Source organism: Vipera berus (assembly GCF_964194415.1).
Source record: "Vipera berus genome assembly, chromosome: 9".
NCBI lineage: Eukaryota > Metazoa > Chordata > Lepidosauria > Squamata > Viperidae > Vipera > Vipera berus.
In genome coordinates, this window is record NC_138212.1 from 10,316,584 (window position 1) to 10,388,672 (window position 72,089).

Genomic DNA, 72,089 nt, shown 5'->3' on the forward strand with positions numbered 1-72,089 from the left:
CAAGGATTGCTTCTTCAGTGCTGGACGGGGTATGGGGGAATCCTCTGAAGGGAATACAAGGTAGTGCCAATTTCTGTTGGTTTAATCTGTTCTATTTAATCCAGTAATAGATATTTGTACCCCATGATCTGCCTCAGGAGAAAACTGAATTAGACCCCCTTCAAAGTCTAGATGCTGGATTCCAGTGCAAACACGACAGCACCATCACGCTCAGCCCCGAAAGAGGTATCAGAAGCAGAAGTAAACAAAGGAAAAAATGTTGAAGACCACGCCTGGCGTTTTCCAGTGAACTCTGCAATTCCAGGGTTGAATTGGTTGCTTTCATATCACAACGTCAACGTTGCCTTGACCAAATGGACACAAAACCAGCCAAAGAAAAATGGTCTAACATCCCCGTTTTCATAAATTCCTTAATACAATACATAAAACAATGCATCTCAGATTATTTAACCCATTCTGTGTTGTTCACCTAATGCAAAACCCAACAGTCCATGGCTTTATCAAGCCAGCTTAATCAAATGAACTCATTCAGGATTCTTCTTCTTCTTTTCTTGTTTTGGGGGAAATGAGAGAGCATGCACACAGTAAATTCAGAAATCTCAGATAGCTCTGAACTGGTCCACTGCATAAACATTTGTGGATCTGTTGCAGGGGTGGTGCGTGAGGAAAAAGGGGGCTGGTTTCATTTTTTTGAAAAGCATTTGTACAGACTCCATACAGACTCTTCAAATAAACGCTGAGCACACAATCTTATCAGAGTAAACACTTCTTTTTAACAGTTGCACTTTTAAAATGGTATGAACAAGGCAGAACTGCATGAGACTGGCATGATTTGTATGTGGCACCAATTGATTAGCGGTTGGGTGGGCACTTCTTAAAACTGCTCTTTTAAAAAAAACCTGGCTAAATATTCACCACTGCGTTGTGCAGATGTGAAATTTGGCTCTCTGCCTCATTGCATTTTTGCACTGATTCAAAAAGTTGGGAGGATAAACTGCGCAAAAATCGAAAGACCTAAATTTTCCTGTTTTATTCATGAAGTCTGAATGAATCTTTTTTCCTACATACGAGGTCTTAAAAGTAATGCTGTCTTCAGTTTTTATAGTCTCCCATCCAGCATGACCTTGCTGGTTTGAGGTTACAGCTAGTCCCCAATTTACAACAGTGCACCTAGTGACCATTCTGAAATTACAGTGGAACTAAAAAAGTGAGTCATGGCCATTTTTCACATTTAATGACCCTTGCAGCATCCCCACGGTCACATGATCAAAATTCAGACGCTTGGCAATTGGCTCATATTTACGAGGGGTCATGTGGTCCTATTTACGAGGGGTCATGTGAACTTCTGCCCAGCAAAGTCAGTGAGGAAGCCAGATTCACTTAACAACCACGTCACTAACTTTACAACTGCAGTTGTGGCAAGAAAGGCCATAAACAAATGTCTCACTGAGCCACAGAAATTGTGGTTGTAAGTCGAGGACTACCTGCATACAGGTTGAAATCCAGCCTCTTTGGAGGACCATCAAGTTGGGCAACCTCCTCTTTCAGAGGGAGATGGTCTAATTGAGACAAACGTATCATGAAATCAGAAATTATAACTAAGGCGGGGGCAGATGTAAGCCTAAGCATGCACTTAACTTGTACTGGTGGGGAAACCCTTGCTAATGGCGTGTACCACACCGAAGTCCTGGTTCAACACCCATCATGGGCTCCTTAGAGCTTGCTCACCCACATGTGTGCTGTGCAGAAGACAGCTCCAATGGAATCCATTTTATAAGTACTTTGCACTGGTTTCCAAAAACGGAAGGGTCAAATCTGGATGTTTTTTTTTAAAAAAAAAAATTGGTGTAAAAAACTCAGGACAATCTTTTTAAAAAGAGAGAGAGAGAGAGACATATTTCCAAATCTGAGGTTATGTATCTCATACTTCAGAGCCACATTTTCAAACACTGAGATTCCAGGAGCAGAAGAAAACAAAAAAAAGATTCTCAACTAAGTCTCAGCCAACGTTTACCAGCCGACTTCCATGGCTGGTAAAAAAAAAAAAAAAGCACCCTTTAGGATTGTGTGCACATAGATTTAAGCAGCAGCGACGTGGAATGTCAGCATTAAAGCAAGAATGGCTGCCAGAATGAACAGATCCACACCATTCTCAAAACATTTTTTTTTACATTCAATATATTTCTATTTCCTTCCAATTTTTTTTTCTTAAAAGGGGATAACCCTCCATATGTCTGTGTGTCCCTTTTTAAAAAGTGCTTTTGTGGGCTGTGTTTAGGGAGGCACCTGCTGAGATCGCCAATCTCTCTCCCTCTCTCCCCACCCCCCTTTTTTTTCCAGGGCAGGGAGACAGAATTATTTTCACTGCCATTAATACCTCCCCCAAAGTAAGTGCTAATTTCATCAACAATTCAAGGGTAAACACTTCTTCCCCCCCCCATCAGAACAGTCACAGCTGTCCTTAAAGCACATTTACAGGCAATCAGAATAATGCAAATAATAATAATAATAATAATAATAATAAAAAAGAACCATTATAAAATAACAAGCACTTCACCACATATTAAATAAAGCATGTAATAAATAGGGATGGGGGATTATAACTTCTGTACAGGGGAGCAGATTTTTTTTTCTAATCAGTATCTCTGAAGAGGCGTCAATTTTCCTAGAAGTTTTCAGTGCATCCTTTGGAAAAGATTCTTGACTCTTTCCTGTCTGCATTTATCGGAGTTCGTTGGAACAGACATGGTTAATGGCAATGGAGGGGTAGGGGTGACTAACGCCTTTTCAAGTGTGTAAAACACTTGTAGTTTCAGTTTTGCATGTGTGTGCGTGTGTGTGTGTGTTTGTGTGTGCATGTCAAGCAACCACAACAAAAAGGGGCATTGATAAAAGGCACAAGGAAATGTGAAAGTAAAATGGAGGGAGGGACCATGATTTTTCTACACCAAAGGGAACTTCCTGTAGCAATGATTTACTCTAAAACCAACAGCACTGACCAAGGTCTGTTGTTAAACATCTGAGAAGTTGCTGAGAAGGAGAAGAGCAGGAGCTTAAGTATTTCCTGTACTGTTCTCCACTCGGCTTTGAGCTAAGCCAAAGCCTGCAGCATGTTCCAAGGATGGACTTCTTCTCCTAGGTGCCCCTCCTGGTGGGGCTGGCTCTCCTGACAGGTTCCTTCTCCTGCTGGAGAGCTGGTGAGAGGACTGGCTGAACGAATGTTCCAACAGGCAGCCCGTGCTGCTGCTTCGGTCCAGTGACTGCATGGGGAGGCTTGAAATAAAAGTGCAGGTGGATCTGAAAGTAGTACATGAGCTGCCACCATCTTTCTTCCCCTTCTTGGTGAAGGGTCCTTCCCCATGAGCCAAAGGCTTTGGAGAACACTCCCCCGTTGAGCAAGAACTCATCTGGGTGGCCGTACAGCTCTCCTGCTCCGAACTACACTTTTTTACCCTGTATCCCTCCTTGGATCGTATTTGCTGAAGTTCACTAGTCCTTATTTTTTCTTCCATGTAGATGCCGCTTTGAAGTGACAAAGTGGTCGATGAAGAAGGAGCTTCGTGTCTGTTTGGAGTTTCTTTGCCCTTGACTTTCATCTGGCAGAATTCAGAAGTGCTACCACCGAGTTCAAAGTAGCTGGCCTGCAGGGACATCACTGATCCATGCCCCAAGCTGGGATGGCTGCTGGGCCTTGCCTGGACCATTTGGATGCCCCCAATTGGGATCATCGGACAAGGGCTCCTGGGTAATTGCTGGGAGTGCAAAGGGAGATGACTGAAAATATGGTCTTCCACTCGATCTGGAGCATGAATGGGTACTTCGTGGAGCGACTGAAAAGGTCTGAAATAGAGATGTTGAATGATGCCTGGTGAAACTGTTGGGCTCCTGGACTCTGTCTTCTGCAATGACAAGAGACATACAAAAAGTCAACTCTTTTAAGTCTGGCGTATACAGATGTGGACACAAAATACTGGCTTACTTTAATAAGGCGTTCTTAATTTAGAAAAGCAAGATGACTCAAAGGAGACAAACTAAAAGAACATCTTCCATTGTATCTGGTTATCCTTCTCTCTTTTCTGTGCTCTGTCTTAAAACACAACAGAAAACAAACAAAAAAAATCACCACCACCACCCCAAAAGAGCACATCATGAAAATGACGGTTTTGATCTTCAGTTGGGCAATATCCATTTCCAAATTCCTGACCCACCACTTGAAGAGCAAGGAGGTAAAGCAGGAATGGGCAATATATGGGTCTTCAAATATTGCTGACCTTTATGTCCCATCATCCCTAGCCAGCATGGCCCATGATGTGAGGCAATAGACATTGCAATGAAAAAAAAACACCTGGAGGACCAGATTTTACCCATCTCCGAGCACAGCTTACCAGCTTAGGGTCTTCATGCAGCTCTGTATCCTTGTCAAGGGACCTGTGAGGTAGAGGCACTGAAGATGATATTCCATACTGAGTTTTACTCAAGTTTTGTACTTTTTCATCTGCTGCCATTTGGCTCTGAGAAGGCAACTCCTCTCTTCCTGGGGATGGATACCGTGAAGGTGGCTCTGAATAGCTCTGTGACAGCATTTTCTTCAGAGATAAGTATCTAGATGATGACATTTCCCTGCTTGGAGAGACACATCTCACCGGAGAAATCCCTCTTGCTGGCGGGAGGTATAAGGGTGACGAAAGCTCTGTCTTTGAAGAAAGGTGAGATCTGCTTGGTGAGATCTCAAGTCTTGGTGATGAATTACAGAAGACAAATGACTCTCTCAGAGCGTGGTGAGTGGAGGGCATTTCTCCAGTATATGACAATCTTTTTGGTGAAGTTTCATTTTTGGTTAACAGATGCTTTCGAGTCAAGGACCGGTTGTTTCCACTGCTGTTAATCTCAGAGTCTTTGCTTGGGGAACACTTCCTTCTAGGCGTGATATCTTTGGAGACTGACAAATCCATTGCTAAGAGCATCTGTGGTCTTCTAACAGATTCCTTCTCAGCCGAAGTTGAGAGCGCACTGGAGGTCTGAGCTGGTCGGTGAAGTCTTAACAAGCTGTGGCACACAGCAACTTCGCAGCTGTCAGCTGACCATTTCATTTCAGGCTCTAAGGAGGCAGTCTGGGAACAACAAACAGTACTCTCATTGCCAGAAGGAACATCTTCCACTGTGGACAAGGTTGTCTTGGTGCCTTTCTCCTGGGAAGGGAGAGGACTTCTTGGAAAGTTCCCTGGAAGGGAAGTATTCTTCGTTTCAGAAGGATTTCCAAGTGATTCCTCTTGGTTTTCCTCTTCCTCCTCTTCCTCTTCCTCCTCCTCCTCCTCTTCTTCATCATTGTCATCATCATCATCATCATCATCATCACCAGACTCTTCCAAGTCTGAAAACTGGTGTTCAGGTAACTCAGATCCCTCCTGTCCTTCTGAATCTTGGAAGAGATCTTCAGTGGTTCCTAAAAGATGGAAGCAGAGTAGAACAGTTTATCAGATAAGGATATATTAATACATGTACACATATTCATATACAGACATATGTACAAATTTCAGGACAAACAATTCCTGGGAGATAACTGGAGGGAACTCCACTATGTTCTGGATTAATGAGGGAGCACACTTCAAAGGAAATTAGAAATGTAAATTTCATTAAAAGTGCAGGTCCATCTCATATCGTTTTCAGCAGAATCTAAATCAAAACAAGATTAAGATACTGCTTCTGCCACTAATACAGATTTTACCTATGATAGACACTGATTATGGGCTTTTTTCCCATCTTCCCTTTCCCATTCATGCTGGGTAGAAGCGGGGGAAATAATCATGTTCAGGGATAGTTCAAGGAGCATCAAATGAGGCTTTAATATGCACAACTCAAAGCTCCCTACTTCCTGAAATATCCTGGAAAATTGAGATAGAATTTTGTTTATCCATTCACTCAATCGATTTGTAGATTATAACAATGAAGTCTCTTGACATTTTACCACAAAACACAGCTGAAGGCAACTAAAATGTTCATGGTGAGAGACTAATGAAGTAAAATATTTATACATTACAACAAATATTCAATTGGTTGTCTAAATTCCCGTAAGCTATCTGCAACTGTTCCATTTTTAATAGCCTCTGGAAAACTAATAATTTGGGATAAATATGTTGTCCAACGGAAGAGTTAGTGGTAAAAGGAAACCAGGCTGTCAAAGAACACGGTGGCTGGACACCATCAAAGCTGACACCATCCAGAACATAGAACAACTTAAAGACGTAGCACAAGATCGGAAGATGTGGAAAGACCTGGCCCATAGAACCACCAAGAATTGGACATGATTGAATGGATATCATCATCATCATCATCATCATCATCATCATCATCATCATCATCATCATGTTCTGCAATGGACAGCTCTTCCAAAATACGGGCTTAATCACTGAAAAGCACTATTTGCAATTCTCACCCACCCAACTCTGCAAAAATGGGAAACCAACAGCAGTTTCTTCCGGAATGCTTAACCCTAACCCTACCCAATACAGTAGCTAATTCTGTTTGAAAGAAGTGATCCTCAAAGTTCATCAATGCCAAACAATAGAGGACTTTAAAACCAACACCTAAGTTGTATCCAAAAGCCAACAGGTAACCTGTACAGAGCACAGAGCACCAATGTAACATATTCCTGGCAACCAATATCATGTGTTCCTGCGAACCATCAGGCTGCTGCATTCTGGACCAACTTTAACTTCCAAGTGGTGGTCAAGGCAGCTCAGCGTACAGAATGTTGCAATAGTCCAAGCAGGACCAACTGATGAGGAAAGCAAGATCCTTTTGCTCCAAAAAGGGCCACAAGATGAAGTGAGCAAAGGCCCTCCTGGCCACAGTCTTCACCTGCCCAGCTACCTATGAGTTTACAAAGACCTTGAAGTTCTGCTCCTCTAAATGTGCCTCCAAAACTAATATATCAGTCTGGACTAAAGGAAATGCTGTCTCAAAATCTCCCCACATCAGCTTGGCTAGTAGCCAAGTCACCTCATCAGGCCTGTGACAGCACAGCTGCCCTTCAAGGCCAGAATTGAGCTGTTTTTTCTCCTTTTACTCACTCAGTTGATTGGCTCATGTCAACAGAACAGCCAGCAAGGTCACTAAAACTCATACACAGCACTCTCCCTATATTAAAGAACCATTGCAAAACCATTTGAACATATTTTAATCCCGCAGAGCTACTTAAAATGCAAAGCGGGTTGCTTTTTGAGTTGAAAGTTGCATTGCCAAGTTAATGAACACCAAATATCAAAGGGACAGCCAGGTTTAGCTCTGCACTGGGACATGAGGATTAGGATTGGATCAGTATCCACCAAGAATTCTCAGGTATCCAGATTTCACTGGCTCTTGGGGTATCTCACTTATTTATCTATATGACAGACGGATGATTTATGATCCTATCACCCTTTGGAACATTATTCCTCAACAGAAATACATAAAATTACATAGAAGGCAAACTGATTTGTTGTGGGAAGACCAATCAGAGGTTTTTCAAAAAGGGAGATGGGGACGGGGGTGGTGAGGGGAGAAGGAATTAAAATAGTTTTGATGAAGAAATATAGCAAATGGGTCAACATTTCTTTAAAAGAATGAAATAACAGAATCCTAGTATTGAAGAGCCATTAGAGGTCTTCTAGGCCAGGGGTAGGCAACCTTGGCTCTTTTATGACTCGTGCTGGCTCAGGAATTCTGGGAGTTGAAGTCCACGAGTCATAAAAGAGCCAAGGTTGCCTACCCCTGTTCTAGTCCAATCACTGTCCAAGCAGAAATCCTCAAGACTATCCCAAACAAATGTTTATCTAACCTTGATGGAACACCTATGTCTTCAGGAGGCAGGTTTTTTTGTTTTTTTCATTGTTTAATAGGCCTCATGAAACTCTTTCTTTCAAGTTAGGATCTCTCTCTACCAGGAATTGACCTGATGGTTCTTGTCCTACACAGGTCATCCTCGACTTACAACAGTTCAATTAGTGATTGTTTGAAGCTACAATGGCATTGAAAAAGAGATTCATGACTGTTTTTCACACTTACGACAGCATCCCCATGATCAGATGATGATTAAATCTCAGATGCTTGGCAAGTGACACATATTTATGACGGTGGCAGTGTCCCAGGATCATCATGCGATCATCTTTTCCAACCTTCTGACAAGCAAAGCCAATGGGGAAGCCAGCTTCACTTAATAGAAGAGCCTTGGTGGAGCAGTGGGCTAATGCCTCCTTAAGTAACACCAGCTGTCTGCAATTAGTGCAGGTTCACATCCCACCAGGCTCAAGGTTGACTCAGCCTTCCATCCTTCTGAGGTAGGTAAAATGAGGACTCAGATTGTTGGGGGCAATTAAGCTGACTTTGTAATAATGCTGCTTGGGGGTGTGTGTGAAAGCCATAATAAGCAGGCATATACATAGAATGAAGGCTACTGCTAAGCTTGTAAGCCAACCTGAGTCTTCGGAGAAGGGCGGGATATAAATGGAATTAAAATAATAATAAAAAAAATAGCCGTGTTACTAACTTAACTGAAATGATTTGCTTAACAACTCTGCCAAGGAAGGTTGTAAAATGGGGCAAAATTCACTTACCAGGTGGGCGCAGCTGGGTAGGCATGGCTGGGTGGTCGCAGCCACGTCACCGTGACCAGGTGGGCAGGGTTGGGTGGGTGTGACCAGCATGGTGTGGCCGGCTCGACACCGCTCACTTGGGAGCGGCTGATTTGGTATAGTAAGGTAGGCGTGGCTGGGTATGCACGGACAGGTAGGTGCAGCCAGCTCAGCCTCACTGAGTCAGCACAGAAGTCACATCGGAATGCCCACCCATTCACGGTGACCTAGTCATGGCAATCCGGCTGTGACCACCCAACCACACCCATCTGGCTGCTGCGAGTCATCATCGACCAGGAGTAGGCAACCTTGGCTCTTTTATAACTCTTGGACCTCAACTTCCAGGAATTCTGGGAGTTGAAATTCACAAGTCATAAAAGAGTCCAGGTTGCCTACCCCTGTCATAGACCCTCCTGGCTCCAGCCTTCACTGTCCTGCAGTTCTCTACAACTAAGATGATCCAAGGCCTGGAGACGAAAACATATGAAGAATGGCTGCAGGACTTGGGTTTGGCTAGTCTAAAGCAGAGGTCCCCAACCTTTTGGGCACCAGAGACTGGTTCCATGGAGAGAGGTTTTTCTGTGGACCGGAGAGTGCATGGGTTTGTGTGCTGCCTGCATCCTACAGATGATGCTTTGCTTTTTTGTGCGGACCGGTTGCTGGCATGCTGCAGCCCGGTATTGGTCCATGGACCGGGGGTTGGGGACCCCTAGTCTAAAGAAAAGAAGAAATAGGGGTGACATGTTAGCAATGTTCCAGTATTTGAGAGGCTGCCACAAAGAAGAGGGGGTCAAATTATTCTCCAAAGCACCAGAGGGTAGGACAATGATCAAAGAGAGAAGCAACCTGGAATTAAGGAGAAACTTCCTAACAGTGCAGACAATTAACCAGTGGAACAGCTTGCCTCCATAAATCATGGGCGCTCCATCACTGGAGGTTTTTAAGAAGAGACTGGACAGTCACTTGTCTGAGATGGTATAGGTTCTCCTGCTTGAGCGGGGGACTGGACTAGAAAACGTCCAAGGTCCCTTCCAGCTCTATTCTGCTCTGTTCTGTTCTACAGTAGCAGACAGAATCACAATCTGCAGCAAGCCGTCAAGTGAACAGATCTGTTTTCATTCCCTTTGTCTCCTCCTTTGAAAACCTAGAATATATATCTGACGTCATGGTTTGGCCAGAGCCACCCAATGTCTCAGAATGCCCCTGAAAGCGACCCAGAGATAATCCATCTAAAAGCCAAGGAACCCTTGTGGAAAAGCTCCCTTGAAGCTCATCGGTTATTCTGAGTAAGTTAACAGACTCGAAAACTCCTCCGGCAATTTGATGCCAGAGCATATGTCCGTTGGCTGACACATCTGAGTGCACCTCCCTTGTGACTGACACAATAATGCTCCCTCAGCCTCCCTGGCTTGCGTGGGCTTTCATCCCCAGGGGTGAAACTCTGGCAAGGCACCACTGCTTCCAAACAAAGACTGTTTTAGCCTGGTGCAAAGCAGAAAGAGGAACAGAGAGAGAGAGAGACAGACAGACAGACAAAGAGAAAGACAGCGAGAAGAAGGGAGGGAGGGAGAGACAGGCAGACAGACAGAGACATAGGGAGGGCGGGAGGGAGAGAGAGAGGGAGGGAGGGAGGGAGGGAGGGAGGGAGGAGAGAGAGAGAGAGAGAGAGAGAGAGAGAGAGAGAGAGAGAGAGAGAGAGAGAGAGAGAGAGAGAGAGAGAGAGAGAGAGAGAATATGTCTGGATTAAAAGTGAATTAAATCCTACCACTCAAGATTCATGGGTTTCCTTTACTTCTGTGGAAGAAGTACAGGTGGTCCTCAGTCCCCATGGTCACGTGATCAAAATTCAGATGCTTGGCAACTGACATTTATGCCAGTTGCATTGTCCTAGGGTGATGTGATCACCTTTTGCCACCTTCTGCCAGGCAAGAGGCGGCCAGATTCACTTAGCAACCGTGTTACTAATTTAACCACGGCATTGATTCACTTAATCAATGTAGGAAGAAAGGTCATAGAATGGGGCAAAATTCACTCAGCAAATATATCTCGCTTTGCAGCAGAGAAGTTTGGCTCAACTGTGGCCGTAAGTTGAGGACTACCTGTAATAAGCCTCTCCTGCTTCTTTTAGAATCCTGGAGGAGAAAAAGGCTGCACGGGGATTGTTGTAGAGAAAGCAAAAACAGCCCAAACTATTGCTCGGTGTGTCATTATCACAGATGCAGCACTTTAAATTATTCTGCAGCAGCAAGACATTGGATGGGATCACATAACATACAGTACCACAATCTAACAAAACACAGTGACAGAGTTCAAACAATGTGTTATGTTGAAACAGGTAAGCCACATATTTAATGTAATGGCCTGGTTCATACAACATGCTGAAATAGCAGTGTGGTTTCATAAAAGACATTGAACCACAAACCACCTGGCCTCTTTTTAGTCTGGTCTAGGATTTTATGTGAACTCATGCATCAGAAGATGTACTCCGCAAGTAGAAGTATCCACTATCCGAGTCATTTGGTCAGGACTTGTGCTAGCTAGGAATGAGAAAGCTGAAGCAACTGTGAGTTTCTGCATCCAATGTTCTAAAACAAGTATGGGCAAAATGTTCTTGTAAAGAGGATCGTACTGACTCAAGACATGGTGGGCAGGCTGAACTGAAGAATGGATGAAGCCAGAACCCCAAATGTGTCAGGACTCCCATTTGCTAACCCTCATATACATTCTCTCCCTCCCTCTCTCCTTGTGGAACTTGTGGGAATGATGGCCTGAATTGATCTCAGTTCAGAATCCACATTTTCCCCACTCTGTCTCACATCAGTGCTGACAACTCTCAAAAGAATGTAAGCAAAATTCATGCTCTCATAATGATGGAGATGGAGGCTATGTTCCACCAAAAGGACATTTATCTAAGAAGCCACCCAGCAGAAGTTCCCACTTACTTGTTAGAATACGAGTCAAATGTTCCCCCAGATCTGCATCCCTACTTAGCATCAAGAATGGTGTCTAAGGGTGACAGGGGTGAGCAACCAAGACCCTTGAGATGATTCCCAATACAACTGTCATAATCTCTCAGCAGTGGTTGGTGACTCTCGGCATGAGCACTCAATCCCAGCCATGTGGAGAGCGTCATGTTCCATTCCCCAAAGGTGCAGTCCCAAATCTTTACCTTCCTCTGGTTCCAGCTCCCCTAGTGTAGACGCCAACACACCCATCTCCTGACATTTTTTGCTGTGGGCTTTTGACTTCATATGTTTAGTCAGATTCCCTGCAAATGAAACAGAACAGGCACAAATTGTCAGTGGTAGTTTGCTAGCTACAGGTAGCAAACAGTAACATAATCGGCAAGTGATGCTTTACATTCCAAGCCAGAAACAGAAAGCTGCTGCTCTTGACATCAAGCAGCTGCCCTCAGTGGCTAATCTGTTGTCTGCTTCTCCCAATTACTACAGAATTGCTTTTCACAACTGCTAGCTCTCATGCAATGCAGGAAAAGCCAGCAGGCACATGCTTTGCAAAAACAGGGAAAGCCAACTCAGAACTCTTCTATGTGACATGCAAAAGAGGAAGGGATCCGGGATGCTCATTGCCAAAGTGCATAAAGCAGAGATGGCCATATCATGCCTATGGGGTGCCAGGTGGCTGCAATTCTTGAGGTGGCAATGATGGAACTCCCAGATCAAATATCCAAAAGCTCACAGATTATTTTTTTAATAGAACTATTAACTTGGGTTGTCTTTTTAGTCTGAAAAAATTACTGGCCTAAGACATTAACCCAATCATAAATTCTACTCCAGAAATTAGCAAAGATAAAGGTGTCAAAAGAGATCTGAGAGTAGAGTAAAACAAAGAAGAAACTAAGGTTCTCCTCTAGAGTATGACTACATTCTCATTTTTAATTTAGGATAAACTTTTAGCGATGGTTCTTTCACTTCTTGCTTTATCCTTACAATATATTTTTTATTTATTTAAAGGCACACACTTTGCACTCTGCAGTCTGTTTTTTCAAGGTCTCTGTTACCATTTCACTAAAAACCTCAGACAATTTTTATATTCTCCCAACTTCTGGAAATCACTAATCAGGTCATCTAAATCAACATATTATTATTATTATTATTATTATTATTATTATTATTATTATTATTATTATTATTATTATTATTATTATTATTATTATTATTATTATTATTATTATTATTATTATTATTTTAAAGGAGTACTGTTGTCTTTGCTCAGTTGCTAAGTCATGTCCAACTCGTTGCAACCCCATAGACCACAGCACACCAGCTCCCCCATCCTCCACTGTCTCCCAGTTTGCCAAATTTTATGTTCATTGCATCAATAACTATCTAACATCCCATCCTCTGCCATCCCCTTCTCCTTTTGCCTTTTAATCTTCCCTAAATCAGGATTTTTTCCAACGAGGCCTCTCTTTTCATTTGGTGGCCAAAATATTTGAGCTTCAGCTTTAGGATCTATCTTTCCAAAGAACAATCAGAGTTTATTTCCTTTAGGATTGACTGATTTGATCTCCTTACAGTCCAAGGGACTCTCAAGAGCAGAGGTCTTCAAACCTAACCCTTTTATGACTGGTGGACTTCAACTCCCAGAATTCCTGGCTGAGGAATTCTGGGAGTTGAAGTCCACAAGTCATAAAAGGGCCAAGTTTGAAGACCCCTGCTCAAGAGTCTTCTCCAGCATAAAAAAACAGTGCCTGCATGCAAAGTTTGATCAGTTAACATTATATCATGATCTGAACACAATGGCAAGCAAATTATTATTATTATTATTATTATTATTATTATTATTATTATTATTATTATTATTATTATTATTATTATTATTATATATGAAACAGAAAAGATTTGAAGAGGTTTTATCTAGAGTTCCCTTAATTTCTTATGTTTGAAAGCAAAACAGATTTGCTACAGACACAAGAACTGCTTCAAATTAAATATAGGCTGTGCTTTGGGAATAGTGTCTACGTGTCCGATAATAAATCAAAACTGGTAACTGCTCAGCTTCCAGGTACTCAAGTAATGTGACTTGAGTGGAGAACGTTGCAATAAAGCAATAGAAGAACATGATGAGGGATTGAGCTAGTGAATCATTGGAAACCCTGATAAGAGCCTCATGACTCTATGCATTAAGGGTCATTAAAAAAAAAAAACCTTCAGTCTACGTCTGTAAATTAAATTGCAATTGTTGCTTGACCCAACCATAGAAGTTAGTTACAAGTCTCAGAGAATGAAAAGACAAAGGGATTGCATGATGTGTTTTTGGAGATTGCAACAACGAGTGTTTACAATCCTACAGTCTTAGAAGGATTTTTTTTTTTTGCAGTTCAGAATGTAAGGAAGGGAGAAATTCTCAAACACCCAAGCCGGAGAAACATTTGGGAATGTAGTACTAGCTTCATTGTGAATCCTCAGAACCTGTATCCAACAGCAGATAGAGAAAACAAACTTTATCAGGTCCTAAGTAACCAATTTCTCCATCAAAATCGCCAGATGTAAATGTCTATTTTCCCTTAAACAGCAAAACAGAAAATGTGCAACAGAAGGGAAGACATATGACTGGGCTATGAAAGAAATGAAATCAAATTACGGTTGGAGTACTGCAAGTGTATTTCAAAACATTTCCTTTCCTTTATTAGCCTTTCACACAAATACACTTTTTCTCCCCAAGGGACAGAGTAGATCAAAAATAAGAAGGCATTATTAAAGACTTTTAAAGTTTTGGTTCATTCCTGAATATGTTTTCATATCTGAGTTCTCTTAATGCAACAGTGTTTCTAACTCTTGGGCAAGTAAGTCTAGCTATATAAATTAACGGGGGGAAACTGAGGTGCCAGGTAGATATGTTCCCCACCAAAGTCTTGGGCGCACCCCCCACAGTAATTTGAAGTTGCTACCAGGAATCAGAGGAGGGGGAAATTATTAAATGAGAAATAATCCTATCAACTGAGATAAATTAATGTAAATGGACTGGCACTGAAATCAAGCAAAATCATGTTTAGTTTAGTTTTGTTTCGTTTAATCTGATTCCACCCATTTGTTTTATATCCCAATTCAATCCACACTGGGGAAGTACAGTTGACATAATCTTACTCAAAGGGTTAGTTTAGCCTTTATCTTGAAAACTGCTATATATGTATTCTTGAACTATAAGATTAGAGAGACAAAAAGACTCATGAGTCCAATTGTTTCTTCTATGAGCTACTTTACCTAGAGAAAAAAAAAGTTTTTCAGTAGTGGGCTCGTAAAAAACTATTGTCCCAATTACTTAATGTAGAAAATTCAAGGTGAAATTCAAGGTGCTGGTCATTACCTATAAAGCCCTACATGGCTTGGGTCCGGGGTATTTGAGGGAACACCTGCTGCCAGCATCAAGTGCCCTTCGTCCAGTGCGCTCCCACAGGGAGGGTCTGCTCAGGGTCCCACCGGTAAGAGATTGCCAGCGGGTAACGCCCAGGGATAGGGCCTTCTCAGTGGGGGCGCCTGCCCTCTGGAACCAGCTGCCAGTGGAGCTGAGGACTGCCCCCGACCTCCGATCATTCCACCGGGGCCTGAAGACCTGGCTCTTTGAGCTCTCTGGCCCAGGCTGAGGATTAATTTATTTTAATTGGGGTTTTATTTATACAGGGATAAATTTAATCTTTTTTAAACTGGTTTTAACTTTTGTATTGTGGTTTTTAATTTCCTGTAAACCGCCCTGAGTCCTCAGGGAAAGGGCGGTATATAAATGTAATAAAATAAATAAATAAATAAATAAAAGATCCTACGTTTCTGATTTAGAATAACTACTGGATTTTCTATTTACAAAAGTAGGATTTCTTCAAACTAAAGTGTTTGAAAGAATCCTCGATGCCTCAAAACTTCTCCTCTTTCTCACCAACAAGTACTATAGCATAAGTAGAACGTTTCAGAATCCCTTTTAGGACTAGAACTTGAATTCAGGCCCCTTAGTCTTAACATACTTTTCAAATTCTAGATTATTGAGGAGTTCTGGAGAATTTAGAAGTTTGCACCGTATTTCAGACCTCAAATTAATATATATTACCCTAATATAGGGGTTAGAAGTTATCCAAATTAGTCCAGAATGTTTAGCATGTGGATATACAGTATCATGGTAATGATTAATCAATCTGGACAGTGATTCCATTTTTTGCTTATGGATCAATGTAATGGTATCAGACAACACTCCATTCCTCTCCCGTTTCTAATATGAAAGTGGTAATGAATAGAACTTATTTTTCCTATTGTTACAATTATCTAATCAAGAAGAACCTTAAAATAGTTGGCATGTTACACCATCTAAAGAAGAATGAATTGTTAATAATAAAAAATCAACATGATACATTGAGGTTTATTCATTGTAGAGGTATGTTTTCAATGAATTGTTACACCTCAGTCCCCCGAGCAGATACCTTCACATATATCATAATGTTTAATTATATCAGTGGGAACAATGGAAGTTATTAAATAATAGATTATATTATTCCCAATTTTAGCTCAATATGGATACAGGTTTTCTTGTTAGTGCTGAAGTTCATTTTTGTCTACTCTCCATCCTTCTTTCTTTCTTTCTTTCTTTCTTTCTTTCTTTCTTTCTTTCTTTCTTTCTTTCTTTTTTTCTTTCTTTCTTTCCTTTCTTTCTGTTCTTTCTTCCTTCCTTCCTTCTTTCCTTCCTTCCTTCCTTCCTTCCTTCCTTCCTTCCTTCCTTCCTTCCTTCCTTCCTTCCTTCAGTCCAGATTGGGCTTTTCAGTTCTAAGGTGTGCTTTTTTTTAATCCCATCTTTATTACTTCGTAACTAATTCAAGGCGGTGATTTCAACTCCCAGAATTCCAGAGCCAGTCATAAAAGAGCCAAGGTTGCCTACCCCTGGTATAGCTAATCTTTTCTCACCTTTTAAGGTGACTATTTGAAATTGCTTAAATTCATTTAAAGGCTACACCCCACTTACTCATGATAACAAGTGCACTGAAAAGTACCCCAGATTTGTTTGTGCAATAGAACTGGGTTTCTTTCTAGGAAACAAACACATAAGCAAGAAAACTTGGCAAGGGGAGATAACTCAGAGATGAAAGAATTCTTCAAATCAAACTGATCTCTCCAGATGCTGAGTTTTCGTTACAGAAGGAATAAATGCTATTCTTCCTTGTAACTCGATGACTAATATTGTTTACATGACTATTGTATTTGTCCAGTGTCTGAGATTTCTGGAGGACACAAATCTGACTGCAAATTATTTCCTGATTGCCCAACTATCTTATTTTCACAAGTATCTGAGACTTGATATAGCATCAGTTGAACATGCCAAGTCCCATAATGCTCTATTTAGATTTCTTATCTTCTCCTGAAAACTTTTGATAATACCACAGATACTAGGAACATTTTGCTAGTTTAAGCTTCAGGGTAAAATCCCAGAAAAACTGTTGACAATCTTTTCACCAAGTATCACTTTCTCCAAAGTTATATTATAATAACGTTTAGAAATGGACAAAGTTGGAACCAGAATAGAAACAATGTTCTATGTCTGCTCTGATAGACTTCCGTTGTGTAGCCTATCTTTTATATGCAGAGATGAGGACTTATCTTTTCATCATGCAAGCATTATGACGTTCCTTACACTGAGACTCAACCGAAAAAAGATTCAGGGGACAGATGAGTTGCAAATCTCCATCTGATCAAGAGAAATCAAAGTTTTCCTCTATGCCCTCCTTATATGAAAATTCAGTTCTCCCTGCCACCTCAAATTCTGAGAACTACATTATAACCCTAAGGCTTCTACTATTTTTCAGCTACACAAGCAGCACAAAACTACAGTAATTGTCTTGAATTGTTTAAAGACTGCTGCCATCATCCCCCAGGAATTAAATAAATGACTAGGTTCTCTGCCTTCTTAGACACTGTATTCTCTGCTGGGACAATAGTTTTTCTTTATGAAGTTGTCCAAGGTCCTGAAAATGGTGTGATTATCTTTACTGCATATGTTCTATTTTACCTGCCTACTTGTACTCTGTTCTGTCTAGACAAGCCACAGTAGATACTCAGGAACTTATTTGAAATACCTTCAAAGAAGCGTTTGCAACATTTTAAGAGCTGCTGTTTTTTTTCTGCCTCAGATTAAAAGCTGAGAGAAAAAGAAGACTGACTTTGCGCATACCCCATCTATCTCCCCATATTGGACACACAATTGTTGTGTACAGTGCTGTACAATGTACAAAAAAGAAAAAAAAAGTACAGATGGAATCAGAAAAGATATTTTATTCCTCCTGTATGGTATCTTTATTCTTACCAAGAGTTGTGGAAGGTATTCAAAAGGAATGGATGATGGGAATTGAGGGGATTCTGAGCAAGGCATTGGAGATCCTAAGTAGGTACGTACAGTAGGTAGGTAGATAGAGAGGGAGGAAGGGAGGGATAGAGAAGCAAATTCCAAGCATCTAATTACTTTGGAAAAGAAGTTCGATTCTTTCTGATTTTCTTCAGAAAAAAAACTTCTAAACAAAAGTGAACGAAGGCCCATTTCCCCATGCCTATGTTTCATTGAACCGCACAACAAACTCTATATACATCTCAAAATTCAGAGGGTGGTCAGTGAACTCTAGACCAGAACTTGCATTGCCTCACAAATGTGCAATCCCACTTTTCAATTACACCAAGTTATCAGAGAAAAGTTCCAAATACTTTTTCCATAGCCATTCATGTGGTCCTTCTGAGCAAGCATTGTATGCCGAATGAATATCTCTTTTCAAAGCCTTGGCTATTTCCAGTTTTGCAACTGACGCCTTTCAAACTAATGTACTATGTGAATTCAAACACAGAGCCAACAGTGACTTTTGATTCCCCTGGAACTAGAAATGAGAATAACCCAAGAGAGGCATTCTGAACCCTTGAATTTACATTTCAATTGTAAGCTGATTTCCCTTAAGCAAAAATATGCACATTTCTCATATCAGTTTCTGATATCCTAAGTCAGGGGTAGGCAACCTCGGCTCTTTTATGACTCATGGACGTCAACTCCCAGAATTCCTGAGCCAGCATGAGTTGAAGTCCATGAGTCATAAAAGAGCCGAGGTTGCCTACCCCTGTCCTAGGTAGAGGTTTCTATATCTGGTCAAGGTTAGAACAAGCTAATTGGCCACAGAGTCTTTTGGCAAAGCCCAGACTTAGTGCTCATGCAACACTAATGATTTTTGTGAATAGCAATAGCAATAACACTTAGACTTATATACCGCCTCATAGTGCTTTATAGCCCTCTCTAAGTATTTTACAGAGTCAGCCTCTTGCCCACAACAATCTGGGTCCTCATTTTTCCGAGCTCGGAAGGATGCAAGGCTAAGTCAACCTTGAGCCGGTGAGAATCGAACTGCTGGCAGCCAGCAGTCAGCGGAAGTAGTACTGCAGCTGGTAGTACTGCCTTCAAACCACTGTGCCACCACCATCATCGCTATTACTTGCAGAAAAATCCATACCAGTTTAAGTTAAGGTGCCACTTGTCCAAATCTGAACACATGTTACTTTCTGAAAATATTTCAACAACACAATGGCTGGTAGCTGAGTTCCCTTATTTGATTTGATTTGATTTATTATAAATCATGCCTGTAATTGATTCAAAGTAATTGCTTCATGCAGCAAAGAGGAACATCATGAGCTATTTCCACTGAAAAGAAAGGAATACTGTGCTCTTAAGAGTATTGAACAGATATACTATACTTCTAATTTAACCATACTACTATGTTCTTAAAAATAAATGTTTATTTTACTTTAAACCATCCCTCTTCCTATCACATTCAGCAATAAAAAAGCTGCAGCTTGCTCATATTTCATATTCTCTTGGTTTATAAATTTTTCTGCCTGCAGTTCAGTCATGCTTTCATAATTATCTTTATTTCAAGAATTAAAACTATCTCTTAACTATCAATAAACCAAAAATGAGAAGTAATAAAGCTAACAGATCCAGAAGCTTAAAGAGATGTGTGGGGCAGGCAAAGTGAGAAACCCACGATTTGGATTGGAAGTACAGTCCTTTGGGAGAATACAGATAGCCCTCGACTTATCACCACAATTGGGTCCAAAATTTCAGTTGCTAAATGAAAACAGTTAAGTGAGTTTTGCCCATTTATGACCCTTTTGCCACAGTTGTTAAGTGAATCACTGCAGTTGCTAAATTAGTAACACGGTTACTCACTGGCTTCCCCATTGACTCTGCTTGTCAGAAGGTTGCAAAAGGTGATCACATGACCCCGGGATGTTGCAACCGTCATAAATATGAACCAGTTGCTGGGTGTCCAAATTTTGATCATGTGACCATGGGGATTCCGCAATGGTCATAAGCGTGAAAAATGTAAGTCACTTTTTTCAGTGCTGTGAAAAACTTTGAATGGTCACTAAATGAAAAGTTGCAAGTCAAGGACTACCTGTATGTTTCTTTGATGAAAAACTGCCAATAAGAGTATGTCAAGGATAAAAATGGATAGCATGTGTTAGAGATTGCAAGCACATAAGGCTGGAGGTGCCCTTGAATGCCTATAGGACTTACAGAACGATGCCGCTGCATGGCTTTTGCCCTGTAACAAGATATTATTTGGTTGCCTGTTCAATTAACGAGTGCATGGTATAGATGTTCATTGTTCAAATATGCTTTCAGTGAAGGAACAAGGGTGATTTATGTCAAAATGATTTTCTCTAGCATGGCAACCACTGGTTCTGATCTCCCCGGGCTCAAATGTTATACAGGTAGTCCTCAACAGTTCATTAGTGACCGTTCAAAGTTACAACAGCACTGTGACTTATGACCGTTTTCCAGTTATGTCAGAGCGTGCACAGTCTTATTGTGCCGAGATAACACAGGAGTAAACACAGTAAACAGTGGTTTGTATTAAATGGTGGTTTATCTTACAGTATACAATATCATACACCAAGAACAATATACATACACGTGCTAAGACAGCAGGATCCAACAAACCACAATTACAGTAGGAAACGGAAGAAGAGGAGTGAACACATCAGCAGAGCCTTCCCTTTATAAAACGGCTCTTAAAGGGACACAGATCCTGCTGAGTCATTCCCACCATTACATCTTACATCTTTCGTTACATAAGCTGGTTCACTGTTAAATTATTTCCTTGACAAGTTGTGACCTTTGTAGCATCCCCAGGATCATGTGATCAAAATTCAAATGCTTGGCCACTTATGACTCATACTTATGACCTTTGCTTTGTCCCGAGGTTGTGCCATCACCGTTTGTGACCTTTGGACAAGCAAAGTCAACAGAGAAGCCAGATTCACTTAACCACCTTGTTACTAATTTATCAGCTGCGGTGATTCACTGTGGCAAGAAAGGTCGTAAAATCACCACAGACATTTTGGGGTCAACTGTGGTCTTAAGTGGAGGACCACCTGTATATTACATTGACTATTTTAACGGGTTTTGGAAAAAATGCTAACTGTCTCACTTAAGAAATGTTGGGCTCAATTGTGGCCCATTAAGTCGAGCACTGCCTGAACTAAAGGCATACTCCATTCAAAGGTTTCGCTGTGATCTGATTACCCAGCATTTGATAGCTTCGCTTTGGCATGCTTCAGCCAACTTCAGCCCGTTTGAAGCTCTAGGTCTTCTCCAGCTGAACTTTAAGCATCATATCTGCTATTGTCCCCAAGGGAATGTCAACCAGCAAGCCAATGCACTAGGAAGACGAGCTCAGGAGCTGACTGGTGCTTACCTTTGGTTTTAAAAGCAAAGTTACAGTACTTGCAGACATAGGGCCTGACGTCTGTGTGCGTGCGAATGTGTTTCTTCAGCATGCTGGGTTTCTTGCAGCGAATTCCACACTCCTCACATACATACTTCCCTCGTCCACGGCCTCGCACATACACATACTCTTCGTTTGATTTGTACCTATGAGCAACAGGGTGTCATGGTAACAGAAATAAAAGATTCCCACCTTAACATAGCAAGTCTCTTTGAAAAGAAAAATATAATCATAGAACCAACACACAATCCCATTGCATTATTCATGGCTGCAGATGAAAAACGCACTGAGTGAGCATCAGAGAACCAGGTGTGTGCATATGGAGTCCTGCAGAAGCTGAGATGTAGAGATTTCATTTATAACCACACCACCTCTACATCCTTTAGCAGAGAAGGTTAGTCTTTGTGAACAGTTCCTTCTTTTTCCAGTTAGACAAGGATGGGAGAGGGTCTCCACCCATCCCGTGCAGTTCATCCTAGGAAGATTACATTAGCAAGAAGAGAACCATGAGTGGTATCCTGACTCCTTAGAGCACGGGTGTCAAACTTGCCGCATCACGTGACGTGTCGTGACATGACGTATGGCAACTTTTTTTGCATTGCTGGAGTTGGGGTGGGTGCGCCCTCCACATGATGCAACCGGCCCATGGTTCTGGCAGTTTGACACACCTGCCTTAGAGGAACCAAATGATTAAACACATTTAATAAACAAGGGACTTCACTTTACTGACAGTTTGCGGAGAGAAGTCCTTGGTGCTGTCTGAGCTTGGTTGTTTTCTTGCAGACGTTTCATTACTAGCATTGATGATGTTTACCTAGTTTGGGTAATGAAACGTCTGCAAGAAAACAACCAAGCTCAGACAGCACCAAGGGCCCCTCATTTCAGCTCTGAGCTACAAATATCCTCCTTTAGTGCACAGAGTTTCATGCAAGGGATGCCCATGCCCATCATAGTAAGCTCAGATCTTTAGCTTTGTTTTATTAACAAGCACCCTCATACCAAACAAACAAACAAACCCATGACCTTTCTAATCACCTTCAGCCACATATCTTATTAATGCCTTTTACTGAAATCTAAACACTGCAGAAAAAGTTTGTGGACTGAAACCTGTGGCCAGAAATTCATGTGGAACATATCAGAGAAAGACATCCCTGCTCTTAAACCCTATTAGCTTTTGGCTTAGCCTTTTAACACTAACTTCTCTTTCCCACTACAGTAACAAGCAAAGGCATCATTCATGTAGCTGGAAAGTTAAAAAAAACTGTGGTGATATTCATAATTCACACCTATTATTTGGAAAAAAGTAGATAAGCAATTGCTTCCTCACATTTTTCCTACATTCAAAGCATAGAGATACGCCTCTCCAACTAAGAGAAATTCAGATGGCCAATGTATGTTATTTGGAAGAAGAGAGGGAGAGTGCCTTGAATTTGCAAGAAATATGGCTTGGGAATTGAGGTCTAAAATATTTAAAGGAATTCCCCCCCCCCCAAAAAAAAACTTGGAAAGGAGCCTCAAAGAGGAAAGTGAGAAAGCTCAGAACAATTATATTGGCTAGCTTTACAAAGGAGAGAGTAAGAGAAAATATAAGTTTTAGTTTAATTGTGGTTCATTTAAACCAGACATGTTAAACACAAGGCCCGGGGGCCGGATCCGGCCCGCAAAGTGGTTTCATGTGGCCCGCGAAGCCATCCTGGAAACAGTGAGGGAACGGCCCCTGCTGCCTTGGCCCTGGCCCAGAGACCCTCCTTCTGCCAGAGACCCTCAGATCTGTCCCACTCCTGCCCAGGCCCCCATAGGCACCCTTGATGCGAACGATGTAGAGTTGGCCATGCCCACCCAGTAGGCCATACGCACTCTAGCCACGCCCACCCAGTAGGCCACGCCCACCCTGGCCATACCCACCCGGCCCGCCGAGGGCAACTACAATGCTGATGTGACCCTCAATGAAATTGAGTTTGACACCCCTGATTTAAACAAAGAAATAAATGAGCAGAAAATGCTAAGGGTATATCAAATATGTTGGGAAAATATTAGTAAATTTAGTATTATATTAGTAAACATTTGTATAATATATACCTGCACAAGGAGTGAGGGAAAGCAAGAAACGTGAAGAACCTTAGAATCCTGTCGCTTAATTGTTCATTACAACTCTGGAAAATGTAACCTCCTTGAAACAAAGCAAAAAGAAGAAATGGAAGGGTCCTAACACCTCTCACTCTCCACCCAAGATCAAAACTGCAATAAAATATTTTTGTCATCAGAAAGAGATGTGGTTAGAAGCCACGTCTTGCTCCTGTTGGCCAACCACAGAAGACATTTCAATAATGCAGAGAGCCACAGAGAAGGGATCTTCAAACTTGGCAAAGCTGGCTGAGGAATTCTGGGAGTTGAAGTCCACAAGTCATAAAAGGGCCACGTTTGAAGACCCCTGCCATAGAGCAAGCAAATACTGCACAAATGAAATGGGTCATTTTGGCAAAACAAAGGTTTTGTTGTTTTTTCTAATTATCTTCTTAGTATCTTCCCCTTCTGCTTTTTTTTCTGTCATTTTACTGCTTTTCTTTTTTTCCCCTTATGCATACAGTTTGAATAATTTAGGCTGAAATTTGTAAGTGCTCTGTAGTTACAATTACTACTGTTCATATAAAAGTTAATAAAACTATAATTTAAAAAAAAACTTGGATCATGGAGAATCAATAAAACCCAAAGGCTCATCTGAACAGCCTCACCTTATCTGCACAGCCTATCCTGTTGTATAGTTATATATTAAACAGAGTAAACTGGACCTAGTTATTTCTGTTAATGCAGACAATTTTTCTTGAGTAGCTATAAGTTCAAAAAAAGGGGGGTGGGGGTGGGAAGAAAGGAAATGAACTGCTGGGCAGGTTAACTCTGATCGAAAGGCATATTATTCTTTCCTGGCAGATTCAGGTTAAAAATCCAAAGGAAAAAATGTCACAGTAGCCACAATATTGACAACAGTGGCTGATAAGAGTGGATTCCTGCAAATTCAGGCAGCAGACTTGAGAAATTATGCTTACAAATATTGTGCTTTGCTTATTTAAAACGAGGTGGGCTTATAGAAACCCCCAAACCCAACTTTTCACCTGGTTTTCCTTACAGCCAGCCATTCTCAAGCTCTCATTCTCCAAGGCAATTCCAAAGAAGTCATATCACATGAAGAGTGGGAACTCCAGGGTCAGGGAACTTTGCCAAACTGTCTGTTCCCAGATGCTGTATTACACCTACATGCAAGATTGGAGCCACAAACAGCTGGGAAACTTGACAAAACAGGAAAGGAATCCCTTCCAGGCCTTAAATACACACCAAAAGGCCAGGGTTGCTGAGTGAGCATTGAGAAAAAAATGATTCCCATTTTAGTTATGGGGGGAGGGGGGAAATGACATCTTTGGGAGTCTGGCTAGTTCTCTATCCAAATCTTACTGGGGCTATGAAAATTGTCTTTTGGAAGCTCGCCTACCGAGTGATAGAAAATGGAAGCCGAGAGCAAAGCAATGAAAAGACGTAGTTTCTTGCAAAGAAACAACAGAGATTTCAAAGAATTTGGCCCGAGAAAACTTGCCTGTTGGAAATTCTTTTATATATATATGCTTAGTAAACAACGTGTTGTCTGGATTCACCTATTTAACATTAACTTCTTCACTATCAATTAGTTCAATACCGCACAATCCAGTGTTTTTTCCCCTGATCCTCCTTTCTTCCCAAATATGATGAGGATGTTTATATTCAATTTTGTATCTTTTAATGATAGGAAGAATTGTATTTGCGTAGTGTTGGGAAAATGAAAACAATGTGGGAGATTCTTCATCATCATCATCGTCATCATCCCTTTCCTACAAAAAGCTGGCATGAAAGTCTTTCCTGTCCCAGCTTGATATATTCACCACCATCTTGCAAAACAGATTAGGTCAAAAACACAAGGAGAAGATCAAAGAAGATGTCCTCTTTTATGACATTTTATGCATCAAGTGATAATCTTTGATTTGCCCAGAGCTTCTAGGCATTTAAGTACAGTAAACAAAATCTGGTCCTTCTATGTTGTTTGTCCTGTCCTGGGAAATTCGAGCTGCTAGGGTTTTCCCCCTATCAAACCAGACTGTCTGCAACATGCTTCTGCTTAAACTATTTTTAACATAAGAAGGCTTGGTACTGCTTAATGTCAGTATACATAATAGCAACAGGGAAATTATTAAGAATAAAACAGACAATAAAAGATAAAGGAGATGTTTTATAGCGGAGTTTAAATTCTGGAGATTATGATGGTAGGTTGCTATTTCCTTCATCTGGATGAGTTTTCTGACTTCCCAGTCTAGCTCACCATGCCCTCAGAATTCTCTGGGCATGTACTATCCAAGTAGTAACTGGGTCTATGAAGATTCTCAGTCATCCAGGTCATGGTTGTCCCAAAGGTGCTTTTTCAAAAGACAATTGGACTTTGTTTTTCCTTGAAGAGGTTTCACTTCTCATCCAAGAAGCTTCTTCAGTTCTTCAGTCAAAACTGAAGAAGCTTCATGGATGAGAAGCCAAACGTCTGAAAAGGAAAAGCCAAGTCCAGTTGCCTTTTGGAAAAAAACACCTTTGGGACAGGCTTGACCTATGCTGCCACCTGTTGAGCCCTAAACAGATCAAATCATAACAAATGCCAATTCAACAAGCTGAAAACTTATCTGAATTGCATCTGTAAGAACATTCCTTTCTGAATGTGTCAAGGAAGATTCTCAGTCATCCAGGTACAGTTGTCTGAAAACTGAGTCATGGCAACTGAATTTGTTTGTGTTAATTTATAAATAATAATAATAATAATAATAATAATAATAATAATAATAATAATAATAATGAGGAGGAGGAGGAGGAGGAGGAGGAGGAAGGGACCTTGGAGGTCATCTAGTCCAACCCTCTGCTAAGGCAGGAAACCCTATACCATTTCAGACAAATGGCTGTCCAGTCTCTTCTTAAAAACTTCCAGTGTTGGAGCATTCACAGCTTCTGGAGGCAGGTTGTTCCACTGGTTAATTGTTCTAACTGTCAGGAAGTTTCTCCTTAGTTCTAGGTTGCTTCTCTCCTTGATTAGTTTCCATCCGTTGCTTCTTGTCCTGCCTTCAGGCACTTTGGAGAATAGCTTGACTCCCTCTTCTTTGTGGCAGCCCCCGAGATATTGGAACACTGCTATCATGTCAATTTGAGATGTTTCAAAGCAACTCCTCATGCAAGCAGCTTCTTTAGTCAGAGCAAGTTGGTTAAACCGAGTCGTTCGGATGTACCAACTCATCCTGAACCACACATTTTGGGCTTTGTTCCCCAAAATGTGTGGCAATTTTCAGATTCCTTTCCATTCCTGAACTGAATTTAGGAGAAGTTGCTCCCTGTCTCTGCTGCTTCCAGATGCCCTGAAATGTAGCTAGTAGGGATGATAAAACAGTCCAAGGTGAGTAGGGAAGTAAAATAGAAACCCAGGCTGTTTCCATAACCTCAGAGAAAAATGCATAATAGACAAGTGTCTTATGGGGGGAAAAATATGCACCAATGCAAAGGACTGCTAGTCTTCTCCAGCATCTTTTTTTTACATGCTATAATGAAAAGCTCTTGTCAGAAGGGATCTGCCTTGACTGAACCATCTGCATTTTAGACAGAAACCATACAAATGCAGCCCTGGATTACACTCCAGATTTATAATCCAGATGTGACCCTTTGTGTTAACTGTTTTTCAGCAGTGAACCAGACGCAAAGAGTATGGTTACACAGAGTTGACTAGTTGCATAATCCTAGCATCTTTGATCTGGCAGAAATAGACAAGTAGCTGTCACCCACAAGGACCGGAATGCTTGGGAATTAGCAGATATTTTACCATTGTTGCTAAGACACAAGATGTTATATAACATCACCCAGGGGGGAAAAAAGCCAAACTCCAGCAGTTGCCAAATCTCTCTTCTTCCCACTTCAACCAGTGAGACAACTTTTGAGTATTTTGCATCAAATAACCAGCTGGTGGCTCAGAAACTCATTTCTGAGTATTTCTAAAGAACAAATTCCCTCTCAACTTAACAGTATTAGAAGCCACATTCAATCAGGGCATAGCACTAGCAATTGCACTTAAGACTTATATAACCACTTCACACGGCTTTAACAGCCCTCTCTAAGTGGTTTACAAAGTCAGCCTGTTGCCCCCAACAATCTGGGTCCTCATTTTACTGACCTCAGAAGGATGGAAGGCCGAGTCCACCTTGAGCCAGTGAGGATCAAACTCCTGGTAGTGAGCTGAATTAGCTTGCAATACTACATTATAACCACTGTGCCACCCATGGCTCATTGAGCAGGCATACTTGGGCTCACAACTTGCCTAGAATTTAACTGGCTCTATTCTATGTACGGGCAGGCCTTTGAGTCAGTCCTGTTTCAACTAGGCCCTGTTCCAACAACATACTTAACTGAGCCAGGGTGAAGTTAATCTGCTACGGCAGGGGTGTCAAACTGCCGGCCCGCGGGCCGGAGCGTCACGGAGAAACCGTGCCCATCCCATTTTCGGCAATGGGAAAAAGTTCCGTGACGTCGCGAATTTGACATGCCTGTGCTACGGGGACACCCATTAACTGATTAGCTATTTGTTGTTGTTAGCTGCGAAGTCGTGTCCGACCCATCGCGACCCTATGGACAACATTCCTCCAGGCCTTCCTGTCTTCTACCATCTTCTGGAGTCCATTTAAGCTCATGCCTACTGCTTCAGTGACTCCATCCAGCCACCTCATTCTCTGTCGTCCCCTTCTTCTCTTGCCTTCAACCTTTCCCAGCATTAGGCTCTTCTCCAGTGAGTCCTTCCTTCTCATTAGGTGGCCAAGCTATAGCTGGCTCTAAATGTAAAGTGATATAGGCTAACCATATACCTAGCTAACTCATCTGAACTCTACAGGTGTAAGGCTAGGGGTTAATTGGGTGAAACATGTTGTGGAACAGAGTTACTGAGTAGAGAGTAAGTATTCAAAAAGGCAAAATATCCTTGATTTCTACAAGCAAGAATCCCCAGGAAATTATCCAGTTTAGTGTGAAACAGGGTATTTACAAGGTGGATTAAAAACAGTCCATAGTTTGTGGGAAAGAACAAACTTCATGGATTTTACATCAGTATACGTAGTCCTTGACTTATGCCCTTTTGCTTAACAACTATGCCAAGTTATGACACACTCCCCCAAAAGATACTTACAACCCACTTTCCAAGTTACTGCAGTGCCACAGTGATTATTCACCCTTACAATTGACTGCAGGGCCATTGCAGCAGGCTCTCCCACCTATGTCCCACCCACCCCGCTGGGTCTCTGCAGGCTTCCGTCTGCTTCTTGCTCTTTAAGGAGGCTCCATTTGTCTGTACAATCTCCTTAAAAATGGAGCCCCCTACAGGCTCATGACAAACTAATCAAAGAGAGAAGCAACCTAGAACTAAGGAGAAAATTCCTGACAGTTAGAACAATTAACCAGTGGAATCACCTCCCTCCAGAAGCTGTGAATGCTGCAACACTGGAAGTTTTTAAGAGGAGACTGGACAGCCATTTGTCTGAAATGGTATAGGGTTTCCTGCCTGAGCAGGGGGTTGGACTAGATGACCTCCAAAGTCCCTTCCAACTTCAACATCATCATCATCAAATATACTTATTTTTGTTTCCAGACAAATACATGCACTAGATGACCTCCAAGGTCCCTTCCAAATTATTATTATTATTATTATTATTATTATTATTATTATTATTATTATTCATTATCATTATCATTATCATTTACTGCTTGCTCGCACCTGGACATTTTACAGCCCATGGGCCTCATATAACCCATTGGCAGTCCCTCACGGCGTCAGAGAGTTGACAGGGCCATTGGGACATCAGCAGTGGGACAGGGGGGCAGCAGCAGGCCCCAAAACAATCTCAGTTTCTCATGTGGCCCTTTGGGAAAATTAAATGTCCACTCCTGGGCTTGTAGAATAGCGCAAGGTTGCCATGAAGCAGCCCATGTGCTGGTAGTATCTGCTTCTGGGCTTTAGGCTCCCTTGGGTGGCTGGGTGGGAAGCAGGCTGAGGCCTGTGGGGACCCCAAGGAATAGGAATTGGGTCACAGGGTGCCTCAATGTTGGGTAGGAGGCAGGTGGGCCTGGGCCTGAACTAGCTTCCCAGGACCTCCTCAACTCCTGAGATACCCCAGGCTTCACTTAAACATTTGCACATTGGTTTAACAGCCACTTCAGGGAGAGCAGGGGGTGGAAGTCATTAAGCAAGTCCATCTCACTTAATGACCATCACTACTTGCGACTATAATCGGCAGGTTACATTACAGTCATAAGTCAAGAACCACCTGTACCGATACATGTATTGAGAACAATCTTTATGTTGGTTCCACATAAATATTTTAAACATATTGGTAAATTAATGGTCAGATTTTTAGGAAGGAGGTATACCTAGGACAGGGGTAGGCAACCTTGGCTCTTTTATGACTCGTGGACTTCAACTCCTAGAATTCCTGAGCCAGCATGGCTCAGCTTGGAAACCTCTCCATTTCTCCTCAGCATGGCTGGCTCAGGAATTCTGGGAGTTGAAGTCCACGATTCATAAAAGAGCCAAGGTTGCCTGCCCCTGACCTAGGATTTCCTTCTTAAAGTTTCTCTTACACCAATGGTGGTTTTAATTTTTTTAACAATATCAGGCTTATTTCTTAACCTCGATCACGTACTAGCTAGGGGCTGAAATAATGTTGAGTATTTGCCACTGTGGGCTCAGTTCGAGAATTACCATTTAGTATCCTTGCACGTTCTTGGTTTATAATTACATCAGGAATTTGGTTAATTTGTAATTAGTACAGTTAAATAGTAAGACAGGTTTGTGGAAAGCAATTAGGGGTTAACAATGTTAATGTTTTGTTAAACTATATCACCCAAATTTGAAATATTTTAGTCTAAGAAGAACCAGATAGATCAAGAATGGACAGCTGCAAAAAATGGTGATTATGTATTCATGGAAAAATGTTGGTCTCCCAGAGTCTAAAAATTCATTTAACATCTGTCAGCTCACAGCCGTAGAATTAGCTTTGTACCAAAGAAAAGACTAGCCTAGACAATACAGTTCCATGTGGTTTAGGTTTAATTCATTCTTTAAAATGTAATCATAATGATGAAATGTAAGAAAATTGTATTATTTTAATAGCCTGAGAAGGAATGGTTGATTGGGTAGGTGAAATATGTATTCAGTCTTAATGGACTTTTAAATATTTAGGGTTAGAAATAATATAGGTTTGTGGGGTTTTGTTTTTGAGGTTTTAGTTTTGTTCAGGTTGTTTTAAGATTTTCTTTTCGTTGTGGCATTTTTAAACATTTGCTTCCTATCCCCTCACCTCCTTGGGTAGTTCAGATAGGATTTTTTTTTACTTTGTATTTTTTATATAATAGATTTCTTTTTTTTAAGTGTGCCATCTTTCCAAATATTTTTAATGGGACCGAGTTGTATCCTCAGTAATTCAAATTCCCATTTGACATCTAGGATTGTGCAATCTTTCAGACTCAAGATTTTTTTTTCCCACTACTGTTGTTACATGAAAGCTTAATCTATATGGCTATATCTGTCATTTTTATACAAACAGCTATTCTTCACAGCTGAAACTTGTAAGAACTTGGAATACCTTCAATTTTTTAGCCAAGATGAACATGTATTTGTCTGGAAACAAAAGTAAGTATATTTGATGATGATGATAATTGATAAAGTTGGAAGGGTCCTTGGAGGTCATCTAGTCCAACCCCCTGCTCAGGCAGGAAACCTTATACCATTTCAGAGAAATGGCTTTCTAGTCTCTTCTTAAAAACTTCCAGTGTTGGACCATTCACAGCTTCTGGAGGCAGGTTGTTCCACTGATCAATTGTTCTGACTGTCGGGAAGTTTCTCCTTAGTTCTAGGTTGCTTCTCTCCTTGACTAGTTTCCATCCATTGCTTCTTGTCCTGCTTTCTGGTGCTTTGGAGAATAGCTTGAACATAAAACACTGAAAATAAAGAGTCAAGACAAGAAAACCAGCTTAGCAGATCACCCACTCTGATTGTACCTACTTTCACATATCCTTATTTTTCACTACCTGTGCAGAAAATCAAGAGGCTCTTCTTATGCCCTCCACTAAAAGGTAAAATATATGATCTGCCAAGGAAGCAAACAACCCCAGTTCCTGGTCAGCCATTCTTTCCTTCTTGTCCCATACAGTGTATGGCATGCACATAGAAGAATTGCACATCAAACTAAATTTTGCTTGTTTGTTAGAGAAGCCACAATAAGTATGAGGACCCAGATTGTTGGGGGCAATTAAGCTGACTTTGTAATAATGCCGCTTGGGGTGTGTGTGTGTGAAAGCCCTAATAAGCAGGCATATACATAGAATGAAGGTTACTGCTAAGCTTGTAAGCCGCCCTGAGTCTTCGGAGAAGGGCGGGATATAAATGGAATTAAAATAAAAAAAAATAAAATAAAAATAAAAGGTAAAGGTAAAGGTAAAGGTTCCCCCGCACATGCGTGCTAGTCGTTTCCAACTCTAGGGGCCGGTGCTCATCTCCGTTTCAAAGCCGAAGAGCCAGCGCTTGTCCGAGGACGTCTCCGTGGTCATGTGGCCGGCATGACTGGACACCAAAGGTGCACGGAACGCTGTTACCTTCCCACCGTAGTGGTCCCTATTTTTCTACTTGCATTTTTACATGCTTTCGAACTGCTAGGTTGGCAGAAGCTGGGACGAGTAACAGGCGCTCACTCTGCTACGTGGCACTCGGGATTCGACCCGCCAAACTGCCGACCTTCTAATCGACAAACTCAGCGTCCTAACCCACTGAGCCACCACGTCCCTTAAAAAAGTAGGTTCATATACCTGATGAGCAATAAATCATGATGTACAAAGTCTAGTCCAGAAGAAATCTAACAAGCCACATTACTGCTTATGGTGGATAAGTTAACTCAGCAGTCATGACTTTGAACTGGCCCTGGAAGAAACAAGGAGGAGTCAAAGCAGAACAATTACAGCAATGCTTCCTGACTTCAATAAGCTACAGATGGGTGGACTTCAACTCCTAGGTGTCTCCAGCCTATATGTCCACTGCTGAGCATTCTGAAGTTGATTTTATTTATTTGGAACTATCAAAGATAGGCAACACTGACTTGTTTTCTTGATATTTGCCAAGACCCAGTTCTTCTTCAAGGTCTTTTTTTAAGCTTTATCTCTACAAGAGCCTTGGTGGAGCAGTGGGCTAATGCCTCCTTAAGTAACACCAGCTGCCTGCAATTAGTGCAGGTTCGAGTCCCACCAGGCTCAAGGTTGACTCAGCCTTCCATCCTTCCGAGGTAGGTAAAATGAGGACCCAGATTGTTGGGGGCAATTAAGCTGACTTTGTAATAATGCCGCTTGGCGGGGGCCGAAAGCCCTAATAAGCAGGCATATACATAGAATGAAGGCTATTGCTAAGCACATTGGTTTGTGCTTAAATTGTAAGCCGCCCTGAGTCTTCGGAGAAGGGAGGGATATAAATGGGATTAAAATAAAAAATAAAATAAATAAAAATACTTCCAGGATTTTGAGATTCACGCAGACTGTGGGTTCAGAGTTCGAGTCACTCTTTTAATATTATTATTTAGACTGGATTTGGCATTTTTATCCACCTACCAAGTCATTTCTTATCAACAATTTTTAAATCTGGAATGTTCTGTGGCAGATACTTGTCTGATTGAATTCCAAAGCTCAGAATACTTTGGCTTAGTTTTCTATTATATAGTTTATTTTGTGGTCCCACCAGTTTGGAGACAAGTGATATGTCTTGCAAATATTCCAATGTACCACTGCTCTACTTTGTCAAGCCTCTATACTTCCCTCTATATGTCAGGGGTGTCACGCAGAAGCCACACCCACCCCTTTGCCGGCAATGGCAAAACAGTCCCATGATGTCGCGAGTTTGACATGTCTGCTCTATGCTGTTTGCCATGACAGGCCAGGATCCCTGGCTGATCTCTCAAACAAATACAAAATTGGACAAAATACCATTCCTGATTGGCTTTTGTAGTAGAAATACTGATTCTAGTTCTTAAATCAGAGTAAACTAAAGGAAATCAACAGGTTGCTTAGATGTGAAAGTACACAAGCATTTTTGGAAAACGGGAACAACTGGAAGAATACATATTCATGGTAAGCCACAGCTGTTGGATATTCTGGCTTATTATGATGTACAAAGACTCTTTTCGACATCATTTAAATGAGTGAAGTAGTATCTTTCCCCATCTTCTTATGCAGAAAATAAAACCTTAAAAACAAAGCAATTGCACAGAATTTCTATTTTAAACATCCCTTTCTTTAAATGCCATCTACAGGTTCAATTTAGGTAAAAGCTCATAAATCTCTGCTCATTTCTGTTTGTGTTGTGCCCTGCAGATTTGTATTGTCTGCTTTTTTATGCCAAGGGCAACCTGCTCACTTTTCACCAATAGCAATGAAAAAAGGTAATAAAGCAATAAACTTGAGCTTCTAATTTTATGTCTGTAGTTCCACATCTGGCTATTTTTATTAGGAACAGAAAGTTCTACCTAATCAAGTTTTTTTTTAAAAAAAGGAAAAGAGAAAAGTGTTTAATTATATATTGCTTTCTTAGCTCAGCCTATATTTACTTACTTTAAAAAAAACCCATCATATCAGTATGTCCTTCCTGATAAAGCAAACCCTGGAAAACTTATACAGATATTGCATTTTATATTTGGTCTTAAAATGACCACAAAACTCCATCCGCTGGCAATGTTAAAACTTAAGTCTACTGTTTAGACTGTAGATTCATGGACAAAGGTGAACTTTAAAAACTGTACAAGCAGATAGGAAGAAAAGGTCAAAGCTTGCTGGAGAATAATATCAAGTAGAATAACACATTGAGCTACAATAGCATTTGTCTTCACCACCATTGTTAGATCAGCTACAGAAGCTGCTGAAGCTATTATCTTGACTACAAACAGAATAACTAGATTATCATGGTAAACCAAAAATATACAATTGGTTTGGCACAATATGAGAATCCAGCCATTGACAGGGAATAGGTTTCTGTAAAGAAGAGCAGAAGGTGTAAAAAAAAATCACTCAGTATGTACTCAAAAGCAAGGAAACTGTGTTCCTCTTATCAATATTTCACAGCCTTGGGAACTTAAAGATGTACAAACATCAACTCACAGAATTCTGGCTGGAGAATTCTGGGAGTTGAAGTCTATAGAGCTTAAAGTTGTTGAGGTTGAGAAAGACTGCTCTAGACATTGGGGAACTGTCATTCTTGTGACTCCTCACTACTGGTCAACCTTGCTTGGGAGTTATAGTTCAGTAAGGTCCGGAAAGCCCTGGTTCTTTAGCACCAAGAATAACTTGCAGCTTTTATCCCTAAGTCAGGGGTAGGCAACCTTGGTTCTTTTATGACTCATGGACTTCAACTCCCAGAATTCCTGAGTCATAAAAGAACCAAGGTTGCCTAACCCTGCCCTAAGTCAACCAAACTGGTTTTGCACTATTTCCTGGAGATATTGTGGTTGTTGCTAATTCAGTATCTGAGATTTGGTTGTCAGTATTCACTGGAGGATAAACTGGTTGTGGTTCTGATAAGAACTATCAGACAGTGGAGAAAGAAAAGGAGGGGGGGGAAATCCCTTCCATTTGATCTAATCTTTGGCAAGGATTAGAACTTCTCTCTTCCAAGAATCCCAAGCTTCAAAGTTTTCAGTTTGAAAATTTTCAAATTAAAAATGCTTCATATCTCCTTCACTTTCTGTCTGATCAAAAACCCAAAATGGAGATATGAACATTTTTGGTGGCAAACTACTACCAATACATTATGGCATCATTATAGTTTGGGCTCATAATCTTGTATTAATATCTGGAGCTATATTAAATTTTTCAAGAGCAGTCAGTGGTATCTCTTTGTATGCATGTTAAACATCATGCAGCCACTGGAATAATCTATTTTGAATGGTAAAATATCCACATCTGGATAAGAAATCAGAAAGTAAAGCCTTTAGGATTTCATGGGAAAGAATGAGATCAAACTGTCAGAGGAAACAGTAAACGCAAACATATATACACACTCACAGAGAGAGACAGAGAGAAATTCAGAACTAAACAAAAATAAACCCCAAAATAAAAAAAAATCTTACGTGTGAATATATTTTCCTTCCCTCATCTGCGATGAGCCTTACAGCTATAATTAAAGGATAACCCATTCTGGAAATCATAATCTCATGCAGGTCTGTATCCTATCCTACCCTGCAGAAAACTCTAATTCATTAGGCATTATTGGTGGTTGGGGGGGTGGTTTAAAATAAAACAATTAACTCCTATGAGAGAGAAAAAGAAAGTAGGAAATAACTGTTAGAAGTCAATACTTAATGATCTACAATGTTCAGAATGCTTATTTGGTGAAATCTGAAAGTCTAGGCAGACAGGCATGCACACACACACACAAAAACATATGTTCATGTAAATATACAAAATATGTCTGAACTCAATGTCCGTGGAGATTCTCAGTCATCCAGATCATGGTTGTCCCAAAAGTGCTTTTCAAAAGGCAACTGGACTTTGGTTTTGGTTTTTGTTTTTTTCTTGAAGAGGTTTTGTTTCTCATCCAAGAACTGAAGAAGCTTCTTAGATGAGAAGTGAAATGTCTTCAAAAAACAAACAAACAAAGGACTCAGTTGGATCAAGTCACTTATTGCAGCACTAATTCTAGAACTACACCGGTTGTTTTCTACAGGCTGAACCATCACCCAACTCACATCTCTTCTAAGCATTTGGGGGGAGTTTCTGGGTTTGAAAAATAATAGGTAGATCTTCAATTTAGCTGAACTGGCAAGAAGTCAAGGTTATTGTTATTTTCTTCTCGGCGCTCTCTCTACTTCCAATTATATGGCTGCAACGTATAAAATAAATAAGATGAAAATTAAAGTAGGGGCCACTTCAACATTAAACCCTCCAATCTAGAGCATCAGATCGAAGCACAGAAAAAAAGTCTTTATCTAAGGAAAGAGGGCCAGGGCTAGAAATTGGACTACACATAATCCTCGACTTACAACAGTTTGTTTAGTGACCATTCAAACTTACAACGGCACTGGAAAAAGTGACTTATGACTTGTTTTTCACACTTAAGAGTGTTGCAGTATCTTTATGGCCACAGAATCAACGTTTGGACGTTTGGCAACTGACTCATATTTATGACGGTGTCCCAGGGTCATGTGATTCCCCTTTTGTAACCATCTGGCAAGCAAAGTCAATGGGGAAGCCAGATTCACTAAAGTGTGTTACTGACATAACAACTGCAGTGATTGACTTAACTTTGGCAAGAAAGATCATAAAACGGGGCAAAACTCTTTTAAAAAGAAATTTTGGGCTCAGTTGTGGTCGTAAGTCGAGGACTAAATGTACAACATTATACACAAACAAGCAACAGAACATTTGCACAAGATTTGTACGTACATTATTTTGGACAGTCAGCCATAGGTGAAACTGTGATGAGCACATGTGATTTATCTTTCTAGCATCAAACTCTTATCCAATCTACTGAGATACTTGAAACAACAAAACCCAACTCAAATCTTCTGGAAAAAGTCAGATAATCCAGCCCCAATCAATTCTTCCATTGCTGCACAGGTAAAATTTCAGAAAATGAGAAACAGGTCTACTGTTCTTGAAACCCGAAGCTACTTACCTGGCATATGAGTTGCTAGAGCTCAGGACCATAACAGTGATGAGAGAAACAGAGAGGAAAGTAAAAAAAACACAACCTAAGCCTAACTGGAGCTAATAAGGGACACCATTGCATTTTCCTCCAAGAGTTGTTTTTAGAATCAAAAGCTTCCCCTCCATCAAACACCACGGAATATGAGAACAACACAAATACTCACCCTCCTTCAAAGATCTTGATCCTGGTTGGTTCTCCTCGCTTGGTTACAGGAATGTCACCTTCAGTTTTTCCTCTTTTATCCCTTTCCTTATTGGTTTGCATTGCATCTTTCTGGCCTTCACTGAGAAGGAGTGAGGGCAGATGGACCTATCTCCCCCCCCAAAAAAATCAAAGCAATTTATTATTCTTTTTTTAAAAAAAAGAAAAGAAAAAGAAAAAAAAAAGAGGAGGAAAAGAAGGAAGGCTGGTCACAAACCCCTTGCTTCAACCTCTTCTTGTGAATTAAAGAGTGGGCAGCTGTTTCTGGCATGGGCTGCACTAAAATCAAATTCGGTGCCCTCTCTGTTTAAAGTAGCTTTAAGGATCTTTCAGGGAAACGAAGCGCAATGAGTAGTAGAGAGTAAGTTGTACCTTAACTGCGCTTTGAGCTGTACTCCAAGGGTTCCAACCCTTGGTTATATTAAATGTGGGCCGCTGTCGGTTGCTTCAGTTTCTAAAGCAGGGGTGGGTAACCATGGTAACCTTTTTATGACTCGTGGAACTTCAATTCCCAAAAATGGCTGGCTCAGGAATTCTGGGAATTGAAGTCCACAAGTCACAAAAGGGCCATGGTTCCCCACTCCTGTTCTAAAGGGACACAGGATGTCCATCTCTGTTAAAAGTTTTGGGTGATCCATTCTGGAGCATGGAAATACCAATACTAAAATAAAATAAATAATTAAAAGGAAAAGTCTAGTATTACTAAATGAGACAGGGCAATTATGTATGTTTTGCCAAGAAAGGTCAGCCACGTATAAAAGTAATCTGAAATCTCAAGAACAACATTCCTGGAATTAATCTATGGATTCGGGACTAAATCCTCAGCAGTAGCATCCTCCAACTCATAAGAATGGACCAAGCCCAGTTATATGTTTTTTATTGGATATGATTTCTCTGCGGGAATAAAGGAGCAAGCTTCTCTCACTTTCCTTCCATGGCCCCTTAAAATCTACTCCAGAGGATCCCACGGTCATCAGAATGGATTTTGGAGTTTTGCTGGGAATGAGAAGCGGGTTGGGTGAGGAGGGCACAGGGGAGCACAAAGTTCTATTGTGCTACCAAAAGTCTGGTTTGATGCTCTATTCCAGGGGTCTTCAGACTTGGCCCTTTTATGACTTGTGGACTTCAACTCCCAAAATTCCTCAGCCAGGCACGCTGGCTGAGGAATTCTGGGAGTTGGAGTCCACAAGTCATACAAGGGCCAAGTTTGAAGACCCCTGCTCTATTCCATCCATTATCACCTAACCAGCCAATGAGAAGTTAAAGAAGAACAAACGCGTAACCGGTGCCAAGGAATCTCTGCAGTCAGTTAGATAATTGTTTTAACAGGACAGAGGAAAGAGGTTATATGACTGGAACTATTTTCCAAAACATGAATCTGGTTTTCATCTAAAAAAATTTTTTAGTCTGCTTTCAAGTTAAACAGTCTGACTCGACAATCACCCCAACATTATGCCAAAAAACCACCCTCTTTGACCCTGCAGGTGTTTCTGAGTATTCCAGCCTTCTTTTCATCTTGTGGCTGACTGCTTCGTGTTGCTTTCAGCCCAAACACCAAAGCTTTTCTCCAGAGTAAACATGAAACGCTATGATTTTTATATAACTCTGTAAGATGTTACATTTACTCCTATGCTATGTCAGCCTCTGCTAAGCAACACGCAGTCTTGGATCCAGACTCCTTCATCATACCTCAAAGCATTTTAAGACCATAAAATCCCACCAAGCTCCTGTGATGAGACGTTCAGTGAAAATATTAAAACATTAACATGATCTGCTCTTTTCTAAGGAGTACTAAGAGTTGTATGCATAAAATAATACAAAGCACTATACTTTTTACTTCTGCTTCTCTTGACAGAAGTCACTGTAATGGTCATTTTAATTTAGCAGCCTTCCAAGGCTCATCACCAAAGATTGCCACATTCCAGACAAATGCAGTGAATCTCCCTGGCCCAAACCACCAAACTATAATCATTTCCAAGTTTGATCAGACATTACTAATTTCAGGGCTCAACTCTCCCTACAACCAGTCTTTTTTGTTCATTGTTCTTTGCATGATTTCACTTTTTAGTGGAGCCCTCAACCCCTCCGAGGTAGATTCAATCAATGATCCGTCTGGCATGGAATCGATTTCATTGCTACCGTAAAACATGTGATTTTACATACTGCACAAGAACAGTGAAGGTTTCTGAAAAGTGTCCATGCTTATCTTGCATAAGTTGCCATTTACCCGGGGCGCCCCATTTAGGAAGTCTTCTATGACTTCTATTAACAACGACTTGCAACCCAACTCACCGCAGCCAACTCACTGTGGCCAACTCACTATCACCAACTCACCAGAGCCAACTCACAGCGGGGCAACTCACAGTTCAATTTAATTATTTTAAATAAATAAAAAATATTTTCACTTTTGTCATTCGTATTTCATTTGGTCCCTCCTTTTGTATCCTTTAATGATTCTATTCCACCCTTTCTCTGATATTAGTGTAACTTTTGTCCTGCGGCAAGCTGGCCATGGCTAGTTGTCCTTTGGCTAGTTGGCTACAGCCAGGTAGTCCGGCAAGTTGGCTGTGGTGAGTTGGCCATAGCGAATTGGCCCTGGTGAATTGCCATAAATCCATTGAACTGACTTCAGGAGCAGCTGCATTCAGTTTTCTCTGAACTGGGTGATATATTAGCTTGCCTATTTCTATCAATTTTGTTGTGCGGAATAGTAAAGCTCACTAGCTGAAATCTGAAATGAGTAAGTTGCTAGCTGAAATCTAGCAACTTCCAAAGAGGAAGCTTCCACACACTAGTCACTCACAGTATTGGGAATAGACAGTGTACAAATGACTCGGCACTGGGGCGCTCACTAGGAAGCAAGGCATTTAATACAATTTCCATGGCAAGGATTGATTCTACAATTTGACCTGGGCAGCAAAGCCAACAAGGAAGTGCATCCAAAGCCCATTCCTTGGGCTGGCCACACATTATAAGTTAATAAAATGGATCAGGCTGACCTTCTCCAAAGCAGAACCTTTCAAAAGTACTGGCTTTACTCCTGCGATATTTCCTAATCGTTGGTAATTCTGAAAGTTGCAGCTCCAACATATTCAAAGACACCAGACTGGGGAATGACAGAAGAAAGCAGCTCTGTTGGAGAACCCAGTACACCCAGATGTTTTGTCTTTAGCTAGTTTGACAGCAGTTTACTTTCAGCGATAGAGTTGGGGTTCTAGAGCAACTTCCTCCAACCTGGCGTCTTCCAAATACATTGGGCTGAGAACCTCCAAAACATCCAGCCAGCACTGCTTTGGGGAGCCAGTTCTAGGCAGTCGTGACCCAACTCATCTGGATAACATGTTCAGCCAGTTCTTTGAAGCCTGGCAGCAATGCTGTCCAATCCTTAAACAAACAGATGAGGGCCAAAGGAAAAAGTGATTTTCCTTACCTCTGACATTTTGGGGTTCCTGGAACTTGAGGGTACAAGCCTCCCTGTCTCTGGACGTGGAGCGGTAGCCATGGTGTAGGTTTCTTTGCTCACCTTTTGCTTGGAGCGTAGGAGTGACAGGGCAGCTTTAGTAGATACACCGGGGAGGTTGGGATTATACAGGCTAATGCACCAGCTGGCATACACCGAGGAACTGTGGTCAACTTGCTGAATGTGATTTGGTTTTGTGTAATTTAAATAGCACCAACTGACATTAGTAGTTGTGTGGAGACTGGGGAACAGAAGTACCTTCTTAACATCTGTACTGTCCTGAGACTTCTTGGAGCTTTGAGCAGCCGCTGAGGAACATGCCGAGCTCGGAGGATTTGCCACCGAGGCTTCTGCCGATTCTTTCAAGTCCTCCTTCTTCACTTTCCCGGGAGCGTTATTGCTTTCAGGCTTCTTTCTCGCTGGCTGCTTACATTCTTTTTGAACTTCAAAGCTAGAGGCCTCAGACTGTGGCAAGGCCAGGTTTAAGGCAGCCTGGCCTTTGGGGGATTCTGACTGTTCAGACAATATATCCGGGAGTGTTTCTGCTTTGGCTGCTGTTTGATCACGTTTTTTCCCTTCCTCCATTGTACTGGATGTCATCACTATTTCCAGCTTCTCTTCTGTCTCGGACGACTCTTCTTCCTTCACCCGTTTCTGCTGCTGAGTTTCCATGGTGAGCTCCAAGCTCCCCGCTGGAGACAGCATCCGCTTGCTTCCTCCAGCACTTGACGGGCTCCCTTCGAGATCCAAGAGGCTTTCAGACGTGGGGCCCAGGGGGAAGTAGCCTTTCCTTTCCGACAGAGACAGTGGCAGCCGCAGGTAAGGAGCGCGGATCGGGGTCTTCTGCTCCTCTGTGATCATCTGAGCCAAATCAAGACCAACACTGTGAACGTTAGCAGTGCAGACCAGAGTACCCTTGGTCTGATAGTCCTCAAATTTTGGCAGTAGGATTGAAGAGGCGCTGCAGTGGGACTGAGTGACTAGGATTTGGGAAAGAGTGGTGTACATTGCACTTCCGTAGGATGGCATGTTAGCCTGAATGCGAACTGGGACAACTAGAGATACCACAGGCTCTGAACAGGCGGGTACCACCAGCTGAGAAATGGAGATGGATGCAGAGGGGCTACTGGGCCGAGCTAAAATATGCAGCCGGCTCTCAGAGCCATAATCTAGAGACGGGGAGAAGGTACGGCTTCCAATTTCAGGAGAGAGGCTGGATTTCAGATGGGGCAAGTGGGCACCAATGTCACTTGGCAGCTGGAGAGCAAGCTGTGACTGAAGAGGCAGAAACAGTGCAGAAGGGAGTGGTGAAGACCCTGGGTAATGGAAGGGCAAGATGGATGGGCTTTGCCTGATTATGATATCAGCCGGGTGTGACAGCAGTGGAGGGGCAATGTGTAATTGGCCCGGATGCAGCAAAGCTTCTTGAAGAGGAAGTGCTGCGCTTTGAAATAAGGAATGAGGGACCTGAGGGATGGAATACTGACTGGAGAAGATGTCTGCCATGGTCTGAGAGGAGAAAAGCTCGACTGAATGTCCCAACGGTGGCAAGAGGTGCTGGAATGGTAAAAGAGAAATTTGTGGGCCCATGTACTGCTTTTCATGGAGGGTTAAATGAGGGACAGGTGGATGGACCACTTGCAGAGCTTCAGTATAGGGATATGTGCATGAGGACTCAGGACAGTCTTTTGGCTGGTCCTTGTCGGCTGGGTACTCTCTGTGAGAAGAGAAAGAGGAGGAGGAAGAGGAGGAAGGGAGCTGTTGATATAGCAAGCTTGCAGCAGGAGACTGAGTGGAAGGTTGCACGGATTCCTCGCTCTCAGCTGTTCCTTTGGAGGCAGAGTCTGGCTCGTGCTCCGGATGCCTGGTGAGAGATGCCTGCCGAACCAAAAAGCACTTTCTCCTCTCCTGTGGAGCTGTTGTTGTTGTTGTCGTTGTTGTTGGAATTTGGGATGTAGAAGGAGATGGAGACAAGCTCCCATAGTCAAAGGACTTGCTGCGGATCTCCGACATTGGAGAGGAATGTGAGACATTGGGTGTCTGTTCAGAAGCAGACCTCCTCATTTCTCGGGAATGATGGTGATGGTGGTGGAGATGGGAACTTGGTACCGTTAACATGTGGGAGCCGAGGCCAAGGCCAAGAGGCTTACCATGGGATTCAGAGGACTGAGAAACAGTTTCCTCTCTCTCAAAAGAAGCTGAGTGACTAGAAGTATGGGAGATGCTGCTTTCCTGACTTGGGCTTCTGATTGACTCAAAACTGGATTCTCCAGAAGACTGGGCCATTTCTGCTAGCCGTAGCCTCTTCTTTTTGGGAGGTAGCTTCTCTGCAGGAAGTTGGGAGAGAGACTGGCTTCTCTGTGGCCACTGAAATTTCTCCAACTTTTCTGGCTCTTTCGGTGGAGGTTCTGGTTCCATTTCTGGTCTATCAGGTTCTTCAGTGACCAGAATCTCAGGGACTTGAATATTAGGTTGACGCACAAGCTTTGGCTGAAGGGAGTGAGTTGGTCGGACATGTTGGACTTCTGGTTGGGAGGCATAAGGCAAGAGCAGCTTTTCTTCTCCTTCTAAGCTACTCTGCTGTTCTATGGAATCCGACTTCTCAAAAGAACTTGTATGTTGGATGACAGAGATCTCCTTTGAGGTTGTTCTCCTCTCTTTGCCCTCTGGAGTAAATGGGGGATTTGCAGTTCTAGGATGAAAACTTATACTAACCTCGGAAAGAGGCACAGGTTGAGTGGGATCCATTGCTGGCTTCACAGACTTGGAGGTGAGGTTCAAGGCCACATCACTGGATTTCAACCCCCTAAACTGAGTGGCTGGTCCACTTCTAGAAAAGGATGCTTCAGTCAACTCAAAAGCTGGTGGATCTTCATCATCACCAAGACTCTTTTCTTTTCGCCTCTTCCTCAGTGGCGTCAGCTCTAAGCTAGTTCCCAACTTATAATGCATCACTTGTGGCCCTGGATCAGATTCCATCAAACCTTTCTCCATTTCAGACAAAGTATATGAACTGGAAGAATGAGGTTTGGAGATCTGAAGTTCTGAACAATAGTACTTCTTGTGGGCTTCATAATTATCCCTTTTCTTGTATCGAGCCCCACAGATGTTGCACTCGTACATAAATCCTTTTGTTTTGGTGCCCTTCCTTGACTTCTTGGTCAACTCACTCTCCTTGGTCTCTGGTTCTTCTGGAGGTCTGGAAAAGCTTTCCTTGCCTGCTGCACCAACCTCTTCTGAGCTGTACTCCATTCCCAGGGGTAGCTCAATAGCTGGCTGCCGTTTTAGCATCCGGGGATGGGAAGACATCTGACTGCGGCTTAAGACCTCTGATTCAGCAATGTGATCATCGAAAGAATAGCTACCTCTAAAAGAGTGAGAAGAACTCATAGTGCATACAGCTGAAGGCATAGAGTGGCTTCTTAGAAGAGGCACTGTCTCCGTGGCACTGTGGGATTGCTGGAACGATAACAAGGATGGTTCAGGCTTCATTTTTTCAATATGAGATGTCAACGACTTTGATGGATCTGGTTGGCTACCGGAACCAGGTTTGATGTCTAGCTGAAATGATTCTCTGAAAGAGCCAGGCTTTGGAGATTCGATACTGCTCCGTCTAGACAAAGAGCTCCTTCTCGGTTTAACACTATCAATTTCACTAGTATCAACAACTGCCTCATTAATGGTGATCAGCTTGGTGATATGTTCAATAACCTGTGTCCGAGGCACAGACAAAGGAACAGTACTCAGCTTTTCTTCAGACGATACTGGGGGAAATTCTTGGGTCGTGGTTGCGGCTAACATAGCAGTCCGCTGGCCGATCCTCCCACATTTGCCAAAAATGATTTCTGCGTATGATTTTGCATTTGTATTCGGCGGACTGATTTGCTGCTCTGCACTCTCTGATCTCGAGAAGTAGCCTGATTCGGTGCTTCCTTTACTGCCAGGACTAAGGAAAGCCTGTTCCTCAATAACTTTCTTCCTCTCACTTAGACGGAGGGCAAGCTTTTGTTTGATAGTGTGCGTTTCTTCTGATTTATGACTTTGGGCAAGGTCTGACGATGGCTCTACAAAAGCACTGCTGTCCTCAAGGGATTGAGACATGCTAGAATGGGTAAAGGAGGCGCTTTCTTGGCTTGAACCTTGACTTCCTGCCCTGTACAACATAGTTTGCTTTCGCCTGGTGGATAGTTCCAACAAATGGCCTGGGGTGCTTCTGGTCTCCTCTTCAGAATCTGTGCTTTCTCCTTCTGTAGGCTCTTCAAATTCCTCTCCACCCACCTTCTCCACCTCCAAGCTGGAAGGGTACAACTCTGTAGCAGTGCCTGAAGATAACCCAGCTTTGATGCGATGAGCGTGAGACTTTCGGTGCTTGTACAAATTGCTTTTGGTTTTGAAGGAAAAGCCACAGGGAACACATGGATAGGGTCTCTCACCTGTGTGGGATCGGATGTGTTTCTGGAGAACACTTGGTTTGGCACAAGGCCGGCTACAGTACTGGCAAATGTATTTGCCTGGCTTCTGTGGCTTTTTTTCCTTCTTGTGTCCTTCTTCAGATGGTTTCAAAGAAACCTGCAAAGTACGAGGGATGTAGACCTTTTGAACAGGGGGCTTGTCTTCTTCAGTAGAAACAGAGGAGCAGGATGGTAAGATCCCAGAAGAAGGAAATGAGCCAGAGGGAATTGATCTTGCTGGCTCAACAAGCTGCCAGGTAGGGCCTTCTTGCTTTCGGGGAGTCCTGTATGCTGGTGACAATGAGTGCTGTTGAAGTTGGGCCACGTGGGATGGATGCTCGAAAGAGGAATGCTTGGGTTGAGCTTGTCCTGTCTTCTCCTGAGCCTCCTCTCTTGAAAAACGTTGCTGGGGTGCAACATCTTGGAGGGGAGAGCCTGGCAGCAAAGCAGAGCTGCTTGGATATGGAGTCATGGAGGAGATACTGCTTTGAAAAGCTTCTCCTTTCACGAGCCTCTTTCTTGGAGCCTCGTCCCCCTTTTTTGTGCTCCTCTTGCTTTGTTCAGGATCCATGGCCTTTGAAAGGGGGAACAGAGCGGGGGGGGGGGGGAGGGCTGGAAATGCTATTTCAGGAAACTGTCACCAGGCTTCATTTACAGCAAAGGGAGGTCTCCCCTGTGGCGTTCCTGCTTTGCTTGCATTGGAGATGAAGCCAGAGCTGCTAAGAGCCACTGTAGATTCAAGATTTCAAAGTGTCCAGTTGCTATTTGATTCAGAGGGGGAAAAAATCCTGAAGTAATAGAGGGAAAGGGGGGTGGGGGTAGGGATGCGGGTCAACAGAGTTCACACTGGTAAAGCATGACAAACTACTTCAAAGCAGGAAAACTGTCCAAAAGTTGCAGTCCAAATATTTTCCTTGTGAATTGTGTTGAAGCTTTAAACCGAGCCATTGCAGTACCGTTGACCATGGCAAGTCTTCAAAGACCGAGAAGCAGCCCAGGAAGTGCCTCCTGTTCTCTTCTCATGCAAACCTTTGTAAACTTGAGACTCCTATGTTCATCTTGCAACCATCCCTCTCGGTGTCTTTCCTTGGCTTGGGGAGGAAACCTCCACACACAAACACACACACACACACAGCAGACCACAACTTTTTCTGTGTGAGCATGTGCATGCAATTCTCTCTTTTGTCTTCCTTGCTCTTCCACTTTGATGTTCAGAGACCTTGGAAGATGTTGCCACTCACCTTTCTGAAATGACAACAAAGAGAGAAACACATTCAAATCACTCACATTCCCAGTTCTCCTACTTTACGCTGTCAAAAAGGCAGAGATTTTAGACTTCTTCAGGCATTCAGCTGGACATGTGACCCTTGTGAAATAACTGCACAGAGAACCCCCAATCCTTTCTCTTCCTGACTTTCACTGAATTCTGTTGGAAATCTCCTCTCCTGAAGGAAGTATACTCACATTTGCTTGGACCTCTCTCTGCACGACCCAGGACCTGAAGAAGCCATAGTCCCAGTCAGTGCAGAAGGCCAGTCTCACATCCGTGCAAATTCAACCAGAGTGATGTGGAGGTCGATAAGAAATTAAAGAGTGCAATTGTACATAAGACCTTGTTCTCTACACTTTCTGTGGGAGATGGGTTGGCAGCTAGTTCCCAGGGCAGTATGCCAAAAACATCAACGATGAACAGCTAGCTACCTTGCACAAAGTTGCAATGAAAAGCTCTGTAAATTGGTGAAAAGAACAGAAGCTCTGGGGTTAAATTGCACATGTTATTTGAAGAAATTACACATCCATTTTGTTAGATGTGTCTTTATTGTTAAAGATAGTCCTCTAACAACCAGTCATTTTTGACCACCATCCATGATGTTTTTTGCCAGTTTCTGACAAAAAACACCCATTCAGATGAACAGGTTTGCTTAATGACCGGTTTAATGACATTCATATAATGACAGCTGTGAAAAAAGACAGAAGTGTACTTTTGGTCATGTGGATGTCCTGAATTGTGACCGCAATGACTTACGACTATAATTACAGTTGTAAGTCAAGGACTACCCATAATTAGCCAGGCAATATCAAGTATCTAAAAAAATTCAGTCAACATTTCAGCCAAATATAAGCCAAAAGAGTCTGACATTTAACTGAAGTTTGATTCCTACAAAAGTAACTTTTGAGGCATAGGACAGTGTGGGAATCCAATTCATGTAATTTCTTGCTTTGGGGACAAAGATAAATAGGTGCACCTTTGAACTTGAAGGCATGATCCAAATTAGACAAATCAAGAGAGATTCGAAATCAGATTTTGCAACAATTTTTCCAAGGCAGCAGTCCCCAACCTTTCCAGCTTTGCAAACCGCCAGGGGAGGGAGAGAGGATGTTACTGCATGAGCGGCAGATGAGCACACATGTGCAGATCCATTTGCATGAGCGGCAGGCACATGTGCCCACCACTCGTGCAAATATAGCCTTGCACACACACGTTTGTGCACTGCTTGTATAAGTAGAGCTGTGCACATGTGCGCATGCTCACCCACTGCTTCATGGCGCAGTTCCAAATGGGTCATGGCCCAATAGTGGGCTGCAGCCCAGGGGTTGGGGACCCCTGTTCTAAGGTGTTCAAATGCCAGTATGAATGCTTGGGTTGACTGAAACCAGTAGCAAGATGAGAAAGGAGTTTTTCTTCTGGAAGGGTAGCAAGCAACCATTAACTTCTTCTTGAACTTCAACAGTATAGCCCAGGGGTCTTCAAACGTGGTCCTTTTATGACTTGTGGACTTCAACTCCCAGAATTCCTCAGCCAGGCTCAGATCTCCCCCAGCTGTTTGCATTTTTAAAAGTTGTGCATGCTAGTTGCATTCATACAATTAGAACTCTATATCAAAGTCAGGAATCATCCCACTGAAACCAATAGGTGAGGTTCCTGAATATCCACGTAAAATGTCCAGCTCCTTGGCTGCAGTTTAAGTAGACATGCTAGAGTTCCATTGTTACTTCTACTTGTTGATGTTATTATTTAAAATAAAAGCACACTAAACCAATAAACACAGCAGCAGATGTACTCCAGAAAGCATGTGTAGCCAAGATGACCCCAATTTGTACATGGTCACCATAACAACATACTGCATTTGATTTAACAAAATTAACTCGATTTTTCCTCCTTGCAGCAGCTGCAAGCTGAGTGACTTAATAAGGTTTGGTACTTGCATTTATCAGTGAAAGAAAATGTGTTTGTCTGCTTAACATTAGAAATCTCAGCCAACAGAGGAAGAAGCTGATGTTCTTTGGGACTTACATAAAGGAACACAAGGAGGGGTTGGGGACAGAAAACTGCATGGAAGATCTCCAATAACAGTAAGACTCAGAAAATTTGTCATCAAGTCTTATGGTGACAATCTTCTAAAGCCACTGCAGGCATAATCAGAAAGTCATGCTTTTAGGGAACAAAGAAAGATGACCTCTGGAAGCAAATTCTGGATGCACCTAGCAGCAGTTTCAGGTTTTAGAAAGCTAAAAGTAACAACAATCCAGTATTTAAATAAGTTTGTATAGTAGTTAAATTCTGTAAAACACAGGCTGAAAATGTGATGCCTACCATACATCAAAACTAAGCATCAGTCTTATCAGATCTGGAGGGTGCACAGAACCAGCAGCGATCAGCTGGAGCAGTTGCAAAGAGACAGATCGTTTCAGCAAGTGGAGATGGGCTGTATTTTAGTGGTACGTGTGTTTGTGGTTCAATCATTAAATTGTGTCTGAGTTTTCATGACCCCATGGACCATAGCATGACAGGCTCCCCCCTCCACCACCACCACGCCCCCAGTCTTCCACTGCCCAAATTCATGTTCATTTCATCAATGACACTATCTAACCATCTCATCCTCTGCTGTCCCCTTCAACTTTTGCCTTCAATCTTACTCCTTTTGCCTTCAATCTTTCCCAACCTAAGGATCTTTTCCAATGAGTTCTCTCTTTTCAGTAGGCGGCCAAAGTATAACTAATGGGCTAATGCTGCACATAGCCTCCAAAAATCCATTACATCAGCACTTTCCCCCTTTTTAACAGCAATGAAATAGGGGAGCATAGCAAAAGAGATATTGTTTTTAATTCAGTGCCAAAACAGTAAAAAGAAGAAGAAGCACCCCAAAAGGCAGAGGGAGGACACCCAAAATTATATCTCTGTCCCACCTGCAGACATCCTGGCCACATCACCCCTGGCCCTCAGCAAGAGAAAGACTAAAAATTGTATGCAGTACGAAGTGTAAGGATTGAAAGCAAATGTCAGAGGTATAATTCAGCACCTGCAATGAATGATGTGAAAGACCTGAAAAACACCCTCAAGCTGAGAAAGAGAGTGGGCAGGCACAATGGTAGAATAGATAGGCAAATCATCTAACCATGATTTAAAGGCAACTTCCTTTGTTCTGAAAATGATGGCTTCTAATCATTTCTCTGAGCAACTGCCAGTCGGTATGCTAGGATGTGTCACTGACAGAAGCTGCATAGAGAAATCTGAAAATTTCCTTCTCTCTATAAGAGAAAGAAAGAAAGAAAGAAAGAAAGAAAGAAAGAAAGAAAGAAAGAAAGAAAGAAAGAAAGAAAGAAAGAAAGAAAGAAAGAAAGAAAGAAAGAAAGAAAAAGAGAAAGAAAGAAAGAAAGAAAGAGAGAGAGAGAGAGAGAGAGAGAGAGAGAGAGAGAGAGAAAGAAAGAAAGAAAGAAAGAAAGAAAGAAAGAAAGAAAGAAAGAAAGAAAGAAAGAAAGAAAGAAAGAAAGAAAGAAAGAAAGGACCCAAGTATCAAATAAATGTAACATTAAACATATAGAATCCACCCCAGCTAGATGCTGGGGGGGGGGGGAAAGAAAAATTCTCCTTTATATACCAATAGTTATAAGCTTTGTTAGTGCTGGATATTTGTTTGTTTTTCTGTTTTGCATTTTTTTTATTTTTATGATAAAACAAAATAAATATTTTTTTTAAAATGGCAAAAGTTTGCGACAGGTTGCTTGCTTTTAACAAACCGCAGGAAGCTTGCAAAAGGCAACTCATGGGGCCTCCTGTCCCTTACAAGACCCCTCACTTCCCTCACGTTGCTTGAATTATAGTCCACCACGCTTGAAAGGCATCAGGCTGTGTATGACAAAGACGGATGTTCTTTTGAACGGAAGGCAGATTGGTGGAACAGCACCCTGCTTCTAGAAACCCATCATCTCAGCTTGCCATTTTTCAGCACAGAGGCAGGCCCTTCTTAACAAAGCGCCAGTGCTACCCGTGTTTTCCCCAAAAATAAGACCAGCTCTTATATTAATTTTTGCTCCAAAAGACGCTTTGGGGCAGGGGCCTTCAAACTTGGCTCTTTTATGACTTGTGGACCTCAACTTCCAGAATTCCTCAGCCAGGCATGAAGACCCGTGCATTAGGGCTTATTTTTATTTTAATCTTTTATTTATTTATTTTAATCCCATTTATATCCCTTCTTCTCCGAAGACTCAGGGTGGCTTACAATCTAAGCACAAATCAAATGTGCTTAGCAATTTTCTGGTTAGGGCTTATATTTGGGAAAATACGGTACTAAATGCATCTGTCGGGCTGACGATCTTAACTGGGGCTTATTTTTTGGGTGGGACTTATATTATGAGTGTCCTGAAAAATCATGCTAGTTCTTATTTTACAGTTGGCTCTTATTTTCGGGGAAACACGGCATCACCAACCATTTATAAAACATGGTGCAAACTTTTCAGAGGATCGGTCTGAGGAACACTGGCAATCACAGGCATGAAGTTGTACAGGTGTGACTTGCCTACAACACATCAACTGTTCTGTTCCTTGAATCCCACACATATGTCAGATGGAGTCACAAACATTCACTTTGGCCAGCCCCTCTTCTTTGTTTGTTATTACAATTGCACCCAAAGTGTCCTCTTGTTATTCAAGTACTCCTTGACTTATAATAGCTCATTTAGTAACCGTTCAAAGTTAAAACAGCATCGAACATAGGACCATTTTTCACACTTAGGACTGTTGCATCATCCCCACGGGCACATGATCACAATTCAGATGCTTAGCAACTGACGAAATATGATAGTTGCTGTGTCCCAGAGTCATGTTATCATCTTTGGCGACCTTCCGACCAACGAAGTCAATGGGGAAGCCAGATTTGTTTAACAACTGTGTTACTAACTTAATAATTGCAGTACTTCACTTAACAACTGTGGCAAGAAAGGTCGTAAAATGGGGCAAAACTCTCTTAATAAACGTCTTACTTAACAACAGAAATTTTGGGCACAATTGTGGTCATTAAGTCGAGAACTACTTGTGTAGAGATCTGCCAATTTTTCCAGCAGCCTTTGCAGCTTTTCTTTTCATTCTTGTTTGACAAGAGCAAAGAGGTAAATACTATCACTTCCTCCTTACGATAAAAATAGACCCAGGCAGGAGGAAATGTTTGTGTGAGTGAAAGGCACAACTTTGCTTTTCAGTTTTTCTTTGTTTTTGTTTCCCACTTATCAAGGAAATGCTATGTTTCTTCTTCAATTGATGAGAGAATTGAGCAAAACCGGACTTCATGTTTTTAAAAATAGGGGAGCGTGAATTGTGGTTTTTTTCATCCCAGCTAGATCGAGTGAGGACAATCTGGAATCCAAAGTGAAAATAATCCAGCACCCATAGAGCAGTGGATGTCTTATGGATCACTTCTGATCTTCCAAACCTGTTTTTCTAGACCCCAATGACCAAGAGAGTGTTGTCAATATTAGTCAGAAAATCACCTTTTTAGTGCCATAAAACAGTTTTCTGAGGAAAGATGTAAAATTAGCTACTCTAGCTTCTGCAGGTTCTAATGTACTTATTCTGCATTAAAATAACCCTTCCCAAAATCTCAAATATATATATATTTCTTTTCAATATTGTGCCTATGAGGATGCTACTTCATCAGAAGTTCTAAGTGTATTGAAAGTAAGGAGAAAGGATGTTGGTAAAATTCATTGAACAGACTGAGCCAGCTTCCAACTTTAAGACAAGTATGGTATGTGTGTGTGTATATATATATATATATAAACACACAGACACATCCCAACACACACACCTGCTCCACCCAATAGTGAGAGAATGGGGAATACTTACAGCACAATTGATCTTCAGTGGCTCTAATCGTGTTTGTGCTTCTTCTTTTTTTAAAATGATATTGCCCAGGGCTTAATTCAACCTGTAAAATAACAAAAACACATGCTCATTAGAGAAATGCATTTCAAACAAAAATAGCATTTGACAAGGTGAACAAGATCTGGAGCTCAAATTAAACACCTTACCCAGAAACAAACACAAGACACAGCTTTGATGCTAAGAGTTAGCTTAGTTCACATTACACATTTTGGAATTAAAGGCTCACTTTACCTTTAACGACTGCAAACTGGGTAGAAATTCATCATTTAAAATTTATGAGAGAGACTCAATTTTGGCAGGAAGATTTGGATTTTTTAAAATAAAAAATAAAAAAAAAATCCTGACATATTTCTCTACATAGATTGCCCATGATAAGAGCCACAGAATGTTTTATCTGAGACATAGTCAGATCAGGAAAAATGTCTGACAAATTCAAGAGTAAATTGTATAACAGAATAATAGAATTGGAAAAGGGACCTTGGAGGTCTTCTAGTCCAACCCCCTGCTCTATACCATTTCAGAAGTGTGTTTGTGTATCTGTGTGTGCATGTGTGTATCCCCCAACAAGGACTAAACATCATCTCCCTTTGAATCTGATCTTGAAACATCTCAAGTTCAAAGAATAAATAAATATAAGTAGCTCATTGAAGAAACTTTGGCATTGGCAGCTGCAGAAGTCTCAAGAAGACACAAAAGGTGATTTTGGGTGTCGATGGCTCATGGCTGAATATCTACAATTGCTTTTTGAGTTTGAGTTCAGCTGCTGAAGATTAGCTGTATAGGTCCATACGTATTTCTTGTCAAGTGTTTTGCGTTTTGCAACTGGCATTTTTCAAAGTTGCCCAGGTAACAGAATGCTGCTAAGCCACACAGGATATAACCAAAACAGTACTATAAAATTTTGATCGCTTTGTAAAATCCATTTAAAAAGAAAACAATTTTGCAACCGCAAGTCAATTTGAAGTAGAAGGCAAGGAAGAAAATCCAAAAAAGGTTTTAAAAAAAGTCTAAAACCACAAAAAGTCTTTAGGTACAAGGCAAATCTAGCTTTGCTCACTGTCTGGAAATCTTGGATGCCTGGAAATTTTATATCCATTCAGCTGCCAGGAAAAAAAAGGCATAAATTAACAGGACTGTATATAAGTTCCAGCAGAAGTGTCTTCTGTGCATGTATCAAAGACTGGAAAATGCTAAGCATGCAACATATTTATGTCCTGAGAGGACCATTCAGACTTCTTCCAGTCTTCTCACAGTACTATAATATGGTCAAAATGCAGCCCTAAACATACTGAACATAGAATCACAGAGTTGGAAAGGACCTTAAAGGTCTTCTAGTCCAACCTCCTGCTCAACTAAGAGACTCTGTACCATTTCAGTCAAAAGGCTGTCCAGTCTCTTCTTAAAAGCCTCCAGAGATGGAGCACCCACATCTTCTGAACTCACTGAAATCTATTGGACATTTAGGGGGAGGGCCTTCTCTGTGGGAGCTCCAGCCCTATGGAACCAGCTCCACCTTGAGCTTCGGATGGCCCCAGATCTCCAGTCCTTTCACCGCGGCCTCAAAACACTCCTTTTCCACCTGGCTGACCTGGACTGACAGGGATTTTAATTATGTTTTTAATTTTTTAACTCTAATTTTTAATTTATTTTAATTTTAATTTATTGTACAGAGGCCTTTAATTTTAATTTTATCTTAACTCTGTATTTATTGTATGTTATTGTTGTTAGCCGCCCTGAGTCCTTCGGGAGATAGGGCGGCATATAAGTCCCAATAATAAATAAATAAATAAATTTCTGAGCTGCCACACATGGAATGATTCCACAGTGTAAACAATAACATAATAAATTATCTTTGCCAGCAGTATGAATTGTTGGATTTGAGATACTCGATTAGCTTGAGTTAAAGACAGTTGGCCTGAATTACCAGATTAATTTAAGCGATTAATTGTGATCATTTGCATTAATTATTTTTAAGTCTACACTGAAACTATTTCAGACTCCTGAAACAAAAGCAGGCAGTCTATAAATTGATTAAACTGATCAATTGAGTGTTTTGAGTTGAAAATCTTCACATTTGAAAACATTTTAGCTATTGCTAGATGCAATCCAGGTCTTTGCGTGAAAATGTGTCCACTTGTCTAAGAAAAAAACATCCCAGTAAACTAGGGTGGTAGAGACCATTTTGGGAATCCCAAATGGATTAACTCATTCATACAGAAGAATACTCTGATGTACCAATGAATTGGAAGACAATTTCTTTGTCCCCATTCACATACACAGCCATTTCACTTTGGTTGGCAAGTCACTTTTTATTCAGTGAGAATCCCAGATATTCAGTTTTTGAGATGTAACCAATTTTTGAGATGCATTGTGTAAACCAGACTGAATATATCAAAATATATCGCTTTTGTGACCTCCAAGGAAAAAAGAGTTTGCAGAAGAAAGTGATGATAAAAGTGATGATAAAAGCAACACACCCAATGCATTTAAATTCACTTTTGGTCACTGAACCCTCTCGCATATGGTTGCAGAGCTGCCCCAATTTTATTGCATATTAATATGCCTTACCTGAAATCCTAAAACATCAGTAGTTACATAAGAGCACAGGAGACTGTGTTTTACTGGCTGTTATTTCTGCAGCGTAACCAAGTCAGATACAGCTGCTGTAAAGCCCTCTCAGCTAAATTAAAGCTTTGATTTTAGTTTCTTTATAGATCTGTACATTGTGTAAACCTAACCAATAGTTTAATTCAATCCTTCACCTCATTTTCAGCTTGAAACAGCTGTTTTGCCCAAATAGGCTGTCTCAGTCAAAGTGAGTTTAGAACTACTGTGTTTCAAGTCCCCAATCCTCTTTTAAGCTTAAAACCCTTTACAAATAAGCTGAACGGCCCATCTGAAAGTGCAAAATAGTTGTTTCAAACTCAGTCAGGGCACTCAATATGATTTAGGCCCGATACATTTACATTCCCCTAGTTAACTCAGTAACTAGCTTAAGCATTTCAGGCAATAATTGAATCAGCTTGCAGGTCCATTTAGGCGGTACAAAGAAGTAGTCCTTGACTTACGACCCCAACGAATCCCCAACGAATTTCTGTTGCTAAGCAAGACTTTTAAGTATATTTTGCCCCCATTTTACCCTTTTCTCGCCACACTTGTTAAATGAATCACTGCAGTTGTTGAGTTAGTAACACGGCTGTTCAGTGAATCTGGCTCCCCCATGGATTTTGCTTGTCAGACGGTCGCAAAAGGGGATCGACTCTGGGACACTGCAAACGTCGTAAATATGACTCATTTGGCAAGCATCTGAATTTTGATCATGTGACCATGGAGATGCTGCAATGGTCGTAAATGTGGAAAACAGTCCTAAGTCACTTTTTCCAGTGCCGTTGTAACTTCAAATGGTCACTAAATGAAATGTTGTAAGTCAAGGACTATGTGTACTGTTAGGACACCATTATAACCTGCAGTCTGGAACAACTGCAAAGAGGGCCTTAGATCCCTTCTGCTCATACTCATTTCTTGGCCATAAACATTTTTCTTGTGCATGTCCCATTCATCACTTGGGTAATATACGAATTGGATGAACTTCACCTGCAGTTAATATTTACAGACTTGCTGCAATTTTCTTTTCCATCCAAGTCCTCTATATTATTTAGGATATTAGACTCCTTTCAGGCACGGGGTGTCAACTCTCCCTATTAATTCTTCCAATATGAGCCAGATCTTGCCTGCAAGTCCATTACTACTGGCAGGGTGTAATTCATCAGTCTGACCAATTAGCTCCAGGTCAGGGTTAACTGCATAACTCCAATGGCCCATTAGTCAGAGAATGGCCTAAATAGCAGTTTAAATCTAAGAGCCCTATCTGAATCTTTATGCCACTTATGGGCTCATGGCAGCCAAAACCAGAGGAAGAATTTCTGGTCTAGCCCAGTGTATCAGTTTCTTCATTGGCAAGACTTAATGTCTACCTTAAACAAAGCAAATTGGGTACACAACCTCAAAGCCTTTTTTTTCTTGTGGAGGATACCTCACAAAATCGGCCAAGGTGTATCTCTATAAATCATTAAAGATAACAGATCTTTCTCTACTACTACTACTCCACACTATCTTTAACCATCCAATAAAACACTGGAGGCATTTTCTGATCAACCCCGACCCTTCCTTATTATAGGTGAAATAAGGTTAGCCAACTGCTAGGGTCAGCTGAAAAACAGATGAGCTCAAAAAACAGTCAATATTTGCTTGCAGTCCTTTACGGAAACCATGTAAAAAGAATCCCTACCAATAGTAGCTAATAACAACAATTACGATGCTACGCGAACCAAATTCCGTGTGAATGAGCATTTGTTTTTATTCTCAGGACTTCACTGTATAGCATACAAATTTCATCTGCAGCTTGCAGGGGCCTACATCTTTGAATAACTTCCCAATCTCGAAACTCCCAAGCCTATGACAGGATAACCGACTGTAGTGAAGGGATCTGAGCCAAGCCAATGCCAATGTTTGGGTATTTGAAGGTGTGACATCCTCTATATAGCCTGAATTGCTTGATGTTACAGCCAAAGTAAGCAATGCACCAATGAGGTCATAACACCCCCCATGAAGTTCATGATATCATCTATCAACAATTATCTTTGACTTTTTTCTTCCTTACTCCTCTACTAACCACTAGAGGGAGCAACCTCATTGCAAAAATAAAGGTGGGGGTACTGAAAGCATGAAAGGAAGGTCCCTTAATTTGGGGCTAATTTCTCAAAGTTGGAAACTGCTAATCTTGCTAAAAGCTAATCAGATCACGGTGCACCGTACTAACCAATACTTTCCAGTTAAGAAAAAAGAGGAAAATGTACTTATATGAACCATCGACTACCAGTTAAATTACATAGTAGGAGGTATGATACCTTTTAATGAAAATTTCTTGGTTTCAAAAGGTGCTATGAGACTCCTCCTGATTTTCAGTTCAACCATAGTCTCAAAGATGCTTTTTTATTTTCAAAAGGCAACTCTGCACTTTGTTTTTCCTTGAAGACTTTTTGCTTCTCATTCAAGAAGCTTCTTCAGTTTAGTTCACTCAGAACTGAAGAAGCTTCTTGGATGAGAAGCGAAACATCTTCAAGGAAAAACAAAGAAAGTCCAGTTGCCTTTTGAGGGGGGGAGGGGAAAAAAGCACCTTTGGGACAGTCCAATCTCAACATATTTAGAGGATGTCAGTTTGGAAAAGGCTGATATGGATCTTTGATTACTCCTGAGTAATCAACAGCATTGGAGATTCTCCCCTCTTTTCAGAAAAGTGACTTCACTCACAAAAGACCTTTTCCTAGAACATGCCAGATTATGTCTTTATCAATGTGGTAACACCGTGTCTGCACTGATTCAACTTTGGAAGTAGAAATCTATACAGCCAGATGTGTTTCCATGTTAAAATGATAAGCCCGTCTAGCACTAAAATTATAATGTCAAAATTGGAAGATGACTGGGCATATGTCTAATTGAAACTCTTCAACAGGGGAGATACAATATTTGGAAGAAGGATTGGTTTTCTCAATATGGGATCTTTCTTTCTTTCTTTCTTTCTTTCTTTCTTTCTTTCTTTCTTTCTCTTCCTTCCTTCCTTTCTTCCTTCCTTCCTTCCTTTCTTTGAAAAAAAAGCATTATTTAGTAACGTGAGCTTCCACCTAAAGTCTTAATGCCTTCTGGTCATCGTACGTGATAGCAATTTTTAGAGCCCACTTGAAGAGGCATTAAAGAAATGTATAACAATGTAAGAGGGATTATATGAAGTCAGTTCAAAGGTCTATTCAAGACTTCCATTCTATTCCCACAAAGGTCAACCAGCTACTTCTGTGAAGTCCACCAATGGGACCTAAAGAGATTGAGCCCACCCAGTCAGTCTCCAGCTACTGGGATTTAGAGACCTATTTCCCGTGGAATTCTTCAATTATGACAATGACTAACCACTCTACTTAGCCTTTTCTTCCATACGTTCTGTCTCTGTCACAACCAAATATCACAGTAAACCACCACCCCAAGGAAATTCAACCATATACTGATTCAAAGGTAGCTTTCTAGCCCCATCTTTCTCTAGCCATGCAAACTCGGTTTCACTCCAGTGCTCTGTGTGGGGAGTATGGGTCATTAACTATGGTTCCTGGTAGCACTACACCAGGAGTAGGCAACCTTGGCTCTTTTATGACTCGTGGACTTCAACTCCCAGAATTCCTGAGCCAACTATTTCAGTCCCTAGCTAGTACATGATCAAGGTTAAGAAATAAGCCTGATATTGTTAAAAAAAATTAAAACCAACACTGTTGTAAAGAGAAACTTTAAGAAGGAAATCCTAGGTCAGGGGCAGGCAACCTTGGCTCTTTTATGAATCGTGGACTTCAACTCCCAGAATTCCTGAGCCAGCCACAAGTCATAAAAGAGCCAAGGTTGCCTACCCCTGCCCTACACCTTAGGAGATCTCTTCTGGTGAACACTAGCTTCCTTTTCCTGGTGCTTTTTTTAAAAAAAAAGGAGCCCCAAACTTTGTTTGGAGATGCAGATACCTGCCCCAAATAGAATGGAATGGCAGGGAGCATATATACTACAAGCACTTGCAGTAAACTACCAGTGGAACAACCTGCCTCCAGAAGTGGTGAATGCTCCAACACTGGAAGTTTTTAAGAAGAGACTGGACAGCCATTTGTCTGAAATGGTATAGGGTTTCCTGCCTTGGCAGGGGGTTGGACTGGATGACCTCCAAGGTCTCTTCCAACTTCTTCTTATTATTATTATTATTATTATTATTATTATTGTTGTTGTTGTTGTTGTTGTTGTTGTTGTTGTTATTGTTATTGTTATTATTAAATGATCGTTTTATGATCTTTCATGCCTGCAGCGACAGCCACTTTGTAAGAATGTCCACAACTTCTTTTTTAAAAAGTTATTGTACAATGCTAAACTAACCAACAAAAGTACAACAAGTGTTAAGGTATTATTGCAACCACAAAAGTGTACTGTCCTGTCCTTCAGGAGCAGGTTACAAATATTTTTAAATACAAAAATTAAATTCATAAGCATAGCCGGAGGCAGGCAGGCAGGCAGGCGAAAAAAAAAATATAGAAATTAGGTTGGAACAAAAACATTAACCATAAAAGGGAATATTTGTAGCTCAGGGTTGAAATGAGGGGTCCTTGTTGCTCTCTGTTGCTCCTTGTTGTTTTCTTGCAGACATTTCATTACCAGACTAAGTAACATCATCAGTGCAGTCAATCAGCAATCCATTCTTGCAGATCGGGAACTTGATTTCAATTTCAATTTCATTCAACTTCCAAAGGCATCAATTGGGCATCAAGACTGAAAAGTTTTATCCTTGCAGCATAACTAAATGGAATAAATCTTTTGATGCTTGACCCTATAATGCAGTTAAGCTATTCATCTTTCTTTCTCCTTATCTAAACCAGGAGTAGTGTTTTTTCCACAGGAGAAGAAAGTTGGGTGGGGTTTTTGTTGTTGTTGTTGTTGTTGTTGTTTGTGAAAACAGCTTTTCATGTTCCTGTCGGATGCCACACCAGTAAATTGCAGCAAATCATTAAAATGTTGTTATCTAAAAAACACTGTTGCACAAGGCTCACTTCCTCTTTCTTTCATTAGCCTCTCTAAAAGAGTACTTTTTCTAAAAGACCCAAAACTCAAAATTAACATCACTGTCTTCACCACTCTTTTTTACATTTGCTAGGAATTTTTATCTCTGATTACAAATCTCAGAGCAGCGAATGTTTCCTGCAAGAGGAAGAGTATTTTCTCCTTCTGACAATGTTCTCCTTCAATGCTCAAAATCAGGATTGCCCAATAGCAGAAGATACAGAACAAATCAAAAAGGAAAACAAAAAAAATGCATTATTTCTTTATGGGTTTTGCTGCCAGGAAGTACAGTGCCTTGCCAGGTTGTATGTTTCAATGCAAGAGGGGTTAGATTGCGTTGGGTATTAAAAGCTGAAGTTCAAAATCTTTTGTTCAAGATGCTCACTGTTTTATCAAAGGACAACCAGGACAGTGCCAAATGAATCCATCGTCTGTGTTTAGACTAGCACTGATATGCTGAGCCCTATCTGGGAAGCTGATGCCCAGCATTCTGTATTTCTTCTTTTAAAAATTAATGTCAGAATCAAGGATAAGGCTGTGCACAAGATTGGAAGTGCACAGAGGTGATTTAAAAAAAAACACCTGTAGATGTTTTATATGAAAACACTTTCCTATAACAAAAATGGTTCATATCTCCAAATTAGACATGTGCTGCACAAGTAAATAAACAGGACTGTCTAAAGTAGGTTTCCTTATTACTATGATGTCCAGGATCTAGAATAATCTAGCTATATTCAGTCATGACCACAAGCTCAAATAGCTTTCAGAGTCAACTAGAAGAATTAGAGTTAGAACAGAATACAAGGCAGATGGCTACTAAGTGCCAGATGTTGGGAAGTCATGGGGGAAGAGTATAAAGCTACACAAAGGGAGTAGCAACAGAGATTTCAGATAGGATGCACAATTTGGAAAATAGGGCTTGGGAGACATTTTCTTTCCATCATTCTTAATACTAAAATTTAGAGTTGTTCCAGTGAAATGGAGTGATGAGAGATTTGGGATGGATGAAAGCACAAACCCCTTCACATGATACATCAAGAGACTGCAGAATTTGCTCCCTCAGCTATAGAGTGATGACCACCAATTAAATAGTTCTTAAAAAGGGACAATGCAATCTACTGGACATGACTGTATAATCTACATCAGGGATCTTCAAACTTGGCCCTTTTATGACTTGTAGACTTCAATTCCCAGAATTCCTCAGCCAGCATGCCTGGCTAAGGAATTCTGGGAGTTGAAGTCTACAAGTCATAAAAGGGCCAAGTTTGAAGACCCCTGGTATAAACTCATGCTCTATAGGCTGGGCAACATATTTGCATATATTTCTGTCACTTTATGGACTTCCCAAAGGCTGAAGCCACACAAACTAGACCCTGCAACAGATCCTCTTTCCAAACGCCACCTGGTTGGAAAGAGGAGTCATTGGCGGCTGTTTGACCACACAATGCCCTCCATCCCCAAATCACAAATGTGAACTCCCAACAAGTTCACATTTGACATCAGGAGAGCAAACGTGCCTCTAATTCCAGACACTTTGTTCCCTGTGAGGCTGTGTGCTATTCTTGAAAAGGAATGGGCACGAAGAAGTAAATATTTAGGGCCCTATAAAAAGCCTTCTCCATATAATATTTACTTAAAATACAGACATTGTAGTTTTTTCGTTCTACAGCCAAGTGTCCCAAGTACAAACGGAGCCTGGGCTCCTGGGAACACAAGCCAGTATCTTATACCCACTCGTTCTATCTCATTAACTTAAAGTGGTTGGGTCTGACTGGCAGAAGGTCTCTCGGTAACAGCAGGAGAAAAATCTTTCCCATCACCTTATCTTTCAAACTGGAGGAACATGGGACTGAACTAGAGACTTGCTGCACACCAACCCCTAACCATCCATCTATGGTTCCTTCTGAAAGAGGAAGTCAGCTTTATGAACTCTGGCTGCCAGCAAGAAGAGGCACTTTTAAAGATGTCACACTTTTCTTTTAGCTTGGGGCCATGGTTGGTTGAGGTTGAGATTTTTCCATCCCCACCCCATGTGGCCTTCCACTCCCCTCTGATTGTCTCCACTTGTCCTCAACAGCCTTCTCTCTCCTTTGCTGCATCCTCTTGCCCACTGCTGAAGACCTGGTTCTATTGATGGAACAAAATAAGGAGACAGAATGGAGTGATTCACTTCAGACTTCAAGGCACAAAGTTTTGAATTCTGTCCAACATAGGCCTTTCAAACAAATCTGGCCCTTACGCAGCAATAAAATCCCACTGAAATTAGGTTGGGGGTCCTGCCAATTCAACATCATGCAAATCAGCCTTTCAAAACAGATGTTAATTGACAGGGGGCTCACATGTAAACAGTTCAAGTCTACCCTGAATCATGGAAACCTTTCGCCTAATCTTCGTCTCAGGGAGTAACTAGGAAGCTAAAATAAAAGGACATCCCTACGCTGTCTGTAACTCCTGAAAGAAAGGCTGCATATAAAATAAATGAAAGAATGAAAGAATGAACGAATGAATTGAAACAATGAAAGGAGGGGTAGAAATGCAGTAAATAACATAAACATCAAAGAGGCTTTTGTGGCTGTTTGCTCCAATAAATGGTGCCTTCTTTTACGGATACGCTTTCTGAGATCTTCAGACACACAGAAGGCATCCTGAGAAAGACCAACTTGTGAAGTCAAAATATGGCAGCTGTGTAATAATAATGCCCATGTTGTACATTTTGCAGCTTTTTAGGCATTCTGTGTCAATTTGCCCAAGAGGAGTGATTGAGAGAGGAATTAATGTAACCTATCTATGAAAGTCTCAAAGCAAAACATTTAGTTTTCTCCTTACTTAACTGCTTCCTGTCCCAGTCAGTGCACCTTAGTGAAACACTTTGTTTTAAGATGGCAGTATTTCTGTTATATTCTGTTATATTCTCTTACCTTAGATCTTGTATGACTTTATGCACATACATGTGTAGGTAGCTAGATAGACAGACTGACAAGAGATGAATTGCATTCATTCAGAATCCAAAACACAAAGAGATTTCTGTAGATTTTAGCAGGTCCAGCAAACTGGTCTTGGATTATAAACTTCAGACAGTGTATCACTTCCTCCTCTTCCTTCTTTAACACTTCCTCATTTTAGGTGTTTTATTCTCTTCGTGTTCTCAGCATAATAATCAGTGGTGGCGTATACTGCATATCCTTGATTAATGAGAAACAGTGTTGTGATGATGCTGACTTAAAAGACCACGGTTTTGATATTTTTAGATTCTTTAGAGGCAACATTTATTTGTAGACTTTTATGGGGTATCCTCAGCTTTTGACCCTTTTTAGGCCCACCTAGTAAGGTAAAGGTAAAGGTTCCCCCGCACATGCATGCTAGTCGTTTCCGACTCTAGGGGCCGGTGCTCATCTCCGTTTCAAAGCCGAAGAGCCAGCGCTTGTCTGAGGACATCTCCATGGTCATGTGGCCGGCATGACTAGATGCCAAAGGCGCACGGAACGCTGTTACCTTCCCACCACAGTGGTCCCTATTTTTCTACTTGCATTTTTACGTGTTTTCGAACTGCTAGGTTGGCAGAAGCTGGGACGAGTAACAGGCGCTCACTCTGCTACACGGCACTCGGGATTCGACCCGCCAAACTGCCGACCTTCCAATCGACAAGCTCAGCGTCCTAACCCACTGAGCCACCGCGTACCTTTTTTAGGCCCACCTACCTTGGACTAAATTATTTTCATATGTTTGGGGGCTGATGAACAATCTGAAATTTCACAACTGAAGAGTTTGGGGAAAACATCGAACAAGAGTTTGACATAAACATTCCTACATTCCTACCATTGACAGAAGGGGTCACCTCAAAAGCCTTAACAATCTTTTCAGAGCTGAAAGCCAAAAGGAGTTTCAGAGAGGGGGCTGAATCAGGAGAAGAGCACAGATGCTCTTGTTGGCACTTGACAAGGAAAACAAGCTGGAAACAAGAGTTTCTACTTTTGCTAATGGGTTCACTTCCACCTGGATTCATCCACAATATGCGAGGATTCTTTTTTTAACAAGCAAACACATCACATTTTGAATAGCAGACACAGATTGTTCCAGGAAGGGTAAGTGAGTTGCAGGTCCTATTTTAGCATTCGTCACTCATTCATCTCCAAAACAGAGACACGTGCACCTCCCCCATAAGGAACGAATGTTATACCCACACCTCCAATGCAAGCAAACACACACCTACACATACACTCTCCAATAGGGGGGGAAAGGTAAGTCTCCATTTTGCACATTTAATGATATGTACTAAAACCAGGGAGATTTACTCAATTCTTCCTATTTCTGCACATCGCAATAAAATACTAATGCTGCTGCAAAATGCCATGTGGATACTGACACTTTCTCAAGCTCTTTTCTTAAACCTTCCCTAAACTTCATTAATTAATCAATTAAAGCATATGTCATCACCCAGGAGTACAACATACTCCTACACATTCCAAAGCACAACTCACACTTTCGGTTGGTAACCAAAGTCTGATCATCATTCTTACTGCCTATGCATGAAAGATGAGACAAGGCTTAAAGATCTTGTATGGTGGCTTAATTTAGTAACATGATGGTTGGCTCTAATCTTCATCTATGATAGTTGACTTACAAAGGTCTACACCGAACTGGTTTTCTTGTAAGTTCCTCTTAATCTCCAGACTGGACCAGCATATAAACTGGATTGAGGAGGCCATCCGAATATCCAGGGTCACAGTTCCAGAGAGTGCTCATTGCCAGGAAGATTCAACAACAGAACTCCTGAAGATGATGGTTCCTTGGTGGTGGGATTCTCAGGAGGTTTCCTCTCCCTGATCTTAGCGGGAATCTCAATTCCACCTTCAATCAAGTTCTATGGTGGTGTTGATGCATCCACTGACAATTTATGTTCTATGAGCTTATCTCATGGAATAGACATGATTCCCTTGTCCAGAAATCAACTCTTGCAGTATTCAAGTCCCCTCTCTGTAGATTTCTGTCATGGTTCCGATAGATAGAACCAAATAAATCAGAACTCCAAGGTTAGAAACTTCCTCAAAGAACATGTTTATTGGATACAAAATACTGGCACAATCAAAAGCGAAACCAAGTCTGAAATTCCCTCCAAAGAGTTACACTATTACAAAGTCAAACTTCCCACCCCAGTGCTATGCAATCATCCACGTTCTCCAATAGAATAGCTGGGCGGGCTTTCTAACGAAATGCCCAACCCTCTCTAACATAACTGATAGAATGACCTTGATTCCCATAGGACACAGAATTGTTTAGCCTAGCAAATCTACTCCACACCCCCTCCCATTCATGGGGCAAGGAGCAAGAGGGCTGCAGCCAGTTTCGTTGTAGAGTTGACAGCTTCACAGTCCGTCCCAGCCGCAATTTCTGAAAAGGGACAGCAGGGTGAAAACAGTACCAGCAACCCTACAAGAAGCATATCACAGTTCTCAAAAAATGAAGGAAAGTCTAAAATGGCATCCAGGCCCTAGCTACATACAGCCTTGGTCATATGCGTCATACGGCTTCCACCTCTTTGTGAACTTTAATGTTAAGTGTATCCCTGGGTCATTACCAGGGTGCTTGTTCCCATTTCAACTGATCGGGGGAAGTTCAATGTACAAATACTCCCGATCATTTAAATAGGAACAAAAATCTCCAGTTGGTGGGTTTTTGAAGACCTCCAAATCTTGCAAGATGGTTCTACAGAGCCAGAATGGTTCATAGCTTGTAGCAGTCCTACCATCCTTTTCAAAATACCATTCAAATGGTTGACCATTATTTCACTTCCAGGTTCCATACATGAATTACTGTGCTATAAATGAACAGTAACAAGCTATTTATTTTCTGATTGGTGTTTAAAGATTGGCAAACTTGAGCCGGGGCTAATTAGAAAAGTAGGATTTCAAGTTTAGGATTGAAGGCCATTTATAAATAAATGTACAACTTCCATTGCAATCTAATTCCAAAGGCTTAGACAATGTCCTTCATGGGTTTCTCTTTGTCCGCTTTGATCTTCACAACAAACCTGGAAGTAGCTATCTTGAAAACTAGAGGCTTGGATACTGATTTAAAGAATAATTTAATAATTTAATAGAAGTAGAAAACAAATTCCAATGCTAGAAAGCTAATTATATTTTTTTCCCCGATTTATTTTTACATATCTGATTCCAATCCTTGTGCCGGTAGGTTGCTAAGATTAATAGATTTATTAACTGTATGTAATTGTCTTATAAAGTAAAGCATTTCAAAATGTGATAAAAAGTAGCTCAATTTATCAAGCAGAAATGCTGGATAAAGATATTTAGCTATATTAAAACTTTAAGTGAATTAACTATCTCAGAATTGGGGCAGGAAAAAGGTCAACTAACGTATCCCACTCCTCTCATATATTTTTTTTCCTTGAAAATAAAACTGTTTTATCCATTTCAGGTTTTCCTTTCAAACCCACCTCCAGGTTTTCGAGTCGTGTCAAACCACAAATCCTTGCCCCTGAGTTTAAAACGAAACCAATTCATTGAGCAAAGGAGAGCTTGACAGCCAACTCAGGACAAATAAACTCATCAGAGCTGGTCTTAAGCATTATCTTCCTACTGATGCTTGGGTTCTCCTTTCTGAAACAATGTGCCACATGCAGCGTCAATCAAGACCATACAGTGGCATTTATGTATGCTGTTCTTCATTTCACAGAGAAGCAAAAAATAGTGAAACTTGAAGCTAAAAATAAGAACATCCTGTGCGTACTGTGTTAGTCAACATAATTTAAATTTGGGGGTGGGGGTGGGGGAAGGCTGACTAGTTTTCTGCCCAATCAGTTTTTAAAGGTGACTATCTGAAGCTTTGGAAGAAGCAGCCAAGAATGCATGCAAATCTGCTGCTTAAATATATATGCATGTTTCTCAAGTTATGGAAACATTCTACAATGGTCCTGCCACAATTAGAGAACTTTATAAGGGCTAAGATGCCTAATATATAAGAAAGGTGTGAGGGAGAATTTATGTCTGCATTTTTAGACAGCCTTGGCCTCCCTCGCATTGCCTGAATTTATATATACCAGCTAGTTCTTGACTTACAACAGTTCGTTTAATGACTGTTCCAAGTTACAATGGCACTGGAAAAAGTGACATGATCATTTTTCACACCTGGAACCATTGCAGGATCCCCATGATCATGTGATCAAAATTCAGACACTTGGCAACTGGCTCATATTTATGATGGTTGAGTGTTCCAGGGTCATGTGATCACCTTTTGCGACCTTCTGACAAGCAAAGTCAATGGGGAAGCCAGATTCACTAAACTGTGTTACTGACGTAACAACAGCAGTGATTGACTTAACTTTGGCAAGACAGGTCATAAAATGGGGCAAAACTCTCTTAATAAATGTCCTACTTAGCAACAGAAATTTTGGGCTCAATTGTGGTCGTTAAGTCGAGTCCTCAATGTACAATATTATACACAGACAAGCAACAGAATATTTGCACAAGATTGTACAAAATTTTGGACAGTCAGCCATAGGTGAAACTGGGATGAGCACGTGTGATTTATCATTCTAGCATGAAACTCTTGTCCAGCTTATGTCACTAACTTAACAACTGCAGTGATTCACTTAACAACAGTGGAAAGAAAGGTTGTAAAAACTCACTCTACAACCGACTTGCTTAGCAATGGAAATTATGAACTCCATTGTGGTCCTGCGTCAAGGACTACCTATAATCAGAGCCCAGCATTTTTCCAAATTCTGAACTCAACAATTGTGCACAGAAATGCAAGGGCACTCCATAGTGTAAAGATGCCTCTGTTACGAGTCATGAGCATTTAAAAATAACATTTTTTTCTCTTTTCTTTCTTTTTAAACAGACTGATCTAGAAACTAAATGAAAGGACTTTAGCGTGAGCACGTGCAAGCCGGACACTGAACTGTCCATTCCCAATTTTGGAAATACTTGGAAACTCAGATGCAATGTGCTGAGTAGCGCTAGCTGATCTCACATTCCCAAATGAGCAAAGAAGCAGCAAAACAAGCCCCCAGCAAGAAGCAATGTCCAAAAATAATGGTAGGAAGTGTCTTTATCATTTGACACCCCTCTCCCTTTCCTCACACCTAAGGTCATTGCTGAGAACTCGAGTGGACTTTTGAGAGGTCATTTGCAAATCTGGCTTTAAGCCTTCCTGATAGAAGGGTGAAATTAAGCCTACAGAGATGTTGATTAGGGCTAGCACATCTGAACGGCATAAATCCAGAACATCCCCTAGAAAGAAAGAAAAAAAACTCATTTTCTGTGTCTCTTTATAAGTTGTATGCTGCCCAAGTAGCCTCTTGTGAAATGGGCAGCCATATAAACAGGTTAGAAATGCTAACTGCACATTATTGGAAACTGCTGTTCAATCTGGATCAAACAGAGGGCATTTAAAGGAGGTAATCTTTTCCTCCCCCAAATTTCTTTTTAAAATAATTTTGAATGGAACAGTAAAAGATTTTCCTCCCCAAAATTTCTTGAAAGCCATCTCTTCCTCACTCACTCACTCACTCACTCACTCACTCACTCACTCATAATTCCTTCTTCCAAAGTACATTTGCTTGATCCTAGCAACTGCAAGTTGCCGGCTTTTCTCAGCCTACAGAAAACTCATCTTTAGTTCTCATTCATCTAAGGATGGTGCACATTTGAAAGAAAATTACTTTTGTAAAAATTAAGAAGGCACCTCCAGATGTGGTTGCTGCTACCGTCAAAATGATACTGCTCAAAAATAAAAAAAAAGGAATTATCAGCAGAAGGAGGGAAGAAGATCAAGATTTACTGAAGACCAGGAAGACATCAGGAAAAAGACTGAAGGGGGAAAGAGAAGAGCTCAAACCTTTCTGACAAAAATATACTCAGGTGGGTTGCTGGAGGAAAAAGAAATGGAAAAAATGGAAATAAGAATGAACTGGCAGGTTTTCTTTGCACTAGAATCAGAGTGTGTCACGATGATGACAAGATGCAGATAGAGCTTCTTTCAAAGAAAAGGGCAATCTGTTTAGAGCAGTGCTTCTCAACCGTGGCAGCTTGAAGATGGGTGGGCCTCAGCTCTCAGAATTCACCAACTGGCACAGCTGGCGAGAGAATTCTGGGAATTGAAGTCCATCCATCGTCAAGTTGCCACAGTTGAGAAACACCTATTAGTGCCTATTGCAGCCCTCAGAGACCTCCAGAGGTTATAGCCAAGATGATGGCCAGGGGCATCCTCTTGATATGGTTCCATACATACGTAACACCAATCACATCAGAAAAGCCCTGTGTATGTTTCAAGTTACAAAACTGATCGGGAGCATCAGGGAAAAAAAAGGCCGATGTTGCCACCCATCTATATTTCAATTCATGTACAGGTCCACAAAGTGAAAGAAAGCAAACTAACATTCTTCCCTTTTCCCTGGTTCACCTTCATACGGGTTTTTGAGAAGCATCTACCCAGCGCTATAAGTCTGCTTAGTGACAGTGTTTTCAAACTGGCTTCCAACTGATTTCCCTGGTTTTATTAGTCTGCAGATGCTGCTTTGTAACATATAAGTATATGCTTGCAGAAGTGTACAGTATTACACCTGTGTGCACCTGTCCGGGTATTTTTATATGTGCCCTGTTCACCGCCCTGAGTCCTTCGGGAGAAGGGCGGTATACAAATATAATAATAAATAATAATAATTATGTTGAAAAAACAGGATGGGTTTGTTTCTTGCAAGCCTCTTTGGAGTTTGTATAGAGAAGAGACTATATATAAATAGCCCATGAATAAATAAAATATGCCTACCAGTTCCTTTATCATCTTGGTTCTTTCTTTTTGGAATCTGCTGTGAACTCCTCACATTTAGAAAACCTTAAATCAGTGGTGGCAAACCTATGGCGCGCGTGCCACAGGTGGCACACAGAGCCCTCTCTGTGGGCACGCGTGCCTTCGTCCCAGTCTTAGGCCTTCAGCTGGGTTTTATAAAATCTTTTTGCTTTAGGCATCCACCGCCGTGTGCAAAAAAAAAAAAGTTCAATCAATCAATTTCAACTTCTCGCAGGGAAAAAAAAGATCTCGCAAAGTTGGAATTGATTGATTGAACTTTTTAGTCCCACCCAGTCTGCTGTTACCATCGCAGCCACGCTCGCCCAATGGGCCACACCCACCCAATGGGCCATGCCCACCCGGCACCTGACGATTCATAAGCGGGTTTTGGGTTGCAGTTTGGGCATTCGGTCTCTAAAAGGTTCGCCATCACTGCCGTAAATGCATCTCGCATACATTTTATTTGTTTTATTCAATGCGTACAAATTCTCAAAGGAATGTAATTCTACATTCTACATTCTATTATCTCCAGTTCTTTGACCTACAATACATCCCTTGACCAAGTCATCATTAGTTCCACTTTTGTTTCCTTCCAGGAATTTTATCATCTGTCTAAAAAGATTAACAGAACATATTCAAAGATGCATTAGCTATTTGGACATTACAAAAACAAATAAAAATTATTTGTCAAGACTTTAAGGATTAATCCTGATGTTATTGGAAAGAGAGCCAGCATACAGGAGCGTGCAGAACTTATTTTAGACATGGATCAAATTTGGCACATATTTACAGATCTAAATCCAAAAGAAAAATTTGAAAGAAATTTCCAAAAGGCAAACCCAAGTTAAGCAAAAGATTTAATAAAGAAGATAGCTTCTAAAATGTACTGTACTCACCTACATATTGTCTCGAAAGATTTCAGCAATGCATTTTGTTGACTATCAAACAAAATTTAGATTTGCACGGTATCTCAGAGTCCTTACCCACAAGAAGCAGTTACAAATAAATCTTAGGCACAACCACAAACATTTTTTTATTAAGAGTAGTTATAATAAGACTTGTGTCTTTATAAAATATGCAGTTCCCGAACTATGGAACAAAAGCATCAGGAATTTTGTTAAATATGTTCTCTAAAACTAAAGTGGGAGGTGATGCTAGCATTAATTCTCTGCAGTATTCAGGAACAGAGGGTGACCTGAGATACCTTAGGCTAATGTTTCTCAAAGGGACGCGGTGGCTCAGTGGGTTGGAACGCTGAGCTTGTCAATCAGAAGGTCGGCAGTTTGGCGGGTCAAATCTCGAGTGCCGCGTAACAGAGTGAGTGCCTGTTACTCGTCCCAGCTTCTGCCAACCTAGCAGTTCGAAAGCATGTAAAAATGCAAGTAGAAAAATAGGGACCACTACAGTGGGAAGGTAACAGCGTTCCGTGCGCCTCTGGCGTCTAGTCATGCCAGCCACATGACCACAGAGATGTCCTCGGACAAGCGCTGGCTGTTCGGCTTTGAAACGGAGATGAGCACCAGCCCCTAGAGTCGGAAACGACTAGCACGCATGTGCAGGGGAACCTTTACCTTTACCTTAATGTTTCTCAAATTCAGCAACTTTGAGGTGGACTCCAACTCTCGGAATTCCCCAGCAAGTTTGTAAATATTGTGACAGAGCTAAGGAAGCTATACTACACTACAGCAAGACAACAAGAAGAGTGTCACAGATCTAGTCCCATCAAAAGGGAAAGGCTGCTATCTCAACTTCAGGGCTGATGGCTAGCATGCAAGTTAGCAGCCACCAGTCTTATAAAGCAGGATTTTCCCAAGCTGGTGCCTTCCACACTTGCTAAACAATTACACCACTTCTTCCCGGCTGACAGGTTTGAGGGTTGGAATTTTTGAGTTTTATGCTCATAGTTTTTGAGCATACCACAATGGCATAAATACATACTAAGCCAGGAGGATCAAAGGCTGGGTTCATACACCATACTAAGCCTAGTTTCTATTTAGTTTAGCATACTGTCCATTCCCAGCCACACTGTGGTTGATAAACCCTAGTTTATGGCTTAGTCTGCTTGGCAGAGTTGTCTGTGATCAACTGTGATTAATGAAATCATAGTTTGCCTGGCAAAATGTACTATCCAGCCCTGTATATAAAGTAGTGTCCTTTCTGCTGCACGTGGAATGTTGCTCTGTTAAGATGACCAGCCAGGTCCTGTGCTGTAGTCTGATGTTATAATACACCAATATTGTTGGA

General features: G+C 41.3%; 1 protein-coding gene across 1 annotated transcript; it reads right to left on the reverse strand.

Moving 5' to 3' along the window:
• Positions 1-2,561: 2,561 nt before the first annotated feature.
• Positions 2,562-45,818, reverse strand: HIVEP3 (HIVEP zinc finger 3; the record flags this gene model as incomplete). Its single annotated transcript, XM_081334842.1, has 6 exons — positions 2,562-3,899; positions 4,386-5,443; positions 11,779-11,877; positions 21,340-21,515; positions 37,299-37,444; positions 40,767-45,818. The coding sequence occupies 6 exons, from the start codon at positions 45,816-45,818 to the stop codon at positions 3,054-3,056; spliced, it is 7,377 nt and encodes a 2,458-aa protein (XP_081190968.1). The 3' UTR covers positions 2,562-3,053.
• Between the last annotated feature and the right edge of the window lie 26,271 nt (positions 45,819-72,089).